Source organism: Amblyomma maculatum, chromosome 7 (genome assembly GCF_055883805.1).
Source record: "Amblyomma maculatum isolate TAMU_Amacu chromosome 7, ASM5588380v1, whole genome shotgun sequence".
In the NCBI taxonomy this organism is placed as follows: domain Eukaryota; kingdom Metazoa; phylum Arthropoda; class Arachnida; order Ixodida; family Ixodidae; genus Amblyomma; species Amblyomma maculatum.
Window position 1 is genome coordinate 31888009 of NC_139350.1, and position 60948 is coordinate 31948956.

The following is a 60948-nucleotide window of genomic DNA, read 5'->3' on the forward strand; positions in this document are numbered from 1 at the left end:
ATATCCTCCTGCCACCTGTCATGGCTTCTAAACATTGTGTACCTGCAATTACAGTGGTCGATGTTGCCTGACGAAGTGTAATGGAGTGCCAAAATACCTTACATCTTTACATAGGCTAATCAATATTCTCTCGCCATCATTGATGGCCTGTCAACTTGAAATATTTACTGCCATATGATGGTCAATATTGTCACGGACAATATAGCTAGACGAGCCTAAAACGACAGGGAGAAGCTGTACCAGCAGCCAGCTTTCTGCACAGAGCGCGCGAGCAGACTTTAGCATCTTTTTCACCTAGGCGCCACCTAAGAATTTCGGGAACACCAGGTGGCATTGCTCCCCCTCTTAAAAAACACGAAAGCAGAGGCTGTGTGCGAGCGATGGGCGATGCCAGAGAGAACAAAAGGATCAGCTAAGAAACCAAATAGAAAACGGAAGCGGGGTAAGGTGTCCTAGACGACAACGAAACAAGCGCATAGTACACTGCGCATTACCGCGTGAAATACGGCTTCATAAGAACAAGTGCACCACTTCGGAGCATGGTTGCCGAAGTAAGGGCTGCACAGCACCCGCTTGAAGAGCTAAGACCTTCGTATGTCACCTCCGTGACACGGCGCAGAACTTTGTAAGGTTGAAAGTAACGCGACATTAGTTTTTCAGACAAGCCGGGTCGGCGCACCGGTGCCCACACTCAAACTTGCTCTCCAGGTTGGTATGGGACGTGTCGACGACGGAGGTTGTAGCGACGCATATCCTTGCCCTGCTGTTGCTGTATGTGAAGGCGGGCAAGTTGATGTGCTCCTTCGGCGCAATGAGCAAAGGTTGGTGTTAGAAGTAACAAAGAAAACAAACTTTATATACAGCAAGATACGATACAGAGGAATACACAAACACTAAATTTGCACAGACGAAAGGTTCACTGAAAAATAAACGCTAAGCATGCAACTACAGAGGTATTCGATAACAAAGAGGCTTTACAACACCGATAAAACATGAAAGACTTACATAAACAAACACCAAATTGTTCACCGGGCACTGTTGCAGTCCGTCGCCTCGAGAGTCACGATGTGGCCGCCATGCAAAACGAGCGCTGCTCCCTCACAGGTCTGTGGGCTTGCCAGCAGCGGGTGATTCCCGGGAGTCCAGTTGTCGCACTTGCGAACGCGACGCAACCACTGACTGACTGACTGACTCAACAAATGGCGCGGCCTCAATAAATAGGGCGCGCCGCGTCTGTCTGTTAAGGCGCGCTAAAGCTAGCGCGCAAACACACCTGGCTTCGCTGGTTAAAGCGCTCCCTTTTCCTCCCGTTGTACCGCGCTTCGTCATTAGCTCGGACCCGTAGAAATTTCTCGAGATCTCTGGCCTATTCCAGTCTCACGAGTCACCGTCATCGTCGGGTGATGAGAAAGAGGGCGACGGCGACGCGTACAAAGCTACGCGCTCTCTCGCGCGGGGGAGGAGGTTTTTTCTCGAACTGTGTGGAAGTTTCCATGCGGTGACACGCGGGTCTGGCGCCGCGCCGGCTTGGTAAAAATGTGCGCCGATTTCGACACTGCCCCTCCCGTAAAGAATATTGTCCTACAATATTCTCAATACACACGAACATCGCGCTCACATGCATGCGCTCACAAACTTAACGGGCAAATGTCCGCATCACGCACACACATTGATGCTCGACATAGGCGGCGAGAACTCGGCTGAGTTTCCACTACATAACACAGTGACATGCCGCCGTAAACACGACACTTAAACTCCAGATACATTCAACATAGGCCGCTATTCGGCAACACTTCGACGCACTCTTACAACAAAAGTCGCACAAATTCAACCATGAAAGGTTTCAAGTACAGATCATTGTACTTTTATTCACCCACTCGCGCCGTAAGGCATCGTAGAATATACATCAAATACCAGGTTTTCACAGTTCCTCATTCGTGGGTTCAAACCTAAATCAATTTTCCGGGTGTTATTTCAACTTCCTATCAGTGTGTGACACGCTTCTGTCTGTCAGCGATTCTGCCTTCGCTCTGGGCTCTTGCATTGGAGGTGCTTCCGTGCTCCTAGATTGGGCTGCTGCAAATTCCTTAATGCATGACTGATAATCACCTTGCAAATCACACAACCAATGCGTGCCAATAAATGCCCCTACAACCAGTAGCACCGATGGATACACGGGAACCTGCGCCAGCGCGCACAGGCCAACAAAAAGAATCACTGTAGTAGTGCTCTTTTCTAGGCACCAGCATTCCCTTGTGTGAAGATTGAATATCCTCAGAAACGCCCCCCATAAGCAGGGGAAACACTTGGGCTACCTGAATCAACGACGGCCTAGGCACTCCTGTCTTTATTTCCTGTATCGTCTCTTTCTTTTCAGTTTTCTCCTGAGGTGTTGCAATTTGTTTAATCTTTGCTCGGGAATTTCCTGCGGCTTCACATGGCCTTGCTTGCCTCACCTTCCCGTTCTCTTTTTAGATTCACTGCAGCGCACAGGCGTGGAACTTCGATTAGGATCCTCGGGAAATATTGCGCCATTGATATTACCCAACAGCAAATCGTAGATAGGGCGTTGCATGCAAAGGGCTGCCAGTTTTACAGAATAATATTGCGTCTGCACTTCAAATTTCGCTTTAGGTAGCGACTGAATTGAGCCGTCAATTAGCCTAACAGGGCATTTCTTACCATTCAGATAGTTCTCATGAATCAAACAGCATTTAACGATTACGGCACTGCTACCTGTATCTAGTAGCACAGAAACCGATTTTCCACCTATCTTTCCCTTCGAAACGGCGTCTGATTCACCGCAGATCCAGGTTCCACGTGTACTACGGCATTCATCACCCGGATTTGCTTGTCCTTCTTCCGATTGACAGCCTTCTCTGCTTCCTCCTCCTCTAGGCGTGCACCACGCGGACTTTCTTGCCATTCTTCAGCTCAACAAAGCCATCGGCATCTTTTTCCTCCAGGCGACATTCCGACTCTGACAGAGCCCTCGCGCATGCCACCTGCGGAGCTACCCTGTCCGCGTCGGGACATGACATCGCTTTGTGGCCCTTCTGTCCGCATTTCCAGCACACGGATGGATTGTTAGTGGCGAGTTTGCGGCAGTTAGGTGCATAATGACCTAGTTGTCTGCAGAGATAGCACCTCGGGGGTGACTTTACGCTAGGTTGTGTCTGCCGGAATTCGGGCTTTCGAGGGGCTTCATATTTTACATTCTTGCTCAAATTTTCGCCTCCCTGGGCTTCCAAATATTGGTCTGCGAGATCCATCATTTCATCCAATGTATGCGCTTTTCTTTATTTTAAATAAAGCGACAGACCAGGGCGACAGCTGCCCAGGAATTGTTCCTTAAATAGGAGTTCTCGAAGTGCGCCATACTCTAATTTAATTTTTGAGAGCTCAGTCCAGCGGCCAAAATAATGACTCAATCGTGCAACATACTGTGTTGCCGTTTCACCGTCCATAGGGTTTCCAGTCCTGAACTTCTCACGAAACCCATCCGTCGTAAATCTAAACCTTTTAAGTAATGCAGCTTTCACCTTCTTATAGCTGCCTGTATCCTCAGGAGGAAGTCTTCCAAATACGCCTAATGCTTCGCCACTAAAGCAGGTGCTCAAGATGGTAGTACATTCACTGTCTGTCCAACTTGCAATTTATGGCGATCCTCTCGAAGCGCAAGAGGAACGCGTCGAGATCGTCTCTTCTCTCGTCGTATTTCGGGATCAATTTACTTGCGTCGATCCGCAAGCTGCGATGCCCTTCACTGGAGCTATGCACTTCAGCTAAACCTTTGTTGTTCCCTGAACTTTGGAGCTGAAGTTTCATAGCAAGTAATTCCTTTTCCCACTGAAATTCCTCTTCTCGCTCCTTTCGAGCCCTCTCTCTTCTTCCTCGGCTTTTCTCCGAGACCTCTCTCGTTTTTTTTCTGCTCTCTCTCTCTTTCTTCCTTGGCTTCCTTTCGAGCCCTCTCTCGTTCTTTTTCTCCTCTCTCTCCTTCTTCCTCGGCTTCCTTCCAAGCCCTCTCTCGTTCTTTTTCTGCTCACTCTTCCTCGGCTTCCTTTCGAGCCCTCTCTCGTTCTTTTTCTGCTCTCTCTCTTTCCTCTTTTTCTCTCTGGCTAACCCATTTACGCAGTTCGGCAGCGAACAACCCCAACTGGTTGCCAGCCTCAATCAGCTCTTCCGGATTCATAGCTGAAGTGCGAACCGTTTGGGTGTAGCCCAAAGTCTGCTTAGCGAACCTCGCCTACACGCTTCCGCGCGGCACTACCTCTCGCTATCGCTCTGCTGCTACACTGTTTACGACCTCTTCGTAAACTCTTCCAACTCTCCGTCCTCTGAGCTTGAGTTTACCAAACGTCCTGTCGCGGACGCCAGAATAATTGTCACCCGTTAATAATTATAAGGATTATTAACAATGCGCCCTTAATGGTGCGCACACTCCCAGACACCATTAGAGTGAGTGGGGGTAGCTGTTCCGGTCGCAAAGGAGATGCCCTCGACCTGCGTGGCAAGCTCAGCCGGAACTCAACTACCTTGTAGCGATATTAGGGTGTAGCCGTTTGGTGCCCAGCTGTCGCCGGTTTAAGCCAGAGTAAGGGTTGGAGTCGCCACCACGTTCACATCGGCCACCAGCGCTATTCGATGGCGTCGGAAATTCAGCAGCAGCCGAAGAAGTTCTGGATATAAATTTGGTCCGCATTTTAAATTCTCATTAAGCGATTTTGCTTCCAATCCATGAGCCGACGCGTCGAAGACAATTCTCAACTTTGGCGTGCTGCTGCTCTCACGAAGTACAGGCTGGTGGGGCATATAGTAAATATGTTGACTGTCGTTACAAGCCTCATCGGGCACGATCTCCGCTATGCCTTCGGTCGCCACGTCGCACTTCGGCATCGTACTTACTCATTAGAGCAGGCGTCCAGCTCAGTTTTTTTCCCAGCAGGCGGAATCGTTTTTCTGCTACTGCTCAACTATCTTGAAGATCAATTTGCTCCTTCCAAGGAAGCTTCACTCATACCGCTGATCAACAACTTTTATGGTCTTGGTAAAGCCTTCCCAGAGATACTTGTCGGAGGTATCTTCTTGTGTGTCGGAGACTCCAATGTTTTCCAATTCCCAGAAACGTCTCAAAACAGGCTCAACTTGTTGGTCTGCAACCGCAGTTCTTAGCACAACTGCATGGGCGCAAGTGACATCTTTGCAGGGGAAAGAGTTTGCCCATGCACTGCCCAGCCAAACACTGTTTCAAGTGCGGTTAGTCTGTCGCCCAGTTTCGTAACCTTGCCAGTTAAAAACTCCCAAACGTGATCTGAGCCCACCAGTACGTCGATCCCTGCCGTATTGGGATAACAGAATTCGTCACACGGTGGCAAAGAATGCTTGTGGAGAGTCTTCATAACTTGTCCATCTGAACAAGGAATGGCCTGTTCGCATATTGTAAGCATTTCTAAGGCTTCAAATTTGAATTGAGTGTTGGGATCGTCTTTTGCCAATAGACACACCTCAAAGCGCTGGAATGTGCGCTGCTTTTGCTGTCCTCCGAAAACTCGAGCGTATCTCTGTTCCGAGCAATTTGCAACCAAGTTTTTTAGAGGAGTCTTCTGTTATGAATGTTCTCTGACAGCCGCTGTCAAAGAGAACTCGAGAAATCTTTCTTGCTTTACTTCCCTTGTCCAGGGCTGTCACGGTAGGCATTAAGACAGTGCGGTGAGTGGGGCCTTCTGATCCTAAAGCGTGCTGGTTTACTGGCTGCACCCCTTCGTTGACCGACCGTACGTTCTCGGCTTCGGTGATAGCAGGGTCGCATAATGCCGTCGCATGTCTGGGCTTGCATTTTTGCAGCTGATATTGACACTGCATTGCCTCAAACGGAGTTCATGCTTCGTGCACCGAAAGCATCCGCCTTTCGCTGTTAGTATTGTTTTTCTTTCTTTCATTGACATCTTCGATTGGCACTCTTGGCTGTCATGACCTTTCGATTTTCAGAATACGCATTCCATGCAGGATGCTGCGCCATGCAGGGCTGATACGGAAGAAGGGTGAAAGCTCCCTCGTTGCGTCCGTGCCTTGTGCCCATCAAAATGAGAAGTAGGCTTACCATGAGTGTAATCGGGCCTATCCTCTATCGTCCTTTCGCGGCTCTGCAGCTCGAAGCGGAAGAACCTCAGCACACATTGCAGAGGCGTCACCTGTGCGGTGTCTGATGGTGAGCTCGTTGACCTAGAATCATCGCTCATCGTTGACGGCGTCGCCTCGTGGGCTCCGGCATAAGAGCGGTGAAAGCCGAGGATCAGCTCCTTCGGCAGAGTACGGAGAAGGACAGGACACAACGTCGCCTTGTAGCCACCTTCGTCGATGCCAAGCGCCTCGAGTCCCCACATGTGAACTTGTACATCATCATATAGCCGCCGCAAGGTTACCACTTTCTTCGCAGAGAACACAGGTTTCACATCAATCAGGTCTTGCATGTGATCCTGAATCAATGCTTCCTTATCACCAAAGCGCTGCTGCAAGATGTCGACCGCGTCGTTGTAGCACTCACCTGATGCTTGCAGCCCGGCGATTGCTGTCTTGGCCTCTCCTGTCAGCAGCGTGTTGATGTAATTAAGGCGATCTATGTTGGAAAGATCTATGTTCTTGTGGACTGCCGCCTCGAACTGTTCCCAGAATGGCTGCCAGTTTTTTCGCTTGCCGTCGAAGTTTGCCAGTTCCAGCTCCGGAAGTTTAATTTTCTGAGCCGCAGGACTGGTACCAATTGAAGCTTGAATCCGCATCTCTTTAATTCTGTTTTCGTCTTCGACTTCATCTTTCCTCAGATTTTGGCGAAAGATACAAGTAGCGACTCTGTCGCAGTATTCGATGACCTGTTCAAATTCACCATCTGCTTCATCTTCTTCAACGGTAGGTTCTATGGCCGCATCCTCATCGATCCAGCTGTTGCTTTACTAATTGCAAACGTTTGATGCGAACGCTCACCTTTTCAATGTTCAATGGTGGGTAATGGTTCGGCGCCCAAGATGTCGTCCGTTTCTTTGGTCAGCCGCATCGCTTGGCGTCTGATGGTCTTTCTCTTTTTCCTCGGAACATCCATGTCGCAGCTCTCGTTGGTGGTTTTAGTCGATGGGTCCGGTTGATAGTTCTAAATCCGTTCCCAGGTTTCGGCACCAAAAGGTTATTACTACTGCCGTAACGGATTCACTTCGTTTAGGTTGTTGTCGTTTTAGGTACCTTTGTTTATTTACAACGAACAATAATGAACCAAATGCAACTTCTTTAAAAGGGAAGCAAGAGCTTGGAAAGAGGCATGCTCATCGATGGGGCTCCCCGTTCGTTCTGCCCGTGTTCCTTTTCCCTCCGGTCGGAGGTGGTCCGCGGTCCGCTTGTCCCGGCGTTGGCCCCTCTCCCGTGACATCCCGCAGAGGATGGCCCGGGGAGGAGCTGTCGCCGCCATATATTATTGAAAGGCACCTGTTTAGTGTCAAGCGAAAACTTTCACACAAAGGGAGAGTACACATTTCGAGGGTGCAAAAAAGGCGAAAAATGCAAGTGTCAACATAAGTCTCATAACCTGCCTTCGAATATTTTTGAAAAGTCGGCTTAACATCACGCTTTTAAATGCTCGTTCCTATGCAGTATTCTGGGCAGATTCGCTATGCTTTTTAGGAATATTATCAAAACATATTGCGACCGGACCGAGGGTATTTCAATCTAGAAATTACGTTCGTTCTCTCTAACAAATTAGAAAAACGTACGTTCTTTCTAGCAGTGTTAGAAAGGCGGCTATTTGCGACGTAGCGGCGCCAGCCTTCGCTGTGGCAGCGTACGCATTCTTCGTTACCAAGCCTGAGCAGCGTCCAGTGAACCCCGGTGGAATTCGAACTTGCGGTGTGATATGAAACCATGCGGACAGCGCTGCCGCGCTCGCACGACTTGCGCCGGCGGTTTTCTCTCTTCGCTCTTCCCTCTTCTCTCTTGCAGCGCAGGTGCGTACCTCGAGGGTTGTCTGCTGCCGCTCCGCTTGCGCTCGGATAATAAACAGTAGAACCACAACATGCCTCATCCTGTGTGGCCGAACAGTCTGCAGCTCAGTGTAAGTGCCACTGACCTTTTATTTTAAGATATATGTTCGTAACAGAGTAAGTTGTTTGGAGTATTTGTTGCTTTATTTGCCTCCCACGTTGCTACACATCCCTGCATGAGTAAAGACTCGGGATCACTAGGACGGACCTTTGCGTGCCAATTTCCTCTTGGGCTGCTTTGGTTGACGCTGCATGCATGGCTGTGCTGGATGACCGGTAAGATATCCATTTTTTTACAGTGCGGCGTAGTAACTGGAAATTAATCATTTTGTCAGTCATTGGCACCTGATAATTAAGATTAACTGAATGTGCTCATCTGCTGTTTATGTATGCCGAGAATAAGAAAAGCTTTTGCTTCCACTCTATTGCAATTGAAGGCCTCGCCTTCAAAAAACGGGTCCGCGAGCCATGGTCTCGCGAGCCATGGTCTCGCCCGACGAGTGACAAATCCAGTCTCTTAAAAACACCGGTTTATTCCGGATAAACAAAAAAAAGCAAAACAGAGAAACATAAGGCGCTACTGCGCTAAGAACAGGCTGTTCATGCGCGCGACAATAGAACAACGGAAAGCGGCAAGAATGTCAGGCCCTTACCGCGGCGAAACAACACACACTGCGGAGCGAATAAAACGAGCAATAGGGCCAAAGCGCTAACGGCGACACAAGAAAGATTGCCCCTCGCGGCACAGTAACTCACAGAAATACGCCTAGGCTGTTCCTGCAGGCACTGCTTCCATCTTCGCGTCGGCGATCGTCTTTCGGTCGTCCGTGCACACCCTGCTGGCCCATGACGCTCGCCGGTTGCCCCGCGCCGGCCTTTCCGCCGGCCAAAAAAAAGCCCCGCGCCTCGCTTCTGACGCGCTTATCTACCCTCGTCTGTCGCCGCTAACATCACGCCCCCCAAGATTATCTTCTTGCTCATGTGCACTCGCGCTGCCCGTGCAAACACAATACAAATAGAAAGATGCGCGCGCGGTTTGAAACACCTTAAGGGGCTGCGGAGCCCACACTCCCCCCTCTCAAGACGGGACACCTCCCGAGATTACTAAGAACGAAACAAAGAAGGGCAGTGGGAGGAGTACAGAAACAATGCTGGTTCTGACGAGCTGCCCGCTTGAAGGAATCCGCTGGATTGGTGGTACTCATCAGACGATCGTCCAGGTGGTTCACATCTGGTAGACCCGAGTGCCGTTACGTACTTTCTGGCCGCTCGTAGTACTTTCTCAGGTCGGCGACGTTGACTGGTCCGATCTCCCGGCCACCCTGCACATGGCGAAGCATGTAATCCAGACGCGAAAGACGCTTTATTACTACAAAAGGACCAGTCCATCGAGGAGCGAGAGAGGCGGCAAATCCTTTTGTAACATCACTTAGCGGGTGCGAGCGGCGGAGTACTTTATCCCCAACGTCGAACTGCAAAGGACGCCTGCCCTTGTTGTACTGGCCGCAGTGCTCCAGGCGGGCGAGGTCCAAGTTCTCCCCGGCCTCCTGTAGAGTTCCGGCGAGACGACTGGAGAGATCCTGGGTGAACCTGGAATAACTGGGAGCCTGTAAATCAGTCATGGGTAAGGGCATGTTCAATGGGAAATCGAAGCTCACGGCCAAGAAGAATAGCTGCCGGCGTAAAACCAGTCGACCGGCTTACTGTGGTTCTTGTGGCGAAAGCCATCTCCTGCACTCGCAAATCCGTCTTTGTGACGTTCCGTGAAAGCCACGAGCATGTTTTTCAGGTTGCTGTTGACCCGCTCTGTGATGTTGGCCTGAGGATGGTAGGGCGTAGTCTTTTTATGCTGCACGCCAAGAGCTTTGCAGGTGTCAGCAAATATCCTGCCCGTGAAATATGTCGCATTATCAGTGATTAGCTGCGCCGGGAAGCCGAACCGAGTAAATGCGTCTAGGACTTTATCCCAGACTACTTTTGAGTCCAGTTTACGCAGCGGGTATAATTCAACCCATTTAGAAAAATGATCAGTGACCACTAGCAAGTAGCGATTTCCTTTCACAGATCTAGGATAAGGCCCCATTACGTCGCAGGCAACAATTTCCCACGGGTAACGGCTCTCCACAGGTTGCAAGAAGCCCGGTGGTTTACCTCCACTTGCCTTCGCTGTCTGGCATGAAAGACAAGTACGGACGTATGCCACGACATCCTTTCTCATGCGGGGCCAAGTCACAATGCGACCCAACTTTTCATATGTTTTCTTGCCATCGCTGTGGCCTGCAAGGCGTGTGTCGTGAAAATACTCTAAAAAGAGCTTGCGCAGGACCATCTGTGTCGGCAGCGAGTATGTATCTCAGGAGAAGTCCATCCTCTGCTTCCAGGTAGCAGTCATAGCTGCCGGTAGGCGCTGTGCTTCCTGCAGGGTTGGCGCTGTCCAGCCGCTTTCGTATTTGGATGCACTGAGGATCGCTTAGCTGAGCTTGGAGCAGCTGTTGACGGGAAACCAGCGTTCCCCAGGCATCAGCGGCTTCTGCGATCACCAGGACTTGCGGTGCTTGCTCGCCATCTGCAGGTAACGGAGCTCGGGACAGGGCGCCGGCTGCCTTGTTGAAGGTGCCTTTCTTGTACTCCACCCTGTAATTATATTTCTGAAGAGCGAGCGCCCAGCGGGCTAGACGGCCGGCTGGGTTCTGCAGCTTTGACAACCAAGACAGTGCCTGATGATCGGTCTGAATTGTAAACTCAGCCCCATCCAAATACATGTCAAACTTTTTTAGCGCAAATACAATTGCCAAGCACTCTTTCTCTGTTACTGTGTAGTTTCGCTCCGGCGATGAGAGAGTGCGACTTGCAAATGCCAAGGGGCAAAGCTTCCCTTCGTGATCCTGAAGTAAAACAGCACCTATTCCATACTCACTCGCATCAGTCTGCACTGTAAAGGGCCGGTTTAGGTCCGGGAGCCGCAGACGAGCAGTATCGGCGATAGCTGTTGACAGCGCCCGGAACGATTCCTGCTCCGTGTCTGTCCAGGATCAATGGGCACCTTTCCGGAGAAGCTGATGAAGAGGTCTTGCCAGGTCCGCACAGTTTGAAAATAAAGTGACAGTAGAAACCGACCATGCCCAAGAATTGCTGCAGGCTCTTGACGTTTGTTGATGATGGCAGCTGCAATATGGCCTGCAGTTTCTCCTCGTCAGGCCGGACTGTGCCCTATTCAACAATGAAACCAAGCAGGTTGATTCTGCGCGAAACCAACTGCACTTTGCGTGGATTAATGGTGATGCCTGCGTCCTTCACTCGTTGCAAAACAGTGGTTAAATGGATCAGATACTCATCTAGGCTTTCTCAAAACACCACGACGTCGTCCATGTATGCCATTGCATAGTTGAATTTCGCGTCTCCGAGCACTATATCCATCACGCGCTGAAAGATAGCAGGCTAATTGCATAAACCGAAAGGCAGTCGAACAAACTCGAATAAGCCCCGATGGCAAGTGAATGCAGTTTTTTCGATGTCACTCTGGGCAATCGGTATCTGCAGAAATCCCCTGCTACAGTCTAGAGTAGCGAAGAATTTCGCTGATCCAAGTGTATACATAAAAGAGTCGACTGACGGAAAAGGGTACGAATCTCTGACTGTTACAGCGTTCAGCCGCCGATAGTCGACACATAAGCGTGCTGTGCCGTCTTTCTTAGGCGCAAGAACAACGGGAAAAGCCCAATGGCTCTTTGAGGGTCTTACTGCACCGGTAGCCACCATTTCATCCAGAGCGGCATCCAGGAGTCCTCGCTTGTGGACGCTCAACGGCCTGGGGTTGAAACGGATCGGGCGGGAGCTGCCGGTGTCAATCCTGTGCGTCAGCACGTTAGCTTTTCCAGGAGCCTCCGTGAACATGGTAGCGAAGGGCTCGAGTGTCTCCTGGATTCTGGATCTCTCCGTTTGTGACCCTGTGAAAGACTGCAGGACAGTGAGAACACCACTTTCTGCCACTCCGACTGAGGGGGGATCCGCGACCAGAAGATTTGAGTGACGCTCTGTTATCTTTGTAATGAACTTCAGTGATTCTGCATTATTGCCGTATCTGTAGCTGCCTGAATGTAGGTCGACAATGACTCCTGCCTTCGAGATGAAATTACGGCCCAAAATTACCGGACAAGAAAGTCGGCGAAGATGCAGAAAGCGCTGCCTTATTTTACGACCATTCACGGTAACTGTTAGACGTGCTGCAGAGGTTGCTGACGCTATCTGTGGCGACGCCATCCGAAGCTTTGTAGTCACTTCTCGTAACTGCAAATGTCTTGAATCGCATGCTCGCTTGACCTTATCGCCAAAAACAGAAACAGTGGAACCTGTATCCAGTAGAGCGGGAACTTCTATCGCCGCTATTTTGACAGCCACCAATGGTTCATTATCAGGGCGGGCATCCTGGAGGCGGAAAGTAGACGGCAAATCGCTTACCGGTTGGTACTTGATGTCCTGGGGTCGTGATTCACGTTCCAAGGGGCCGCCAATCACCTTTGGTGCCGGGGCTGTCTGGGCCAGAAGAGAAGACTTCTTTCCTCGTCCCTTACATCGCTTAGGCTGACGTCGGCAGCAGCCCCATACCCTGGCCGCCGGGTGATGAGATGACCAAAACACCAGGCTCTGCGTTGGCCACGCTCCTTCGCCCGCATTGTAGCAGGCAGCAGCCAGAAGAGGCCCGGTCCAGCCTGCCACAGCCGGCAGTCTGCCAGTCACCGGAGGAGGCCCGTTTCGGCCTGCCACCCATTGCGCTCGGCCACTCACCGGAGGAGGCCCGGTCCGGCCTGCCACCCTTTGCGCTCGGCCACTCACCGGAGGAGGACCGGTCCGGCCTGCCACCCCTTGCGCTCGGTCACTCATTGGAGGAGGCCCAGTCCGGCCTGCCACAACTTGCGCTCGGCCACTCATCGGAGGAGGCCCAGTGCGGCCTGCCACCCCTTGCGCTCGGCCACTCATCGGAGGAGGCCCAGTCCGGCCTGCCACCCCTTGCGCTCGGCCACTCATCGGAGGAGGCCCAGTCCGGCCTGCCACCTCTTGCGCTCGGCCACTCATCGGAGGAGGCCCAGTCCGGCCTGCCACCCCTTGCGCTCGGTCAGTCACCGGAGGAGGCCCGGTCCGGCCTGCCACCCCTCGCTCTCGGCCAGTCATCGGAGGAAGCCCGGTCCGGCCTGCCACCCCTCGCTCTCGGCCAGTCATCGGAGGAGGCCCGGTCCGGCCTGCCAACCCTCGCTCTCGGCCAGTCATCGGAGGAGGCCCGGTACGGCCTGCCACCCCTTGCTCTCGGTCAGTCACTGGAGGAGGCCCAGTCCGGCCTTCCACCCTCTGCAGACGGCCAGTCACCGGAGGAGGCGCACCAGGGATTGCGACCTCGTGGAAGTCGCCTGCCCCCATACGGCAGCCGGGGGTCATCACGCTGCGGGCTGCCAATGATCCGAGCCATGCGCAGGATGGCTCGAGGCAGGTCTCCGCTGGGGGAGGTGGCTTGTAGTTGAGCTCCGCCAGAAAATATGCCTCGATGCGGGAGGCCTCCCTGGCCATGTCCTCAAAGTCCATGAACTGGCGGCGCCGGAGGTATGGCTGGTACCTCGGATGGCACCGAAGTATGGTTCCGGAGCTCCAGGATCTGCCCGCTCGTGCAGTTCTTGAAAACTGCGCAAAAACTCGAGCAAACCCTCGTGTTCGCCTTGCGTTCTGGCACAAAGCTCATCCTTGATGCGGATGACGTAGTCAGGCGGCAAAAACTCTTCCCGAAAACGCTGTACAAAGTCCTGTTTTGTTGTGAATGGCCGCTGTCTACGCCTCCAGGTTGCTGCGGAACCTACTAAAGCTACAGGAATCACACGTGTGACCACAGCACTGTCCGAAATTGTCATTGCCATCTGATAGTCATCGAGTTCATGAAAAAAATCGCAAACAGATTTCTTGTCGGCGTATCCTTCAAACCTCGGCACGGGCAAATTTAGCTGCAGATGGTTATCGTGATACAAGGAAGTGGGCGTTACCGAAACTGGCTCGCTTCCCATCCCTTCTCTAAATTGTGCCTTTGACGCAAGTAGCCAGGGCAGTAGGCCAATAATTCCGCTTTGAAAATCCGACAGTTCAATTTTCTGTTCTCCTAATTGCTCTTGCATAAAACCCGAATGGTTGGGGGGTGGAAATTCATCTTTCAACTGGGCACTTGCGACAGGTAAGTTGAGATTATCCGCCATAGCTACGCATGGAAACGTGGAATGTTCTCACTAAAGTTGCGACACTCGCGGGGCAAACCAAAGCTCGAGCAGAAATCACGTTGGGCGCCAGATGAAAACCTCGCCTTCAAAAAACGGGTCCGCGAGCCATGTTCTCGCCCGACGAGTGACAAATCCAGTCTCTTAAAAACACCGCTTTATTCCCGATAAACAAAAAAAGCAAAACAGAGAAACATAAGGCGCTACTGCGCTGAGAACAGGCTGTTCATGCGCGCGAGAATAGAACAGCGGAAAGCGGCAAGAATGTCAGGCCCTTACCGCGGCGAAACAACACACACTCCGGAGCGAATAAAACGAGCAATGGGGCCAAAGCACTAACGGCGACACAAGGAAGATTGCCCCTCGCGGCACAGCAACTCACAGAAATACGTCTAGGCTGTTCCTGCAGGCATTGCTTCCATCTCCGCGTCGGCAATCTTCTTTCGGTCGTCCGTGCACACCCTGCTGGCCCATGACGCTCGCCGGTTGCCCCGCGCCGGCCTTTCCGCCGGCGCAAAAAAGCCCCGCGCCTCGCTTCTGACGCGCTTATCTACCCTCGTCTGTCGCCACTAACATCACGCCCTCCAAGATTATCTGCTTGCTCATGCGCACTCGCGCTGCCCGTGCAAACACAATACAAATAGAAAGACGCGAGCGCGGTTTGAAACACCTTAAGGGGCTGCGGAGCCCCACACTCCCCCCCCTCTGGGGGGGAGTGTGGATTGGGGATTGTACTTTGTCTTTTTTTTTTAATTTTTACTTGATAATCACCTAAATTAGTAATGTAATGTGTTTAGGGGAAAGACAAACATAAAGTAGAAAGAAAAACGTGTCGATGATGGGGACCGAACCCACGACCTCCGAATAACGCGTCCGGTGCTCTTCCAACTGAGCTACATCGGCCGCTGTCCCCTCTGCTACTTTCTTGGGTGTTAGTGTTGTCAGTATACGAACCTTGAGAGTGTTCACCAGCGCCACCCTCAACTATAGCGGTGGACGTGGAAGGCCCTGTGTTACCGACAGCGTCACGTAGAACGTGATTAAGAGTGAGGGCGAAAGCTGTGCTAGAACCCTCTTACGCTACCTATGGCTTCAAGACTGCCAGAAGCCGACTGTTGGCTTCTTTCCTTCTTGCATTATAACGAGCACCCTCATTTCCCCTTCATATATCTGCTTGTAGCTTACAGCGGTCTCGGTTCTGGCAGTCTTGAAGCCATAGGTAGCGTAAGAGGGTTCTAGCCCTGCTTTCGCCCTCACTCTTGACGCGTTCTACGTGACGCTGCCGGTAACACAGAGCGTTCCACGTCCACCGCTATAGTTGAGGGTGGCGCTGGTGAACACTCTCAAGTTTCGCATACTGACAACATTAATACCCAAGAAAGTAACAGGGGGACAGCGGCCGATGTAGCTCAGTTGGAAGAGCACCGGACGCGTTATTCGGAGGTCGTGGGTTCGGTTCCCACCATCGGCACGTTGTTTTTCTTTCTACTTTGTGTTTATTTATCTTTCCCCTAAACACTATACATTACTAATTTACGTGATTATGAAGTAAAAATTAAAAAAAAGTACTATCCCCAATGCTTTCCTTGGCCTCACCGAGTGTCGACTTCTTTCGTTCATGTATTATAACGAGTACCCTCATTTCCCTTTCATTTATCTGCTTGTAGCTTACGGGGGTCTCGGTTTTGGCAGCTTGAAGCCATAGGTAGCGTAAGAGGGTTCTAGCACAACTTTCGCCCTCACTCTTGATCACGTTCTACGTGACGCTGTCGTTAACACAGGACGTTCCACGTCCACCGCTATAGTTGAGGATGGCGCTGGTGAACACTATCAAGGTTCGTATACTGGCAACATTAATACCCAAGAAAGTAGCAGGGGGGACAGCGGCCTATGTAGCTCAGTTGGAAGAGCACCGGACGCGTTATTCGGAGGTCGTGGGTTCGGTTCCCACCATCGGCGAGTTGTTTTTCTTTCTACTTTGTGTTTATCTTTCCCCTAAACACATTACATTACTAATTTATGTGATTATCAAAAAAAAATTAAAAAAAAGGAAAAAGTACAATCCCCAATGCCTTCCTTTGCCTCGCCGACTGTCGGCTTCTTTCCTTCATGCATTATAACGAGCACCCTCGTTTCCCCTTCATTTATCAGCTTGTATATTACGAGGGTCTCAGTTCTGGCAGTCTTGAAGCCATAGGTAGCGTAAGAGGATTCCAGCACAGCTTTCGCCCTCACTCTTGATCACGTTCTACGTGACGCTGTCGGTAACACAGGACGTTCCACCTCCACCGCTATAGTTGAGGCTGGCGCTGGTGAACACTCTCAAGGTTCGTATACTGACAACCTTAATACACAAGAAAGTAGCAGGGAGGACAGCGGCCGATGTAGCTCAGTTAAAAGAGCACCGGACGCGTTATTCGGAGGTCATGGGCTCGGTTCCCACCATCGGCACGTTGGTTTTCTTTCTACTTTGTGTTTATCTTTCCCCTACACACATTACATTACTAATTTGTGTGATTATCAAGTAAAAATTAAAAAAAAATAGACAAAGTACAATCCCCAATGCTTTCCTTGGCCTCGCCGACTGTCGGCTTCTTTCCGTCATATATATATATTACTTGCTCCATGTAAAATACCTGCACAAAAACAAACTCAACCCTGTGTTTGGCGCATGATGGCCTTAGCTGGCTCTGCGCCGTAACACACATCAAATACAGAAATAGTCACAAAAACAACATTCAACAATAATGGGATTGCCTGGATGGTAATGATGCAAAGCCAGTGGACAAACTTAGGTGGGCGATGTTAGGCAGCCACTGAGCCTAGCTGGATAGCAGTTCTTAAAAGCCAGTGAGTAAGCTGTGTTGTAAGTATTGGATAGCCCGTGACAGTGGCTGGATGTACATTGTATAGTAGCCAGTGGGTATGCTTGGGTGGAAGTTATTGTGTAGCCTTTGAGTGAGGCTGCATGCCAATAAATAACCTAGTCTGCCATCCGTGGCCATTGTACGAAACGAGCCTAGAAGATTGGAATAAATCTTGGCACGAGTAGCGCCCCAATAAAATGCCATTATTGGTTCCAATATTGGCGCCGGTGTCACCGGTTAATAATTGCGGGGATTATTAAAAATGCGACCTTAACGGTGCGCACACTCCCAGATACGCTTACAGTGAGTGGGGTAGCTTTTCTGGTCGCAAAGGAGATGCATTCGACCTGCATGGCAAGCTAAGCCGGAATTCAACTACCTTGTATTGACAGAAATGAGTGGCCGTTTGATGCCCAGCTTTCGCCGGTTCAAGACAGAGTAAGGGTCGGAGTCAGAAGTAACAAAACAAACTTTATACACAGCAAGAGATGATGCAGAGGAATACACAAACATTAAAATTGCACAGACGAGGGTTTCAAAGAAAAACAAATGCTAAGCATGCAACAACAGAGGTATTCAACAACACAGAGGCTTTACAACACAGATCAAACACGAGAGAGACAATAAACAAACACCAGATTGTTCACCGGGCACTGTTGCAGTCCGACGTCTCGAGAGTCACGATGTGACCGCCATGCAAGACGAGCGCCACTCCCTCGCAGGTCCGGAAGTCCAGCCGAAGCACTAGCGAACACGCCGCAATCACTGACCGACTGACTACATAAGCGGCGCGGCTTCCACAATTTGACGCGCCGCGTCTGTCTGCTAAGGCGCGCCCAGGTTAGCGCGCACACACTCTTAGCTTCGCTGGTTAGAGCGTTCCCTTTTCCTCCCGTAGAGTCATTAACTAGGTCCCGTAGACTTTTCTGGAGATGTCTGGCATCTTACGGACTGATGAATCACCGTCATCAAAGAGTATGGCGATGACGCGTACAAAGCTACGCGCTCTCTCGCGCGGGGAACGAGGCTTTTCTCGAACGTAATAGGTTCTTCGATGCGGTGCCACGCGGGCTTCGCGCTGCGCCCGCTTGATAAAAATGCGCGCCGATTTCGTGGCAGCCGGTTTCGCCTAATATTGGGCTGATGGCGATCCATTGGCGGCGTGCTACTTGTGATGGTACCAATGACCTCTTGCTGTCATTTCTATGGGATTCTCTGTAACGTAAACACCAATACATGCAGTAGACCCAGGCAGCACATGCCATAGGGCCAATAATTGGGATTGATTGACCACAATTGGGGATTGACTGGCCCACAAGCAGCCCAATGGTGCTATTGAGCTACCAGTAATGCGCAGCCACGCTATAACATAATTATTGCCCCAGTGAACTTCACCCATATTCGTTATTGCCATTCAACCGGGTAACAGTGGTCAATAAGGGCCATGCATATTGAACAGCTTGCCATTATTGTATACACAGTGAGGCAACCTGGTCATTATTGGCCAACCAGCTGCAATCGTTTGCCAATATCTTTGACACCATGATGTAACCTGGTAAATATTGTCTTGTCAATAAAAATGGCTTCTCAATATTGAATATATCTAGGCATACAGTGGTCAATAATGTCCAACCAACTTTTTTGGCTTCCTTACATTGTATATATCTTGGTTTCTGGCGGTCAATATTGTCTAATGAACCTTGATGGCTGGCCAGCATTGCACATATCATGGCATAGGTTGGGAAATAAGGTTCTGCCAATATGGTTGCCTTGTCAACATTGAATATACTTTGGCACACATTTGTCAATATTGTTCTGACAGTCGTGGAGGCCTGCCAACATAGTATACAGATCGGCTATAGTGGTCAATATTGTTTTATGGACTGTGATGGCTAGCCAGCATTGAATATATCATGGCATAGCTTGGTGAATATTGTCCGGCCATTATCTTTGTCTTTTCAACATTGAATATATCTTGGTATACATTAGTCAATATTGTCCCACCGGTTTTGGAGTCATCCTAACATTGTATATATCTAGGTTTCTAGTGGTCGATATTATCTAATAAGCTTTGATGGTGGGCCAGCATTGCACATATAATGGCATGGATTGGTTACTATTGTCCACCCATTATGTTTCTCTTGTCAACATTAAATAAATCTTGCCATATATTGGTCAACAGTGACCCGTCTGTCTTAGAAGCCTGCCAACAATGTATAAATTATGTGTTATATCGGTCAATCTTGTTTGATGAACTGTGATGGCTAGCCAGCACTGCACCCTAATGGCATCATCATCAGCCTGACTATACCCACTGCAGGGAGAAAGCCTCTCCCATATTTCTCCAATTAACCCGGTCCTGTGCTAGCTGCATCCACTTGACCCCTGCGAACTTCTTAACCTCATCCGCCCACCTAACTTTCTGCCGCCCCCTGCTATGCTTTCCTTCCCTTCGAATCCAGTTTGTTAACCTAAGCGACAATCGGTTATCCTCTCTTCACACTACATGCCCTGCCCATGCCCATTTCTTCTTAATTTCCACTAGAATGTCAGTAACTTGAGTTATTTCTCTGACCCACTCTGCACGCTTTCTATATCTTAATGTTACCCCTACCATTTTTCGTTCCATAGCCCTGTGAGTTGTACTCAACTTAAGAGAACCCTCTTAATTAGCCTCCACGTTTCAGCCCCTTAGGTGAGTATAGGTTTGGCATAGGTTGAGCAATAATGTTTTGTCAATATGGATGGCTTGTCACATTGAATATATTTTGACATGGGTTGGTTAATGTTGTCCCACCAGCTTTGGTGGCATCCTAACATTGTATATATCGTGGTTTCTAGGGGTCGATATTTTCCAACGAGCTTTGTTGGCTGGCCAGAATTGCACAATTCAGGCTGCGGCGCCGCTCAAAAAACAGCAGAAGCAGCTCTGACCGACATAAAGACATTTCTCAATGTGCATGTATTCCAATCTGACAGTGTTTTTGGGCTAATTTCGTACCCACTAAATTTTTCGCTGGCCCGGGTGTCAGTGTACACTCAACTGTAGAAAATATTCATACGCATACGTAATTGGGACCACAATATATATATATAATATTTATTGGGGTAATGTATACATTGTCCTAAAATTGTTTGTCATAGCTTACCCCTCAAATTGCCCGTACAGAAGCGCCCATCACTGAAAATGTAGAATATCTTTTTTCTGAATACATTTTTCGCGATTCACTAATTGTAGTGAACGACCTGCGATCATATTTGACAATTTCGGTAGAGAACACTCTTTTATTATAACGAGGCACGAATAATTGTTATGTAAAATTCTGCGTACAATATCTTCGAGACAATTCCTACAGACTTGAGGGCCGGATGTCGATCACTAGCGCGGAGCTAGTGTTCCAAACTTTAACCATTGGTTGAAAAAATTCCGCCAGCACGTGGAAATTTGCGAAAGCGGGAATAATGCTGGTGTATATGATGCATCATGTATCCTTACCGTTATCAAAGAAATGCAGCGTCATTACCATTCATAATGTCATCATTGTCATTATCACTAATTGCAGCGTAATTCTCGTCGCTATCATCCTAGCGGTAGACAAGGAGAATTATATATGATGCGAGTTTCGCGATCCAGGGCGTAGCGCAGTTGTTTAAAGCGCTAGGCTAGGGGTTCGATTCCCTGTGGAGACAGGATTTGCTTTTCTGATCTCGTCATATCTGGATGATTGACAAGTGATTGACACATCAGTGTACAGATCCGGTGCACAGATATATCCATGCACATATCCTAAACCCATCTCGCGCACAACTCTCGCGCGCGGGATTTCGTTCCATGGGCCTGTATATGCGCATACGAGTGCACAAGCATACGAGCACGCTCGTGGACACACCTGACAACCAAAGGTTTAATGAATGCATGTCCGCGAAAAACCTGCGCAGTCAAGAAACGCAAGGTACTCAAATGTAAAGAACGCAGCAGAACGTGTGTGTCGCTTGAACGAACATCAGCGGTTAAGTTTGGCTAGTTAATGCCGAAATGATAGAATATATCCGGTGAATCCACATCCTGTAAACTCTTTTCCATGATTGGATACACACACGCGTAGCATTAATAGTTCCCCATTTTTACGTGATGGAAAGAAACCCAACGTGTTCAAGCGATAGCAGAGGTGGGAGAGATCGATCGCGCTAGCCAATAAAAGATGCACTGACACGCCATTACGCTAGCTGTTTCCGGCATTCAGCATCAGCACCGACTATACCGCGCCTCAGTACTAGCTAGTTTTATAGGCAGATATGTTGTTCTGCTTTCAATGCCTTTGAGTTCCAATATCTACTAAACACAAATTTGGATCGTATTCCTGCACTCTTTCATGCTCTGCTATGCGGGCTTCAGCAGCAGACAGATAAAGACTGAACAGCTTTGGCCATCGGTAGAGCAGCTCATAAAATATTTCAGCTCTAAAAAAATACAAGCAACATATTCTACACTATGTAAAGCTAATTCACTTGACAAGAAAAGAAATCTTAACTGTCCTCGAATGGTTTGTATTCTAATGCGACGTAAATCGCACACTGCCAAAAAGTTGTGTGCATGTAGAAGATAATAAAAAAAGAATCAACAGCACTACATGGGGCAAGGCAAACGGGACATCAATAAAAATTTAAAACAATCCACTGCGTAATGAATGCGCGCTCATGTGTCGCCAGCATATATGGTCACAAAGTAGAAATTGCATAGTAACGATGCTCTTTACGGAAGGTATTTTTGTCCGAAAGCTACAATATATGGCTGATAATGATGCATTTGACTACAGCGTTTGACAGCGTTCTCCTAAGCACTGCTAAGAAACTATTCTTCGGGTATACATTGCCTTATTATCAAACCATATAATCACTGCACGGAAGGCGTTTCACTCCAGAAAACTAAATAATCTATCCCATTGTGTCGGCCAGGCAACTAATGGCAATTCATATATTTTAGAAGTAATGCGAGTGCTTTACGTTAGCAGTTTTGGGGCACCAACTCTCGAAGAATTTTATCTATGATTGAGAATTAGGTTTCCTTTGTGAAATATTTTGCAGCTTTCACAAGCGCAGCTTCCACGGGCTAAAAGATGATTATAGCGCAATTCTTTCTCAGGACTACACCTTGTCCCAAGTTCGTAGATAGAGTTTTAATGTCGACCCTTGCTTCCTTTTTATTTTTTCTTTACTGCCAATTTAGTTCTTCTGATCTTCAGATCAGAAGAACTAAATTGACAGTACTCGACAAGCTAATTAGCTTGTCGAGTATTTTGTATTTTTGCTACTTTATGTACCCACGCTTAGTTCTATGCGGATTTCTTCTTCCTTTAAACGTCGACCTGATTTGAAGAAAATATACTTAAAAATTAAAACATGGGAATTTTCAACTTTGAAGTACCCGTAGTGATGGTCGTTTTCGCTTTTCTTTTCCTTAATAGGAATACAGCAAGTATACGGGCTGCTGCATTGCTCTTTTGCGCGTGATGACGTTTTAAGAGCACTCCATCATGAACAGCGACCTGTGTACCACCTTTAGTAAAAAAAAATGTCCATTTGTTCGAACTGAGAGCGACTGCGTGAAAAGTGAAGATTGTTTTACGTATGTGATTATTACTTGAAACACTGAGGTAGAACGCATTTTGCATTATTAATAAAAATGTAGCGAAATTATCATGCCACTGAAAAAGAGCTCCGAATGCAAACCTCGCTGTTTTAGCGAAGCCAAGGGCGAAGCTCTGCGCAGTCCTCCTCAAAAGCTTCGCGCAAAGAACAAATGGTTTTCATTCTCTCGTCCTTACCTCGCCTCTCCGCCTGAAGGCCTTGATTGATGAAATTCTTCAAACCGCCTTATACTTCCCGTCTTGTAGCCTTTTCTCCCTTGAAGCAGTCATCGCGGAAGGGCAGCGGCCCTCACTGTCCAAGGCCCTATTCCTTATTTTCTCCCGGCTAGGCTTGCGTTGCTCACAATGCCCCCCCCCCCCCCCCCACTCGACTCCTCCGCACTCTTCCCCTCCTTCAAGCCAACTTTCTTGGCCGGCAGGTTTCTGGACTCGAGTAGTCCTACGGGAACTTTTTCATTTCTCTCACCCTCTTTAGAGCTTTATGCCTTCCCTTTCGGCAGATCAAGCAAAAAAAAAGCAGAGAGAGAGAAAACACAACGATCTTTCTGCCCCCTTTCAACCGTGCTTCGAAACTCGTTACAAGCGGCTGATTCAGAGGCGTCCGGCCGGCCACACAATCCCCACCCGCTCGAGCTGCTCGAGCTCCCGCAGCTTTGGAGAGTAGAACTGAAAAACCAAGTCTTGTGAAAGTTGCGATAGTTTTAAGGGCCACGCCTGAAAGAGGATATCTGTGAGTACCACCAGCATTTTAAATCGTTTGTACATAACTGAACAGCTTTTTGAGATTATTTCTTGCTTTGTCTCCTCGTAAGATCGCTACTTTTTCATCCAGGTGTAAATAAAGCATCACATCACTGGGATGTACTTTGCGTGGCAACATTCATTTTGGATTCTTGCAACTGAGCTCTGCGAATCTGCGCTAGCCGTACGTGAAGATATCCAATTTGTTTTCCTAATTTGATGCGGTATGTTGTAAGCCTTGATTTTCTTGCCAATAACCGATATGCTTGCAAGAACGGAAAGTGATTTGTTTCGACCGCAACACGCCAGTCAGTTCTGAACTGTATTTTCAGCGCACTATTTTGTATGCAAGATCTCTGGTCACAATAACAAAATTTAAGGCGCAGAGGTGCCCCATTTGTATTGCAAAAGAAAAACGTGGCCCTGCAAAACATGTCGCGTGTTTTATGTGATTTTCAGGTTACAACCTCATCGCGCGTGTGTTGTGTATCTGAAGTGATCAGTTCCTTTTAGATACTACATTAAAAACTCAAGGTTAAGTTGAGCTTTCTGGGACACGATTTTTAATTTCGAGCGAATATTTAATAGTGTAATTTGCCTTCATAAATGCTCTATTGGCGGAGTTTAAGCGACGCCTACCTTATTCACGTGTTTGATTTTTCTCCTGCGCTAATCCCGAGTAGTAGAAGTGTCAAAAAATAGACATGGGTGCAGTTTTACAATCAATTGCAGAAAACGAAAAGCGTCCCGAAAGAAGGTCTGCCGACGCACTTATTTTTACTGCTAAATTTCATTATTTGCGGAAATAAGAAAAACTTTTCGCTCAAAGATGCACTTATCCACAATTATAAATTGTTATATCGCGCAGAGAAAAGGAATTTGCCTGAAACATGACACTTTATTTTCTACGTGCAAGAGCTTCTTCTATCCGTGCGAAGAACTGTGCAAGAAATTCTGAAAATGGAATTCTTATTTAGAGTTAGCTACCGTAGTTCTTTACCACACGTACAAACGTAATCCCACAACAAACGTGTACGCTAAGTTTCGGATTTCTTTTTCTTTTTTCAGTTTGAGTGTATCTCTATGCAAACCCTAACGCATCTGTGCCCGAAGTTCTTTTGGCTGCTGCTTTGACAACTTTTAAAACATTCTGGTTGCAGCAATGATGTGGTGTACACTAATTTTAGCAGCCGTGGTCGGAGTGCGACTGCTATTTTTGACGTCTGTTTTTCCTTTGTAGTTTCAATTTAATTCTTGCGGCAATCTATCCTAACGAAAATTATTCAAAGGAAAGCTATTGATTTGAAACATGCAGTTATGACGACGTCTTTCTTCTACAGGTGTTCGATCACAAAGGCACTACAAGTAGAAGGGGCAAGCACTGACTACCGTTTAGCTACCGATTAGCGAGTAGATAACGCAAATATCATTTTGTTTTATGTTTGCACCATCAACAACACATCCACATAGGAAGCCGTACACTGCCAGATGTAACCAATGTAACCAAGTTAATATGGCGGGTTCACCGAGCAGCTTATTTCAACCTGAGTAAACCAAACAAGAAAGTTGTCTGAGGGCCAACAGGTGGTGCTTTATTTTGCATTTTTACTCCACGGTCTAGCTGTACTTCCACTTTCCAAACGTTTCCTGTCTTGATAGGATTTATTAATGTTGCTTTTATTTCCAGGTACCATCTGCGAAAGGAAATACATTGTTATGCACGCTGCTCATGTCCATATCTTTAAAGGCTACTGGGAGCTGCTGCCTATGCAACCGACTACAAAAGAAGCTGCTATGAACTCAGCCCTTCCTCTAACCTGGGACCTGAGAGCACCTTGCCAAGGGGGGCAAAACAGGAGGAGCAGTGAAGTCTAAAAGAGTTTTTTTTTAATCGATATTTATTGCCTCAGGGCATCAGTAGGTTACGAGATGAAGGATGAATAAATGATTAAATGAATGGAAAAAGATTGGCTGATTTTATGAAGTCCAGAAGTGAGCGATGATGAGGTCCCTGCGTCCAAGTGACGTATGAAGCAGGATTGGTTGCTTAAAGGCCAGCTGTGCTCAGGTGCCGGATTCGTGTTGGTTTGAGTGCTGGGCAGTCCCACAGCAAGTGGTGGATGTCTGCCTCAACATCTTCGTTTTTAGGGATCGGGCATCCTGGGCGCGGATATGTTTTGGAAGTATGACCACGTCCTAGTGACAGCTGGTGTAAGTGCAACACCGACCCGGATCTTCCTAAGCGCAACCTCTTCTGCACGGGTGAGACCGCGGGGAAGAAATATCGCACATGAAGGGATAAGTGTACGTGTGCGGCGCCGGAGGTGCTCCTTTCTTGACAAAAGGAGGGTAGCGTCGTCCACTTCGAGGAGTCGTGGGATTGATGCGTCTTGGTTCACGAGGCGGAAGGCAGCAGATCCCGTGGGACCCACTCAATGCGTATTGACTGTGGGATGCACGCCGCAAGCTGGTGGATGTCTTGGCAAATTTTAGGGCAGTGCCTGACACGTCGGAGTAGACGTACTGCTTGAAGTGCGTCAGTGCGGATGACAACGTGGGCTGTAGGGAGCATGGGTATGGAAGCCACGGAGCAGAGTGCCTCCTGAACTGCCACGAGCTCAGCGCAGAAAGATGTAAGTGGTTCCGAAAGCTGAAACGTAGTGGTCTGATTCAGGCTAGGTCTCCGTGGACAGTAGATTGCCGTTTTGGCTTCACAGCCTTGCAGGCTTCCATCCACGTACACTACTATGGAATCTTGAGGCAGGTGAGTGTTTTGCTCTTCAAATTTCTGGCGAAGTAATGATGCCGAGTTGGCAGACGTTGGTCTGCGGATATCAGTTGGCTTGTTGTCTAGTAATTGTATAAATTTCCAGAGAGAGAGAATTGGCGCAGATGGCTGAAGAATAATGTGTGACGTTGCATACGCCCTCAGTGCTTGCGTGGAATGTGACAAAGTGGCCTTGAGTCTGCGCATCAGTTCATCTATGGTGTTGAGCTGCGCATTCTCCTGTAACGCTACGACCGGTGTGAGTCATGGAAGGCATGTTATGGTCCTCATAGCTTCTCGATTTACGGCTTCAAGCCGATCCCATTGTGCTCTTGTAAAATGCTGGAACTGGGCCTGATAAACAATACCTAGCTGCAGAACCGCCCTCACTAACTGGCGTGCAACAGACGAGCCAGCGCCACCCGCTTTAGGTGTAATTCTTCTTATAACACTCATAGTTTGCCTGCTTTTGCTTTTTTGCCTGAGAAAGCCAAGCAGTCGCTGATCCTGATCGGTGAATTGTTCTGATTGGTGAAAAAGAGTTCTGCCTAAATCCCCCCCCCCCTGTAACACATGCACAACTAATAAACCACCATGCAATGAACCTTTCAGCTCTTTTATTTTCCGTGCATAGATATTCTCAGGACACTGTATTTAAACAAAAAGCTGAATGCAGAATATCTACACTGCATAGGCAGGCGATGGCTTTATAGTTGCATATTAGCCATAGCATGAAAAAGCCGCTAGCCGTGGTACTGATTATTGAAACATTCAGCGCTATAATGTGCCGGATTGCCAATTGCTCTGGCTGGATGCCAATAATGCAAAACCAGTGGGCAAGATTGGATTGGAAATATATGGTAGCCGATAAATCTGGCTGGATGCCAGTTGTGAATATCCAGTGAATAAGCATGGATACAAGGTATTGGATGGTCAGTGAGCTTGTCGGGATGGCCGTGATATAACAACGAGTGAGTGAGCTGGGGTGGAAGATATTGGGTAGCCATTGAGTGCCGTTAAATGCCAGTAAACAAGGTAGTATGCCAATACTGGTATTGATAGTACAGCCAATGAAATAGATTGGCTGATATCTTGGATCTTTGTGCGCCTCAATCAGACGCCAATATTGACCGTTATTGGGACCAATATATCCCAATACTGGATCAGTGGTGGTCCATTGACGGCGTGCTGCTGAGGGAAGCATCAGGCTAAGATGATCGGGATACAGAAAAGTGTGACGCTTGTTCGTGCCTTCTTCGCGGCAGTACAAGTTAGCCCTTCAAAGCTGTTTCTCGATTTAGACCGGTGTTTTAGTGCAATATATATTACGTTATGCGTGTTTGAGCGCAAAGTGACGGGTAGAAAGTTTTCACTAGGCAAATACAAAGTTTCGTACATAAAGGATCCGAACAGTGAAAGCGTTGCTGACGGACTGAAGCAAAACGGTGGAAATCACTGACGTAGTCGTCACATCAACTGTGTGCTAGAAGGTTCTAGTTCTCTGCAGTGATGTGATGCCGGATCGCGAGAGCGTTTTGTGATTCCGTCTGTCATGTGATCTACCAGACGTAAAGACGTGCAATGAGTGGACAGCGCCGTCCGGCCACCATTACCGAAAAAATGGCTGACAATGCTTCCCCTCTTACTGCCACGATTGCCAACAGTCTTCGTACCGCACGGTGACGTCTTGTGAAATGCATCCATATAGCCTCTCAGAATATGCTTACGACTTGCTCACTGCATGCATGTATCGAGAGGCAACTACATATGCATTCATTTTAATAATTACCGCCTCTACTTAGCCACGATCAATGTTTTCAGGACGGAATGACGTCGTACCCGTTATTTTACGTTCTATTCCTCTCAATTTACAGAATGAACCATATCTCGAAGGCATTATTATACTGCCTTACGCGGCTCATGTGCGTTGCCAGCACTTCGAATTTTGTTTTATTTCCGCTATGCAACATGATTTAAGGGCGTGGTACAAGACATTCACACACAAAATGTCGCTTGGGCGACATTTTGTGTGTGAACGTCTTCTGTCTGAACATCCAACCTTGCCACTGTTGTTAAGCGCTATGTGAAGAGCTGTCGGCAATGTCAGCGTCGGAAGGTTCCACAATCAAAGCCTGCAGGCCTCCTCGAGCCCATAATACCACCACGCGCACCGTTTGATCAAGTCGGCATGGACCTTCTCGGTCCTTTCCCTCGATCCTCCGGTGGCAACCGTTGGATAATCATCGCCACAGACTATCTGACTCAATATGCCGAGACCAAAGCATTACCCAGTGGTACGGCATCTGAAGTTGCCCATTTCTTTCTACACCAGATCATGGTGCGGCACGGTGCTCCGACCAGTATTATTACTGACAGAGGGACTGCCTTTACTTCAAAAATGATGGCCGAAGTTTTTCATCTCAGCGGTACGGCGCATCGAAAAGCTACTGCTTACCATCCGCAGACCAACAGGCTGACGGAAAGGCTTAATAAGACCATTGCGGACATGCTGGCGATGTATGTCGACGCCCAGCACAAGACTTGGGATGCTACCCTACCATATGCGACATTCGCGTACAATACGGCAGTCCAAGAGACGACACGCTTCACGCCGTTTCGCCTAGTTTATGGCAGGGACATTCGGACGATGCTGGACGCAATTCTCCCTTGCGAAACAGATACCGAGCTTTCTACCGACGCCTAGCACTTGCCCAAGACGCTGAGCAAGCACGCCAACTAGCACGCGTCCACATCGCCCAGCAACAGGACAAGGATTCACGCCGGTACAACTTCCGCCACAAACAAGCTTCCTACAACACCGGGGACCAGGTTTGGGTGTGGACTCCTGTTCGACGCCGTGGCCTATCCGAAAAGCTGATTTGCCGTTACTTCGGACCATATAAAATCTTGCGGCGCCTCAGCGACGTTAACTATGAGGTGCCCCCAGATGGCCCAGAGCAGAGAGGCCCTCGGCTACCTCGTCCAGAGACAGTTCATGTCCTACGCATGAAGCCGTATTTTACGCGGTAACTGAAAAACGGCATCTGCAAACTTTTTTTGTTTGCTTTTGTCCACCTGTGTGCACGTGTGCTGTGTGTGTCACGCTTAAGGAGGGAGGAATGCCAGGGGGCGCTCGGAGCGAAAGACGTTGAAGTGGCGCTCGGGGAAAAAGGACGAAGTGAATCGGCTCCGGACTCGCAGGGCGTACCTAAACCTTGGACTGTGTAATTCCACCTGTACCGGCTCAGTTAACCTAGCCCCAGTCGCCAATATAGTGACAATATCTACCACTAACCAACGGTGGTGGTCTCCATTGCAATCGCTATGGCATGACGCCAGACAAGAACAGATACCTCTCTCATGCGCCCGGCATGGTTGTCAGGATGATTGACAGCTATAGTGGCACAAAACGGACGCCGGACCCCGCAAGAGGCATTAAAGGCTATCCCTTTGAAAGGCGTCCATGTCCTGTGAGATGTCAGTGCACGTTAAAGAACCCCAGGTATCCAATATTTACTGCAGCCCTCCACTATGGCTCCTCACAGATTTTTTATTTTTCTTTCATTCATTTTTCTCTTTCCGCTCCCTCCTTTGTCACCATCATCAGGAGTATCATTCGAGGATCCATACCAGGCATATATCTCCTGCTGCCATTAAAATATACCTCTCCTTTTCTCTCTCTCCACTTTCTCCCACCTTCATCCGTTCCCATACGGGGTGTTTCAGGTGTCACAGAAACAAGTGCGAAAGATACTGCTCATTTCCTTTCCTGTGAACCCATTATTATTATTATAAATGTCTCGGAGTCTTTATTATTCAAGCGTCATACATTCTTGATTTATGTTTCGTATAAAACCACGTGAAGCCACAGTTGCGCTACATTTTCTTTTACATATGGCTGATATATCTTTACCTTTTCTTGCAATTACGGTATTAGTGTTCGAATGCAGCCGACAAACTGTAATCTATCCTGTTTTTTAACCAAGAGACTCTGCCATTCGCTGGCCGGCGTTGTTAAATCCCAGTTGGCTGAAGCAATTCGCATGTTTTTTTTTTTCGAATGTGTAGTGAGTGGCGAGAACAATGTGGCAGCTCACACATAGGATATTTAACGCACGGATGAACCCCGGCGTCAGGCACTGGCGCCACAATTTTGAACACCTGTGTTCACTGTGGTTCGGTTTGTTTTGTGGCGTCGCAGGTGCCTCGCTGAGGCGCGCCGTACTCCCGCCTGCGCATTGTACCCAGCCTTGCAGAGACTGCGCCTCGTCATCAAGAAGTATTGTCTGGGCAGTTATAAACGGACGGCGAGGCGCGTTTTCTGCGGCGCTGGCACATGCACTTCTATATTGTACGGGGGAGCAGACTTGAGATGCCTGTCGTACTTTATTAGAACCCCTCCCCCTTTCTATTGTTTCCCCCTCTCTGCGGAATTGTGTTTTTGAGTTTATTATGTATAAGTACCTATTAGTGTTTTGTATAGTGCTTTGGTCTGTGACTAATGTGTGCGTTTGTATGTATGTAACAACACAAAAAAAAAATATCTTTGAGTGTATAATAATTGCATTATATTAAAAAAATTGTAATGAATTGTTTAACATGCTAGACTTGTACAACATTGTGGGATTGTACTTAATTTTAATGTGCTAAACCTATATCTAGCACACCCGTGTGTTCAAACAACTTTTGAAGCGAAAAGCTTCACTACCAGGGTCGGAGCCGAGCTTCGCGTATGCTATATTCCATGCGCCGTATGCCGTGACGTCACAGCCAAGGCCAGCTGCGCAGCCCCCTTACCAAGCTTTGCCGGCGTTGCCTAGCAACGCTTAAGAGGTGTGCGACTCCTCCTCTATAAAGAACAGTTAGTCCCCATCCGTGAATCAAACCTCCATACCTTGGATCCCAAGCCTAGCGCTTTACCGCTGTGCCACGCCTCGTGTTTTTTTTCTGACATGGTATTTATTACACGTGGTTATGTACAGAATTGGTTTTGCACACAGACTATTTACAATGCACTGAGCCGTTGCTGAGATGCACAACAGAAAACACAACTAAAAGATAGGCAAAGATAAACACCGTGTCATCAGCGGAAACCAATCATGTTGAAAGCCATTTTCATCACAAATGTCTTTCAGTCGCAGCATCATTCTGCTAAAATGGAGTCTAGGTGGAACAACGGGTTCAGCGCTGTGATCCAACATGGTTGTCTTCCACCATAGCCTCCTTTATACACTCTGTGCCTGTCAACTCCGCGCTCCGCAGCCGTCGCCGCCGCTCCTCCTCCGTTGACAAGTTACGCCGCTGGCTGCCAAGACATGGCGACAGCGACGTAGGGTCACCTTCGCCAGGCGAGTGCCGAGTGCGCCGTGTTGCAAAGCGGTCCGGATAGCCACGCGCTGCCGCTGTCTCGCTGTTTCGTGGACTGTTCTACTGTGTGCAAGGTCATGCTTCTACTTTTCTCTGCCTTCAGGTGCTGCAGGAATACAGCATTGCACCAACTGGTAAGTGCCAGCTTTGCTTTGTCCTTCCGGCGATCGCTGCGTAGTATTCAGCTGCTTTGAGGCTTGTAAAAAACAGTGACAGCACCAATGTGTTTATTAAGCGCCAATACTGCAATAGTAATGTTAGATGCGCACCTGTGCTTTCTGGACTGCAATGCTAATTGCTTCCCTGCCTAGCTCGTCTGCGTAGTGTTTTAGTCTGCTCCTGCGAAGCTTTTTTTTTTGCAGTATACGCTAATTACGAAAATTTGTGATAAAATAGAAACACAAGATTTACCTATTGTGAAGATGACTACTTTAAAGTGAGTTAAACCAAATCTTGCAAAGCCTATATTAGGCCTGTGAGAAATAATGACAGCACCAGAAGTGTGTTTATTACGCGTCAGTAAGGTAATAATAATATTAAATGTGCAGTGTATTTTCTGGACTGCGATGCGAACTTCCTCCCTGGTTAGCTCGTCTGTGTGGTATGTTACATGTGCTCCAGCGCACTATTTTTTGTTTCGCTAACTGCGCAATTCTGTGAAAAAATAAAAACACGAGCTTTGCCTATTGTGACGATTATTTTGGAGTGATCGAAACAGAAAGATGCAACGCGTTTATTTGTCTTTCCTTGTTGTTCTAGTTAAAAAAAAACATACGACGCGCTGAATCATTGAAAGTAACAGCTGATACCAAAATTGTTCTCCTTACAGATCTCAATGGCATACTGCGATGCAGTTGTTCCAATCATCTGTAAACCAAGCTGGCTTCTGAAGTGCTAGCAGTGACAGCAGTCACCGTGAACTTTTTTCCCTACTAGTGGCAGCTATTCATCACACCACTTCTACATGGTACTCTTGAAGCACAATTGCTGTTGTCAAATGTGTAAATAAATGCTGGTGCCTTTCTTCTTAAATTCTGCTTTATTGCAGCGTAGACTAGCATTGTAATTTTTCCATTACTATTGGTGCTAGCGGAGCAGTCATGCAGTTTTTCGAGCCATGCGCAATTTCTTGAAACTGCCTGACATAAAATGTCATATAGCGTTGGTGTTATTGCCTAACAAGTATCATGACCACTTGTTATGCTTAGTGGATGTCGGCCTTATAAGTAAATATGCTGAATATGCACGACTAATGCTTAGGAACAGTTATCCCGCTAGCGAATAACAGCGCTCCCGCCCGCGCCGACATTCGTACCCGTGCGCCTCGACCCCTACGTCAGCGGCGCCCTCAGCGAGGGGACCGCGCAACTTTACTCGACGGCGCCGCTCTATTGTTCGCGCGGCGCGTTGACAGGCACAGAGTATAAAGGAGGCTATGCTTCCACAAGCTATGAAGTCCAATAAGGAAAAATATGTCATATGGTTCGTAATCAGATTGTGGAACAGCAAGATACCGCAAACTACAAATTTAGGACAAAGCCTTTCTTTAGAGTTCTTTGCAGCACATCCCAAAAAACGAATTGCGTCTTTGCAATTGATGAAACAGGGCTAAATTGTTTCAGGCACATCGCAGAGACGGCAGTTTACAGAAAATACAAAAATATTTTTCCTATGGATCCATGTGTTAACAGGTAGAGCTTCGCTGTGTAATTTAAAGAAAAATGTTTTCGTGCAACGAGAAATCTGCATTTTGCGCACCCTCTTTAACACGTCCTAACCCTTAAGACCAAATTATAAAGAACGATACAGCGGTGACGGAAAAATCTTTGCTATCAATTCCTTGTATAGACTATTGCGCCAAACAGAATATAAGTACTCCTTCGAGAATTGTGCTGTCAAAAACTGCACCGAAGCATAAACTTCCTGCATAAATCCTAATAACTGTGGGCGGTCAGTAAAAGCTGAAGAAACCTCTGTCACGAAGCAGATTTATGGAATTAACTTGTAGGAATGCTCTAATAATCGGATGTGAACAATCACGAAAAAAAAAGAAACGGGCAACTAACTGCCGTACATACAGATGAACTAAGCCGAGCCCCCCTGCACAAACAGGTCTGAAAAGGCTATCCCGTCGAATTTGTTCAAAATTGGATTACCAAATAAACATGGCAAATATTCAGTGAAAACGCTGAATGTAATGGCTAGCACAGTGGAGAACCTGAAGCACATAATACATTTTTGTCGCCAAAAACATGTTGAAGGTCTGAACCCGGCCGAATATTGAAAGCCGATAGTTGACTAATGTATTCGCATAATGCTGGACAACTGGAACGCGCTCTTTCCAGTAATTTGCACTTGACTTAAATTCATGCTGGGGAACGCCCAGATATTTAGGGGGCACACATGACCATTCAACTCCTACATATAGGGGCGGTGTTGAGCCCCGCGAACCAAACAAAAGGCCGAGACTCTTAGAGTGTATTTATCTGAGCACCAGAAACATTGCGATTTTGTTCTATGCTGGATATACCTTTTTCTGTGCTTGGTTTGTCAGTGCATAAAAACGCAAGACATCCGCATATACAAGCGCTCTAACCTCATTTCTAAGGAGAGGGAAGCCATCGATACTACAGTTATGTAAAACACTCAAAGTGGCTCCAAGTAAAGAGAAAAAAGTAGCGGAGACATCGGACAGCCTTGCTTCACAGAAGAGTTATTGGTACGGGGCTTGATAGAAGGCCATTTACAATTAGACGAGTCGAACAATTTCTATAGCAAAGTTTCACGTTATTCAGTACTACCGAACCAACATTCGCTCGTTACAGCAAGGAAAACAGGAAAGAATGACAAACTCGATCAAATGCTTTTGCGAAGTCGACCTGAAGTAAAGCGACCTAATCATGAGAGCAGGAGCGCGATTCGAGGATTCTGCGCGCAATATGTACATTACTTTGTATCTCACGGCCCCTCAAGCCGCACGTCTGGTGAGGGCCAATGAGAACCGACATTGCGAACTGTAGGCGATTTGATAAAATTTTGGCGAAATTCTTGTAATCCACATTTGCCAGTGTGATTGGTCTATAGCCTTCCACTGAGCGTAATTTTTCTTCATCAGTACTCTTTGGAATTACGACTGTGTGTCATTTTGTAAAAGTCTCGGGAAGGGCTTCTAGATCAAACTCATCACGAAGACATCTCGCAGGATAGGAGCAAGAACAGTTTTAAAAGCGTTGTAAAATTCAGAGAAAATGCCATCATGACCAGGCGTTTTTGAGAGAGGTAATTGATCAATGGCCACTTCTACCTCTTGCTGCTTGAAAGAGCTACAAATTACACAACAATCATCTTCTGATAAAGGGGTCACCAGGGATGTGAAACGTGAGATAATGTCAAAATTTTTTACTGAGGGAGTGGCACTAAACACATCGAATATTATTTCACGAATGCGGACGTAACCTCATTCGTACTCGTAACCAATATGCCATTACGCAATAATCCCGGAATCAGCTTTGCAGTCGCATGATGACGTTCATCAAGCAAAGCTTGCCGCGTCGGTCGTTCGCAGTTCAAAGCATGCTTGACACGAGATCGAATTAAGGCACCCCTGTATAGTTCCGCATCATGCCTCTGTAATTCACTTTTGACACTAGCAATTTCGTCCGTATATGATCCAGGGGATTCACATTCTAGTTCATACAGGTTACACCAGATTTATTAAGTGCCTCCTCCTGATGCTTTCTGTAGAAAGATCTAACTGAGTCAAGCTCAATTGCTATCGCACGTACTTCCTGCTTGAACATTTCGCAAGCGGCGAACAATGATGATTTCTGGAAAAACATGATTGGAGCTGTGAGCGTACACGAATGATAAATTCTTGGTCATTTACTAGCGATGAGTTTAACTTTCAAAGTTCCCACTGCGGCCTAAACTTTGAATGGTCATTGCCACCGAACCGGGCTACTACCATGCAAATGATCAGAAAACGAAACCGGTATAGTTTCGCAAACAAGCCAGCGGGAAACTAATGTACAAGATGCATATATCCGATCTAGACGAGCGTGCGAACGCCCCTGAATGTGGGTGAACGATCTTGAAGCACGGCAGGACATCCCTGTGTCAACCAGTCCCGCATCTTCTGTAACACGGAACAAATTTTCACCGCTGTCACTGCGTGCGTCTGGAATAGAACGATCTATGGGGTTGCAAACACAGTTGAAATCGCCCATTAGCACAAGTTGTCGGTCACAGTCATGTAAGCTGGCTATGCTTTCAAAAAACTTATGCGCTGATTCACAATTGCAAGCATAAACATTAATTATCCGCCATGGCTTCCTAAAGAGTAGAATATCGCAACATATCAACCGGACCTCGGCGTCATTATTATAAGTTAGACCAGAACGAAGCAGCCTATTTCGCAGAAACAGAAAGCACCTTGCCGACAAGCCCACAGCATGCGCAACAATGACATTAAAATCTGCCAAAAAGGGCTGTAGCGCCCTCTCGGTTTCCTCCTCTCTCTATATATTCGTCTCTTGGACTGCCACAATATCTAGACGCCTGCTGTGCAAAAGTCGGCGAAGTTGCATCTGTCTCTGGCGAGACCTAAGACCCCGTACATTGAGTTGCAAGCACTATCTCTTCAGAGACCGCCATGGTGACAGACAGTTCTGCCTACAATTCCATTTGGCTTTCGGAAGACGGCGAAGCCGCTTCCGAACCCCCTCCAGGCCTCCTCGGCCGCGAACACCGGCACTTCCCTTTGTGCTTCGACGCTCCACCGCGACGAGGATGCTTGTTGCCAGCTTGATCTTTCTCCTCACTGGACGCGGAGGCACATGATGCACGGCATTTCAAGACTGGCGCGCACAATTTCAAAGTACCAATGAGTAAAATAGTTAAGTCACTCAATTAGGGTGACGTCAAGGATGTGACATCACTCACCTGCCGTCAGTTCCCAGCAAACCACAAACATCCTTGGGACATCTAAAAAATGTAGAGCACTGGATCTTTGACAGGTCTAGTAGATATCCAGATTTGTCCACCCGACATTATACTAACATGCAGTGGACCATCGGAAGCTCATCCGGAACTGTAATCTGGTACGTACCGTGGACTTTCCTCATGGACATTTGAGACATGTTATAGACATTCAGTTTAAGCCAAAGGACGCTAGATCTGACCTTCCTGTAGCTGTTATTGTCACCAAAGACCTGTATTTTGATTCGACACTAAAGGCCATATATCTGCAGGCAATAACTACTCACATTGAGACGCATAGTTTCAGCTACGCACGCTTTCATCTTGGCAGGAAGCTCGATCTTGCTTCAAAGCGACACACAGAAGAGGGATATCCCAACGTGCACGCTTTTTGGCGACACATAATTAGTCAGCAGTTATATTTTATAAATGAACCTAAGTTAAAATATGAGCTTAGCTGCCTTTAAATTTTTAATCGGATCGTGCAGACTTAAAAAATGTCACATTGCAAGCAGATGTGTGTAGGAGGGCAGTTTAACAGCTGCGGCAAATTTGGTGACTATCTAATCATGGATTGAAACATTGCTTAAAATGGCATCCAGCAGCAAAATGAAGTCAATAAGGTTGGGTAGAACTGTTTATTGAAACTTTGCAACAAAACAAGCTAAAAATCAAACTAATATACATATATATTTGGAAAGTATCTAATCGACTTTGACAATGTTGACCTTTAAAACAAATGGCTACAAAAATAATGGAATAAACATGTCTTAGAGAAATGACTAGAAGAGTGACCAGATAAACGCATCAAGGAAAAGGTGTAATGTTACACAAAACAGTCTGCACCAGAAGACAAAACTAAAGCCGTTAGAACAAAAAATGAGAACACTAAAAAAAAAACATACAATAAAAGGCAAAAATGCATTCAAGGAAACGAGCTGCTATCAAAAATGGTCTGCACCTGTCAGACAAAACTAAAGCCCACAAAAGAAAATTGGGAAAAAACAAAAAAATAACTGTTACAAAAAATAGTCTGCACCTCAAACAAAATTAAAGCTCTAAGAAAAAAATTTAAAACATTAAAAGAACTCAAATAAAATATTAAAGAAAGGCAAAAAAGTGACATTCCAGAGAAAAAGCTACTACATAACATAGGCTGCACCTGTAAGACAAAACTAACTAAAGGCCTGAGTAAAAAAGTGAAAAAAAAAAAAAACATTAAACGAGGCAAAAAACGACATCCAAGGAAAAAAGCTGTTACAAAAATGGTCTGTACCTCTAAACCAAAACTAAAGCCCTAAGAACAAAATTTAAAACATTAAAAGAGCTCAAATAAGATACAAAAAAAAGGCAAAAAAGAGACATCCAAGGAAAAGAGCTGTTACACAAAATGGTCTACACCTTAAGACAAAATGAAGGCCCGAGTAAAAAATTTGAAAACATAAAACTCATACATTAAAGGCAAAATAAAATACCCTGCAGTCTTTAAGAGTCCACAAGAGATCAGACAAAAATAAAGACATCATTTTTACACTGAAATAAATTTTAAATCATAGTTCTGAAGTATGCGCTTTTTTCATACACAATAAAAGAAATTAAAAACATGAAATTAATATGCAACAAAAGCGTCCCAGCATTGCTGAAGCCAATTTCAGACACCTAGAACATACATATAGAGAGTCTCTCTCTCAGATGTCCAGAGTGCTGTTACGACCGTGCATCCGCATTTGCGCGCTCTATTGTTCGCCTGTGGGCATGGAAAAGTATTGTGAATATGTGGTGATGGTCCAATGGCTCTAAGTGAGCCTGTTTCCAGGAATCCTGTTTTGTAAGCCTGTTTTGCTTTGTGGACAACCTGCAAATGCCAAATTGACCCTGTCAAGAGAACGTCTGGAAAAACACAAAGAAACGTCCCCCTGCGGGAAATAGCAGGAAGTGCTTTTGTTCACCCTTCCAGTCGAGAAGGGCTATCGTCCAGTGAGGAATGTCTACTTTTCAAAGGAGACGACAGAGTGACATGTCCCCTGACGTGCAGGACAAGAAAGGAGCATGACGCATACAGCCATTAAGTGATTTCCCAGGAATGCAGGAAAGATTTGCAATTGTCGAAAACGGACAATGCTGGGAGCGGATGCGGCGCCACGTGCACTCGGGTTTCTGAGAAGTAAAACCACTTGTCAGAACCAGCCTGTGGTTTCTTTGCTGAAGAATAGAAATGTACCTCCTCTCCTCGCCGTTCCCAAGCTTTTCCCGCCAACAAGTGATCACGCCCAACGAATGAATGCCGGACCAGTCAGTGCTTCAGACCATCAGTGCAGTGATGTGTTCGATTGGATGCCGATACCTGAGGGGCGTGCCCTGGATTTGGTTGGTCAGCATCTTCAGAGAGGGGCTGGACATAGGGGGTTTTAAGGACGCTGCAGAGCACGAAATGTCGCTCTGGGCCCTGGGTAAACGGCTCATCCAGTCGCTTCTCGCTATGAACTCTGAACGCTTGTCATTTTGCTGATGTACCCTTCTTTTTCATGTAAATATTCTTGTAAATACGTTTTCTCAAAGTGCCAGTAAACCTGCTTGTACATATTTTACCAACTTCGAAGATTCAGTCCTTCTTCAACCCCGAGTCTCTGCACGCTACCAAGTGAAGGCCGGGTCGACATAGCCCCAGCGTCACGACAACTGGTGTCCAGCGTTGGGATCTGAATCTACAAGCCACAACATCTGATGACTGGAGGTGGGATCTGGATCTACAAGCTACAACATCTGGTGATTCGAGGTGGATCAGAATCTACAAGCCACAACATCTGGTGATCGGAGGTGGCATCTCAAGCAACAAGCAGGCGCAACAATCGGCCAACAAGAGAGCAGCTCGGAACATCGATCGCATGTGTGGGTGAGTGCTTGGCTTTTCTTCTGATGTGGACCAGGTTCTAGAACAGGGTTAGATTTTAGAACTGGTAAAAAGTGTTGAAACGCCTTTAGGTTTGGTAGTTTGCACTGTTGTTTTGGAAGTAGCCGACACTCGGAGCGATCATGGACCTACAAAAGCTGCAGAAACCGGAACTGTTGCAATTGTGTGAGGAATTGGGAATTGATACAAGAGGTTTGGCACGAAAACCTTTGATTATAAAGGCAATCACAGATTTGGGAGCCGATGATGAGGAGCTCAGTGAAGCATGGAACCTCATCGCCCAAAAAAAGGAGGAGCAGCTCAGACAGCAGAAAGAGCGGGAAAAAGAGGAAATGAGGCGTGAGCGTGAACTTGAGAGGGAAAAAGAGGAAAGGGAGCGCGAACGTCAGAGGGAAAAAGAGGAAAGGGAGCGCGAACGTCAGAGGGAAAAAGAGGAAAGGGAGCGCGAACGTCAGAGGGAAAAAGAGGAAAGGGAGCGTGAACTTGAGAGGGAAAAAGAGGAAAGGGAGCACGAACGTGAGAAGCTTGAAAGAGAAGCAAAAAAGCTGGACCAAGAAATTGAGCTCCGGAAATTAGAACTAGAGTTGAGCAAGAGGTCGGGCGATTGTCCCCAGCTAGCGGTACCTCATCTCAACAAGGAGGCAGATTTCAAGATGTCAAAGTACATGCAGCCATATGTGATAACAGGGGATATCGGTCTGTATCTGGCTAACTTTGAGCGAACCTGCGAAAAACTGTCCTTCCAGCGAGACACTTGGTCTCAGAGATTATTGACGGTTCTGCCCAGCGAGGCAGCGGAGGTTGTCGCGCGGCTAAGCAAGGAGGACGCGGACAACTACGAGAAGGTCAAAGCTTGCCTTCTGAGAAAGTATAGGCTTAGCGCCGAGGCGTTCAGACAACGTTTTCGGAACGCTACTAAGTCCAGGGACGAGAGTTACCCTGAATTCCTGTACAATTTAAGAGTAAATTTGGGCGAGTGGCTAAAGAGCACAGATTCCTACAGTGATAGGGGCGCTGTAGTCGAGCGAATTCTTTTGGAGCAGTTTTATAACTGCCTCCCAGAAAAAGAAAGAAATTGGCTACAGGACCGAGGCGAAATTAAGTCGGCAACTGAAGCTGCCGAACTTATTGAGGAGTATGCTTCGCGCCGACAATTCAGCAACCCAGCAGTGGATAGGCCCCGCAATCCCAAGTTCAGTGTGAAAAACCGTCAGGAAAGGCACTTTGCTAGAGTTGGAAACGAAGAAATGAAGGTTTCTTCAGGCAAATTCCCTAGAAAGGACGGCAGTGAGAAAAGTGGGGAAGTGACCAACGTGCAGAACACAAAGAATAAGCTTGAGGCTAGGAAGCCGCTCACATGCTTTAGGTGTAATGAGCAGGGTCACATTGCCGTCAACTGCCGGAAAGAAAAGATTGCTTTCTCGTATGTCAGGGACTGCGATGAAAATATGCAGCTTTTAGAACCCTACCTGCATGACCTAGTAGTCAACGGGAAGCCTTGCAAGGTACTGCGCGATTCGGCCGCAACGATGGATGTTGTCCATCCGGCGTATGTATCGCCTTCCGACTATACAGGACAGTGTGCATGGATCCGACAGGTAGTTGAGGAACAGAGTGTGTGCTTGCCGATCGCGAACGTGGTCATCGAGGGCCCTTTCGGCGAATTAACAACCGAGGCTGCCGTTTCAGGAAAGCTTCCTAAGTGCTATCCGTATTTGTTCTCCAACAAATCGGACATGCTACTGCGAAAGAGGGGCATCCTGTTCGGAGACAGAGTTGTGCAAGCCTTAACACGTTCAAGGGCGCGAGAACTAGCTACACTGCTCATACCAGAAAATTCCACAGCGGAAGAAACGGCAGTTAAAACAGTGGTCGATGTGGAAGATAGCAGGTCAGAAAACTTTGAGAGCGAGGCATCTCAGATATGTCAACTTGAAAGTGAGCTTGATGAGACGCGGAATGAGGACGTTCTTGAGAGTAACCTCTTGCCGCCAGTGTCTAGTAATCTCACGAGACTTTTAAGTGGAACCCGAGAGGACTTAGCTATAGAGCAAGCCAATGATCCCAAGATACAGGAGATAAGGGAGCGCCACCGCGCCACTAAGACAGCAAACAATATTTCTTTCGAGATGAGAAAGGGAGTGCTGTATCGCTTATTCAAGGATAAGCGCGGAGTAGAGCGGGACCAATTAGTTGTTCCCCAAAAGTACCGCGGAGACTTACTGCGACTTTCCCATGGCAGCTCGTGGTCATGTCACCTTGGAATAAAGAAAACAAAGCAGAGGCTGTTGCAAGAATACTATTGGCCTGGATGTTTTAAGGACACGGAAAATTTTGTACGGTCATGCGACACGTGCCAGCGGGTTGGAAAGGCGCAAGATAAGTGGAAAGCGCCGATGGTGTTAGTACCAATCATTACCGAGCCGTTTCACCGGTTAGTAATAGATGTAGTTGGGCCACTTCCTGTGACAGAGTCAGGGTACCGTTATATCCTCACTATGTTATGCCCAGCCACAAAGTTTCCAGAGGCTGTTCCGCTGCGCGAGGTGACGTCCGAGAGTGTAGTGGATTCGCTGCTGTCAGTGTTTGCACGAGTTGGATTCCCTTCCGAGGTCCAAAGTGATCAGGGTAGCGTTTTCACGAGTGTCCTCACCACCTCATTTCTCGAGCGATGCGGCATTAAGGTAGTGCATAGCTCGATCCATCATCCGCAGAGCAACAGCGTAGAAAGATGGCACTCTGTTCTCAAACGAGTCCTGAGGGGACTGTGCTATGAAAACAAGCGCGAATGGGATACCTGCCTGCCTGCAGCGCTTTTCGCTTTGCGGTCAGTGCCGCACGAATCCACTGGATTTAGCCCAGCCGAGTTAGTGTACGGAAGGTCACTGCGCTCACCTTTGCGAATGGTGCGCGAAGCCTGGGAGGGGCGCGGAGAAGACCCAACAGTAGTAGAATTCATTCTGAACCTCTTGAATCGCTTACATAACACTAAGGAACTCGTTGAGGCCAGCATGAAGTCAGCCCAGGCTCGTTCCAAGGTGTACTATGATAAGACAGCCCGTCAAAGGACGTTTTGTATCGGGGACCAGGTGATGTTGCTGAGAAGTTCAAGGCAGAATAAGCTCGAAGTACAGTGGGAAGGACCGGCTGAAGTCGTTGCAAAGCTTTCTAACACTAACTACGCAGTGAAAATTCCCGGTAGGCGTAAAGAAGTGCGCATTTATCATTGCAATCTTATGAAGCCTTATGTGCAGAGGGAAGCCGTGGTAAATCTAACGTTAAACCTTCCCGAGGAGATGGGGGACAACTTGATTTGCCTCAGCGGAAAAGGAAGCAACGCTCAGGAGCTTCTCAAAAAGACGGAGCAGAGAGGAGAACTAAAGAAATCCCAGCTGTCCGATCTGGGCGAGATAATAACAGAGTTTGAGGCCTGCTTCGTGGACAGGCCAGGCAGAACTGATTTGACTGAGCACGATATTGAGCTGACTTCAGACGTGCCAGTGCGATCAAGGTGCTACCGATTTTCTCCAAGGCAAAGAGAAATTCTGGATAGGGAAGTAACTCGCATGCTGGAATTGGGAGTAATAAAACCCTCGGAAAGCGATTATGCTTCGCCTATGATCTTAGTAGAAGCTCCAGGTAAAGACCCTAGGCCTGTGGTAGACTACCGAAAGCTAAATTCTCTCACCAGGGATCAAGTGTATCCTATTCCGAATATTGAGGAGAGAGTAGAACAGGTCAGTAGAGCGGCATATGTGACTACGCTGGACCTTACTCGAGGATACTGGCAAGTACCGCTCACTGAACGCGCCAGCAGATACGCGGCTTTCGTCACTCCGACGGGCAGCTACCAGCCAACAATGATGAGTTTCGGGCTCAAAAATGCTCCATTTTGTTTTTCCCGACTCATGGATAGGGTTTTAAAGGGGTGTGAAACATTCGCAGTGCCTTACTTAGATGACATTGCGGTTTTTTCCGACTCATGGGCGGACCATATGGTACATCTAAGAGCTGTACTGAGCCTTTTGCGTCAAGCTGGACTAACCGTAAAGGCCGAGAAATGTTGCCTGGCAAGGGCGACCGTGGACTACTTGGGTCACAATGTAGGTCAGGGTTTCAGGAAACCCAGCGAGATTAAGATTTCTGCGGTAGCAGACTATCCGCGGCCGAGCACGAAGACGGAAATTCGAGCATTCCTAGGTCTGACTGGGTACTACAATCACTACATCCCTAACTATTCAGCTTTGGCTAGCCCTCTGACCGACGCTCTCCGCAAGACAGAACCGACAAATGTAGTCTGGGACGAACAAAAGGAAGCCTCCTTCGTAAACCTGAAGGCTGTGCTGATTAGCCGTCCGGTATTGCGAGCTCCAGACTATGGCCGAGAATTCACGGTCCAGTGTGATGCCAGTGATCGAGGGTTAGGTGCTGTTCTCTGCCAGAGAGATGACGACGGTAATGAGCACCCCGTGCTCTACTTGAGCAGAAAACTGAGTACTAGAGAGAGGGCTTATTGCGCGTCAGAGAAAGAATGCGCTTGCATTGTATGGGCCATTCAAAAATTGCAGTGCTATCTTGGAGGGGCCAAATTCACCGTAGAGACGGACCATTGTCCCCTGGCTTGGCTGCAAACTGCGACATCGAAGAACAGTCGCCTTCTTAGGTGGAGCTTGATTTTACAGCAGTACAATTTTGAAATAAGATACAAAAAGGGGAAGTTAAATGGGAATGCGGACGCGCTTAGCCGCTCTTTCTAAGCGGTCCGAGATGTTCCTCACCATGTATCCAAATTGATAATCAGGTTTTTTTTTTTCGTGCGCTTGTATATGTGTGGCTATGTAAAGCAGCACGTTTGGTTTTCTAGGAATACGTGGGTCCTGAACGTCTTGAGAGTGGGCTTTTCTCGAACAACAATGGCAGTTTTCTTTTAACCTGGTCTCTTCAGACGGGAGCCGAGTGCTTGCTTCGACATGTGGTTGAGTTTCAGACAGCTCGAGCAATTTGGCCTACAACAATCGAGACAACGCGACAAGCAACAGCGAGCTTCAAGCGTTCACGTGCAGGCCATTAAGTCGTCTCTTCATGCAGCAGCTGGGACTGCTGCCCTCCGAGACTCTTCTGGCGGGGGAGGAGGCTGTTACGACCGTGCATCCGCATTTGCGCGCTCTATTGTTCGCCTGTGGGCATGGAAAAGTATTGTGAATATGTGGTGATGGTCCAATGGCTCTAAGTGAGCCTGTTTCCAGGAATCCTGTTTTGTAAGCCTGTTTTGCTTTGTGGACAACCTGCAAATGCCAAATTGACCCTGTCAAGAGAACGTCTGGAAAAACACAAAGAAACGTCCCCCTGCGGGAAATAGCAGGAAGTGCTTTTGTTCACCCTTCCAGTCGAGAAGGGCTATCGTCCAGTGAGGAATGTCTACTTTTCAAAGGAGACGACAGAGTGACATGTCCCCTGACGTGCAGGACAAGAAAGGAGCATGACGCATACAGCCATTAAGTGATTTCCCAGGAATGCAGGAAAGATTTGCAATTGTCGAAAACGGACAATGCTGGGAGCGGATGCGGCGCCACGTGCACTCGGGTTTCTGAGAAGTAAAACCACTTGTCAGAACCAGCCTGTGGTTTCTTTGCTGAAGAATAGAAATGTACCTCCTCTCCTCGCCGTTCCCAAGCTTTTCCCGCCAACAAGTGATCACGCCCAACGAATGAATGCCGGACCAGTCAGTGCTTCAGACCATCAGTGCAGTGATGTGTTCGATTGGATGCCGATACCTGAGGGGCGTGCCCTGGATTTGGTTGGTCAGCAGCTTCAGAGAGGGGCTGGACATAGGGGGTTTTAAGGACGCTGCAGAGCACGAAATGTCGCTCTGGGCCCTGGGTAAACGGCTCATCCAGTCGCTTCTCGCTATGAACTCTGAACGCTTGTCATTTTGCTGATGTACCCTTCTTTTTCATGTAAATATTCTTGTAAATACGTTTTCTCAAAGTGCCAGTAAACCTGCTTGTACATATTTTACCAACTTCGAAGATTCAGTCCTTCTTCAACCCCGAGTCTCTGCACGCTACCAAGTGAAGGCCGGGTCGACATAGCCCCAGCGTCACGACAGTGCTTATGATGTGAGCTCACACACGGCATGCTTGCGTGCACAGAATAGTGGCCTGGGCTGAAGAACTCCTCTCCCTTGGGGCCAACTGGTTGGGTGCTAGCCTGTGCCTGAAGAACTCTCACTTGGGACGAACTTGTTGGGTGCCGGTGTGAGCAAGCTAAATAAACAAAATGTATTTTAGTATTTTAATTGTGGGTCCAAGCAAGCTAATTGAGTGCTTTGAGGGTGCAATAAAAGCCTACAGGGGTACCTTTAAGCTTCTTTCAGTATTTAATTAGGGCTATTGAAGGATCATTCATTGTGTCCTCTCAGCACAACCGAATTTTTACAGTAATAAACACGCAACTTTAAATAAGTAGGCTGTCATGTGAGTTGCGAGTACTTTAGCACTCAAAGACAAGCAAGAAGTGCAAAAAATGCTCACGTATCAAGGTAGAAGATAAAATTAAGGAAGATTATTTGGTTTGTGGGTGTATAACGTCCCAAAGTGGCTCAAGATATGAGATGTTATAGTTGAGGGCTCCAGAGTGATTTCCACCACCTGGGGTTCTTTAACGTGCACTGACATTGCACAGCACACGGGTGCCGTACTTTTCGCCTCCATCGAAAAGCTGCCGCTGAGGTCGGGATTCAATCCCGCATCCTTGGGAACAGTAGTTGAGCGCTGCAACGACTGCGCCACCCAGCGGGCTTGCATCCTGTATGTTAGTGCAGTGCAACGATGGCACTTTTTCCTTATCTGTTAATGTGTACTTGTCCAATTCCTTGAAGTTAGAGTTTAAACCACAGGAATCTATTTTGTAGCTCATTTTAAAACAGCACACAGCTAAGTTCCAGTTATTTATGTGCACATAAGGAACTGATGAATACCCAAAAGCTCACTGAACCCACCTTTCCTGAGCTGTCCCTGTGCCTTGCAGGAGCGTGGCGCAACCAGTCTTTAATGGCAGTTTCTGCCGTGAAGTCGCTGCAGTTAAACACTGCTTTAACAGCATCTGAAAAAAAAAAAAAAATAAGAGAAAATGTGCCTACGGGTTTTGTCTATTTCAACAAAATATCAAAGTTAGCAACGCGTTGAAGCTGGCATTAATTCCAACATAGGTTTCCATGTTACAAGTGGTGACCCATCAAAAAACAAGCGACATTTTCATGTGAGTTACCATCTTCTCGCAGACTCTTATGGTAGTCACGCAGGCTTAGTACCAAGACATATTGAGCTTATGTTGTGGCCTGTGCAAGCAGCCTATAACCTACACATTTAACAGTGAAATTCGCATCTTTGATGAACGCTAGTTACAGCTAACAAGCTGCTTATTACAAAATGGCTTTCTTTAAAATATTAAACAGGTATGCATCGTCATACCAAGATACCTCATTTGCTTTAAGGCTCTTTCATTCGTGCAGCAACTAAGAATGAAATCAAGTAATATCAGCATGTTCTTAAATATTTTTGCAAGGTATGCTGGCCTAATTTCGTAATGAGTTGAAAAAGAAAGTAATGCAATGAACAGGTATGTAAAGAGGAATATGTTCATTCTGTTCATGTCATGTTTCACTAATTCTTTTTTTTTCCGAGAAATAATGGCCTGGGATTTAATCATGGGGAGAGCACCAGTTACCCATCATTCATCTCATTTGCCACATTAAGAAAAAAAAACAGTAGTAACTGGTCAGCTATGAACTCACAGATTAAATGTTTCTTTCAAGTATGCCACAAAAGCCTTTCTTTTAAATAAAAAAATTGTTTCTGGCACCGTGCTGAAATGAGAACACGGCACTACATTATAAGGGACAGCTCTACAGTAAGCAGACAAGCAGAAATCATGCAACGCACACAGGAAACAAAAACGAGGACAAATGTGTAAATTATGATTAACAGCCAAATAATGAGCTCTAAACTTTTCAGCTGCAATTAAGTTTGGTTAATAGAGTTTAACTTCCCAATTACAGTTAGGCTATGTAAGAGGGGTTCCAGAATGTAGGACTCCAGAAATTTCAAAAACCTAGAGCTCTTCTACATGCACTGACATAGAACAGTCAACAGGTGCCTTGCTATTCACCTGTATTGAAAAGCAGATGTAGTGGCAGGGATAAAACCCATGTCCTTTGAACCAGCAGCCGATTGCCTTAACTACAGAGCTCCACAGCCGGGTGCAAAATTCTGTTTCTTCTTGGTCATTAAAAATTATCACACAACCTTCATAATCTATGATACGTAGCAGCCTTGCTAGCATTTGCCATATCTTCGATTATGGTATACAAACAACAAAAAGACATTGCATAAACTAAATTCTCACTGTAACTATGAGACGTGTGCGCCAACATCAATAAGTGTGCGCCAATATGCCCAAGTAGTATCACAAGATCTCTGGCAGTAACAGTAACTGAAACCATGTGTTTACAAACACCTCAGCCAAAGATGCCAAACGTCGCAATAGCTAAAAATACATCACCAGATCATGAATACGTGCAAAGGCACCCTAGTTTGCAGCCCTACTATTAAAAAAGAAAATGCACACATCTTAGCCCATAGCAACATAGCACAGGCTCACATAGTCGGCCATAGACCTCGCATGTTTACAAAGTGATCGAGGTGGTGCTGCAGTCTAAATCCCGCGGTAGGCAAAAAGCATGGGAGCGGCAGTGTGGCCAAGCTTGTCAAGAACGTGTTATTGTTATTGTAATGTGCGGTAGTCTTTTTGGCAGAGCTAACCATGCATGTGCTCAGGGGGTTTACATGAACACGACAAAAGTCGAGCCGGGTCCCCTTTTAGAGAAAGGGCAAAACGTAGAGGAAGAGAGCAAAACACCAAACACTCGTCTCCCATTCAAATTCAAAACTTGCTCTTTCTTTTGAATAATCGACTCGACAATCATTCTCTGAAGTTTGTGTACACAAGGCATAAGCAGTGAGGGCAAAAGCAATACATGGAAAAACTCCTAATACACTGCGTGCAGCGTCCGATCCCGGGTACCATATTGTACAAACAGAGTGGTTCAAGGCGCACAAGCGAAGCGCTGCTGCCCGGCAGGAGAAACGAGCAACGTTGTTAACTTTTGGTGTTTTTGCCGAGCAAATTAACCCCCAGAACACGTCGAGAACTGCAAAGCTTCAGGTGCTTACAACTACTCGAGTAAGTAGACGGTGATTGTTCTCGCTCGTAAACAGCGCGCGCAAACCAGTTGCAAAGCTATCCGCTGGAAGCCACTCTCGGGTTATTCTTCACAGTGAGCGGTAAATGATCATCGTTGGTAAACACTCAGCCCCTCACTAGCGTCGAGCGGCTTTTAGGTAAGCATAGCAAACAGTAGCAATGGCAGTGCGCCTTACCGCACAAATTTGACTATCCTTGCGTTATTCATTGAAATCACGCTGCGTCTTTGTTGTATCTGCTCTGTTCATGGGTGGCTGTTAGCATTAACGTTCGCTTTCGCATTACGGGTATTCTCGCTTTCAGTTGTGTTACAATTGCAAGCTGCAGCAGTTGCAGTGGTTCCGTACCTAGGGCGACCCAGTTCAATCCTGGCCACCGGCTACGAGTCTATATGTCGATCGGCGGTGCTGAACCCCATGACTCACATTCAGAATTAGCCGCTGTGAAGGCAACCCGCTGTTTACGATGACCTTTGTTGACAAGAAACTTATGGATGCTTACTAAACTTCTCTTTCTGTACCTTGTGGCACATGCCACGGCAAGGCAACTAGTCGGCATGGTGTTTTTTTTTTTTCGGCAGCACCGAACCAGCAAACCGCCCCGCAATCACGGTAGGCAAAAGCGTCTGAAATGTTTTGCCAACCACACGAAAGTTACTGACAATGACAGCGCCACTGCATGCACCTTCATGACAAATCCGGAGTGAAGGAGATCTATAAAATTTTTGCTTGACATTGAGATTCTTGGCTTGACTTACCAACAATGCACTTGGACACAGTGAGGCAGCTGAAGGGCTGCTTTCCTTTCTTTCCATGCCAGGAAAATGATGCCGCTAGCTTGTCAGTCATAATGGTCCGCAGGATCCTCCTCGTGCATGATTCCGCATTTGTTCCTCCTATGCTGGAGAACTGGTGAACCTATGAAGTTTGAATAAAAATTGTTTTGAACAAAAAACAAAATTTTGTCAGGAGCAAAAGTGCACGCAACATAAAAAAAGCAAGAACACCTTAACATTTGGATGAAAGTCCAGTTGGAACATTACCTGGAAAAAAGTACAAAGCAGTAGATAGCCGCAGCGTGAATTACTAGTTAATGCATGCTGAAACCGTTGTCATTCATAGTTAAGGACAAGATATTTTGTGCAAAAAATTCAGTCATCAAAGCCGGGTTTTGCCCAGTGACTTTGGGATCGGTAGCTAAGCATCATAACTACAGCACCACAGCAGTTGAGAATTTTAGCAACATCAGGACTTCCGGTGCTGTAACACCTGCAGATACAATTCACAAAAAAAGAAACATCAGAATATGTATATATATATATATATATATATTATATCTACCTTTAAGGCAAACGAGGCTGTACATCCGCCCTAAACTTAGTAAAATGGTATGAAGTACATATCATCTTCGACAAGAACTAAAACTGAGAATGAAAACACAGTTATGCTACACGAAAGATCAAGTGAAGTATCAGTACCTTACTAGAAACTGTGGCCAAGCCAAACTGGTCAATGGCTTTGAAAAGAGCTAATACACATAAAAAAAAATTCACAACAGGCTCTTTGGAGGCCTGGTACAATAATTTAAAAGCTGTATAAGCTTAAGTGCTTGTGTGAATCTTTTATAAAGACTAAATGCACATGGCAGAGCAAAGATAGATGATTACAAAAATAAAAAATAAAGGCAAACTTACAAGGGCTTCTCTGCTGGCTTCCGTTAGGCTGCTGTCAAAGCACTGCAGGTCTTTTAAATCATCAAACTGCTCTGAGATAACATTTTCATAGGTTCCGGTGTTGTTCTGCTTGCTGACTCTGCAGGCTAATGCAGTTAATATTTCCCCCTGCTGCTGTTGTATGATCCTCAGTACGCTTAGACGTGTAAGTACTTCTCGCTGAAATTCTGTAAAACAAAAAGGGCTTTTTACTGAAACGAAACTATGAGCCAGATAAAGACTTCTGCTAAACTAAGAACTAAAAGTTTTGGCTTAAATGAAACTAGTATGCACGAACTGAGAGACATTAGCCCTTTAACCAGACTGTAAAGATAAAAACGCTGTCAGTCCAATTAGATGGTCACTTTTTGTAGCCTGCAAATCTTAGCACAAGGAAGCAAAAATAGGCAAAGTGAAAGAAATGAACACAGGATTTGCATACTAAACAAATATGTTTGGTTTATGACATGTGGCCCTCTAAAGCAATCCTGGAAGTAAAGGATATGCCATAAAGGAGGGTTCAAGATAATTTTGACTGGAACAAAGGCTGACATCAAAGTACACGGGCACCTTGCATTTATGTTCAGTATAAAAATCAGCCACACCAAGAAGGCTACCAAAAAAGAAGTCACACTAAGAAAGATTTGCACCTAGGCCTAAATAAAGCTCCATATTATATTCAATCTCCTTCCTCCCTTTACAAAAAAAAGAAACAGGAAAAGCTAGCAACTTGGTAATAGAAAGTAAGAAATGGCATAGAAGATAGACATAGTGTTGATAGGCAACATCCCGTCTTTCATACCAGCGAGTGACTTTATCATGCTGCTTGGCATTTTGAGGGCAAAGATAACAGACATTTCAGGTTTCAACTAATGATTTAAACTTTTCCCAATGCTGCTACATGCAACATATGATGAAAAACATACACTGCAATTACTGAGCACTTCATAATTTTTGTGACAGAAGCAATTCTTATACCTTTGGTTATGCACTAGAAAGCATGACAATATACATAATTGATGCTGGATATTTTGGAACACTTCCAAAGGCTACTACCTTCTTCAGAAAGCCTCTCTCGGCGTCGGCTCTGCTGCTTGGCTGTTGGAGTAGGCCTGCCTGGTGCTTCATGATTGCTGCTGAAGCTTCCTGTAATACACATACAAAAAGTGCCACCAACTTACGTTAACATTACAAACCACAGTTTTTTCATGCTGCTACGGCAACTCTGGCCAAAAAGCTCCATTGCATGTGCTTTTGTGCAAACAAGACTGTGTCAAAAACCATTTCTCCAAGTATTTCACCCCAAGTAAGGTGCATAAAATTGTGCAAGAGCTTGCTCAGTGCATAAAGTACCTCGCTGCTCAATACAGGGTCCTGAATTTGAATTAATTTTGTAGCAGCCAAATTTTGATAATGGCAAAATTTCCACACACATTTCAAATTACTAAAAGCGTATACCATCTCATATCAGCAGTCCTACTAATAAGAAAAGAAGCATCGAATACTATGGATATGTTGCCCAGAAGACATTTTTAAGAGAAATGGCGTAGCTTCATCTAAAACTGATTGTAATAGTCCATTATTAGGCAAACTATTTATATGTCGTGTAATATAAGTACTGTAACAAGTTTGCTCTATACTATAATGCATGGAGTGCCTTTTCTTGTTTTGAATTACAATTCTACATTTCTGCATGCATTACCAATATAAAATTCAGAACTTCGCAATAGGTTTCCTGAACTGAGCCACCACCGTTAGTCTACATGACGTAATGTTCGATAATTTCAGGCTGTAGTAGCATCCACTACTTTTTAACAGAGAATAAGTGGTACCGTTTTTATTTTCTGTTTCTTATTTTAAAAGCATATGCTTCATTTTTTGGACATTCTAAATAAAAGCTCCACAGCTCTTGAAAAACACTTGATTTTCCCCGCCCGAGACAAATAAGGTGCTAGTGCAGTCATAGAATCTAAAGAATATCAAAATATAATTACCACAACTGGAGTCGTGCGTTGTTATGTTGCATTCTTCATCTAGAAAAGAAAGCAGTGACATAAGTGATAAGCATCGCTAATAAGTAATTTATATTCGATGTAACATTGCCACTGAGTATTACCTTCTTCTGAAAGGTCCATAGTGGCAGCTAAAACATGAAAAAGGAAACATTCATCAGTCACCAGGCTTTTTCATCCAAAAAGCAGCTTACATTGACTTGCTGAAGTTCCAGGGAAACTTTGAGGCGGTAGGGGTGGTTGAGAAAAGCTCACGCCACCAGCTGTAATAAAAAGTCATAAGTACTGCAGCTCTTTGCTCAAAAGTGCTTGCATTTACTTGATGTCCCAGGAAAGCTTGGTGGCGGTGTTGGTGGCTGAGAGATGTCAGCATAGCGAACTGGAATTCTCCGCTTCCTTCTTTCATCATTAGAGTCCAGGTCAGATGTGTATTCCGCTAAACTGAGCTTTCTCCGACCGTCTTCATATTTGTCTGTAAGTAAAATACAGAAAGGGGTACTATTGCTTTGGCAAATTGTCTGTTGGTATCCAGAGGCTGGATTTCTCGGTTTGTATTTTTCGACGATTTGACACTCATTAAGTGTTTATGTACTCATTTTCAGTCTTTTTTCCTTCAGGAAATATTTCATGTGCATGGATTGGCTTTTTTTCTGTAATGTAACATGGTATTGCTGTCAAAATGTGAGTTGATATATCTCCACTGATGGGACCTAGACACTGATTCATGGCAGAATGTGCCACCTTTTAGTAACCACTATGAACAATTGTGAGAGCCATTGGACTGAATGGAGGAACGTGCATAACAGTACAGGTCTCTAGCAGGTGAAGACATTGAAGAGCACTGAGTTAGTAAACAATGTTTGGTTACAAGTTCAAGCCTCCAAACATGCAAAGGTGTTTACGCGAGAAAAGTGATACCTCAAGACTTATAACCTTGCACTTTATCAAACAGTATGCAGTCTCACTATGCTGCTTACTTCCATAAATTATTCCTATCCTTTGACATATTGCAACTATTGCTTGATAACCAGTTAGCTTCTGTGTGCACATGAATACTAACCTTTTTATTGCAATCACAGAAAAATTTAAATCAAGCATAATTTAATGCTTTTTTAATTTAAACTCAGGAACCCAAACCTCACCTTGTAGTGCTTGAGATATTATGAAAAGTCTTACCGTATGTCCCCTTTACTGCAATCCGGAATGTCTCCCAGTCTGAGCCTGGTGCCTGCGCCTTCTTTATAAGTGCCATTTTGTTCCCCGGGCCGGGTGGCCAAAAGCACCTCCCGCCTACGACCCATGTTTCTGGGACAAGCTCAATGGTTTCTTCGTCAACAAATTCAACGATGCAGTACCTCATCTGAAATATGACTTCATATGGTGATCTGATGTGCACAAAAATACAAACAGAAAGACCAAAGGCTGAACAGAACGTCACACATCACAAAACGCAGACGGACATGGCCTTCAATACCACAGCATAAATAGTGGGAAGCGAAAATTCTGCTGCAATGCACCAAACATGCGAGCTGTCCGAATCACATAGCTATGTAATTGCACAGCCAAGTAAAATATAAACAATTAAAATATTATGTGAACACTACTAAGGTCAAGTTTGCAATAGCTGCTATGTTCTATGCTCTGTACCCTGTGAAATAGCTAGCTTTGTCATAAGAAAAAAAAATTTAAGCAGCACGCAACTGGAAAGAGAATAGGGATGGAAAACGCATTTAAGCAGCATGTAAAAGGGGCAAAACAACAAATTTATCCTTGTATGTCAGCCTGACAAGTTTCTGCGCATTATCAACAGGCCAGCACTTCGTAGGAGACAGTTTGCTGACAACAGCAATTCCAAGTTTAGTTGACTCAAGTGGATACTGATATAACGGCTCAACGCAACAAAACTTCTTTCCAATTATACATGGCTTTCTATCCAGCTTGCTGTGAGCAAAGTTCTCAATATGAATAATGTCATCTTTGATTTTACAACAGCTGTCACCTCGAGATAAGCTTAGAGTGAATGACTCAAACTTGACACTGGTGTACATGGGGAACTGGCACTGAGGGGGAAGGTCTCCTTGATCATGACTTCCCAAAAGAACAAACTCATCTTTCTTTCCGCCCTGAACTGATGATGATCTCACAAGTGCATTTCTTTCCTCCAGCCTGTTATAGAGCTGGCTAAGCGTACAGCCAGGCTTGCGCAGAAGCTTTTTGACAAACTGAAGGTTGTTCTCAAACGGAAAGGCAGAAAATGAATCTAGAGTGCCATGTACACGAGCATCCGCTGCAAGGTGCAACAAGCAATGAATGTTATATGACACCTCTTCGGCACCGTACAGCATTGCAAATCCTTCTACAAAATGCCTGAGAAGGCTGTCAGCATAATCCGTAAAGTCACGGCAAAGAGAGTGTGTGCTTAGAATAGTGGTAGCCACATGCAATGTCAAGAAATTTGAAAAAGCAGGTGTGGACAGCACTTCTTTCAGAATTACTGGTCCAGTGTAATGAAGCAACATTCTAAATTCTGTGGCTTTCCAGCGATCTTTTTCATCTAGTGTTCTTGGCTTTCTGACAAACTCTTTAGGAACACATTTTTCTAATGCTGCACTCTTTGCTGCCAGGTCTTTGCGGTCTGTGGGACCAAGTCGAACAGATAATGGCCCTGAAAACCACAGGTTAACTAGTTTCCTCATTGCACCAAGGTACACCAAGTGCATCGGGTCCAAAGGCACCATGTTAATGCAATCAAGTGGAAGCTCAGTCAAAACTGATGTACCTAGATGGTGTTCTGCATCAGCTTGACTGCGGAAAGAATCGTCTGTCCTAAGTGCTGCAGGTTCAGTGGGATAAAACATTTTTCCACCGAAGTCACCCTCAACAACACATTTTGGACAACCAGAGTAGCCACTGTGTCCCTTAGTTTTGAAGATGAATGCGCGTGCTGGAGCATCACAGATGAAATGTTTGATTTCAACTTCAACTCTCTGCCTGCAGACAGTAATCCCTCTCTCAATCAACGTTCCCAACTCGAAGACAAAAGGGGATAGGAACAAATTAGCATCATTTGGTTTTGAGCCACCAGCGTAGGCACCAACTACAAATGGACCAAGCTTGTCACAGTTACTGAAGTGCACTAAGCATTGGATTGGCCATAGCTGCTGTCGCGAACTTTTTGAGAGGGGCAAGCCATCAATATTAAATGATAGGCTGGCTACTTCATGCAAGTGTGGAGCACTGAGAAGCACATCCATCAATCCTCTTTCTAGGCCAAAGTGACAGTAATGTCCAGGGGGCACCTCTTTAACATTAGCTACATGCTGAGTCCTCGGTGTCTTAAGTAGCGTGCGAGCATCCTTCGGTAGGTCTGAAAAGCAACCGTGCATTTTTAACAAAGCCAGAAGTGAGTTCAAAGATTGATGCGATATGTTTTCCTCCACCGCCCACCTTGCTAAACCTGCCACAAGGTCAGAGCCACTGTTGATGCATTCTACAATTCGCTCACAAACTTTCCCGGCCGCTCCACTCAACCCGCTAGACATCAATCCGCCGTCGTTTTCACTAGCAAGTAACTCGGGTCCAGATACGTTGCTGTCACTACTGGAATTGTCATCGCTCTCGTATGACAATCCTGAAGTCTGAAGTCCGACAGACTGAGAGGAAAATACGCCGCTACCGCAGTTCGTGACGCTCAAGCTTTCACCAGAAGTACCTGCTTCAGATGAGTAGATCGTTTCACTGGAAACACCTAATGAGTGCGACATTTTACCAGGAGAAACTTCCGCCGCAACTTCCACAGAGTCCTGTTCAATTGGGTTAGTTGGTCCCGAAAGTGAACACAAATTTTTTGAGTGAACTGAAACTTCAAAACACGCGTTTACTTCTGTCCGAGCCCTTTTCCGAACATTCGGCTTGCATTTCGGCATGGCGGGAAAAAGAAATGAAAACAACAACAAACGAACTATACCACTATACCTGTATACAAAAAATGAAATGGTTCTACTATTTCGAACTCACATCTACAGAGACAGCATGCTCAATGTATACATATTTACTGGCAGACGAATGACATTCGACCACTAGTGAAAAACGCGATGAGCGCTGGACTGCACCTAGCCACCATAACTGCACAGCTCATGCACCAAGCATGCGAATCCGCCAATTGACATGCAAAATGGCACTCCAATGCAGATTCTCAGAAAATACGTACTCTCCTTTGAGTGCGAAGAGCCGTTAGACCTTGGAAAAATGGACAAAGCCACGCCAGAGGCCAGAAGAGAGGAGAAGGCACGAGAAATGCGCTGAGGTAGCTGAGCCTTGGACTTGGATGCGCGGGAAATTGGCAGCAAGCATGAACAAGCCGCTTAGCCGTTAGTCTTGTTAGCCACCTAGTGGGATAATTCGCATGTAAAAAAATTACAAATGTTTATGTCAGCACTTTTCAGTAATTTTTCTTATAGGAAAACTATTGTATAATACTTTATTTTACTTTTATATTAAAAAAATAACTTTCTAAAATGTTTCAAAAGAATGAAACCGAAACAAAACTGCTCCGACTGTTTGTGCGCATTAAGTGCGGCAAGCGGTGCCGGCATCGTTACCGTCGTTACTATAAACTACCGGCATTCGAGAACTTAAAACGAGAAAAAAAAACAAAGACAAAAAGTTGTTAGAAAGTAACAAAAAAAAAACATTCCCGCCGTTATTTAGGAATTGTCCGTAGGTTTTGCGCGGAAAATCGGTGAATATTTAAAAAGTAAGGTTTCCGAAGTTTTGCAGCTCCTGCGCAGGAGCGGAACGGCCGTGGGAGTGCGCGAGATGCTTATAATTTGCGCTGCTTAGCCTAGTCCAAGACTAGTTCACATAAAGCGCGAACTTCAAAAGTAATGCTCAGCCGAATATTGTGCCACGTATGACCGCTCGCTACTTTTGGGGCAACGTAGACTAGAAGTAATACATATCACGGTCAATCACAAAAGTTAAGTCGCCATACCTGTCACAGTATATATATGGTCAAAATCCGGGTGCTTAATGACATTTTAATTTATTTGCCAATAATTTATTACAGCTATCTGATGGCAATAATTAATTTGCAGGAAGTCGCTCATGTTATTGCAATCGTATAAATTAGCTTCATGCAGAACTGCTTAAAAACAAAAAACACCACAGCCAATGTTTATTGACTCCGATGCGCAGAAATACTGCAGAGTTGTCACACACACCATGTAACCGTCCAATGCACATATATCGCACTAACTTTTAGACGTACTATAGCCGTACCGAATCATTAAACTATAGACGTGCGCAGCACATCCTCGGCGATAAAACACACCAAAAGCACCTATGGTAGATATGCAATAGATGTTAGTTTTCTCCAGGACATTTTGGACTTTGCAGGGATATCCAGGGGAGGAATCTGGTTAGCTGGGTTATGAGGACCAAGCGGGAACGAGTGCGCTTCAACCCCGTCGGGCGGCACTTCTTGCCGTCCATGAGTGACAGATGCTGCGCCTTCCCTTTCCTGTAAAGGAATTATAGAAGGCCGGTGAACTTAAATGGGCTCGACTTGGAAGCCAAGGGGAGTTTAGCTGCTGGCGAACGGCGCAGAAGACTGGAGAAATTAACTTCCTTTGATCCCGAGGCACGTATACCCAGTCATAGCAGAGCTAAGCCCTCTAGTTTTTGTATGTTTGTAAAAATTGTTTGGTGGAAATAAAACTTCCCCTTATGCATCTTCCTCTACACTGCCGATGGAGCTTGCGGCACACTTGATACGGGTAATAATTGGCAGTGGCTTAGCTAAGCTAAGCCATGGAAACATACCTCTCGCTACGTATGTCAATCAAGCAATCAATCAATTCCTTATTTCCTTCAAGAGAAGGAGAGAGGACTAAAAGTCGTGACAACGGCTTGGCTTTGCTCCAGGCTCCTTACAAGTTGGCTTTTGAACAGGTACAACCATCGTATCATTGCTCCAAAGATAAGTACAAAATATAAACAAGTGTTGCTTCCTCAAGTACACTGTAATTATTAAAATTATATATTTTTACGTAAATGAACAAAAGAACTAAATGTTACATGACAATACACGGAACATGGTCAATATGCACATCACCTATGCAAACCAGACCAAAATAATTTAATGTCAGCATTGGAAATTAATAAGCAGAACAAATTGTGCTTCTGCCAACATATTTAACGCATAAGCAAGATATTCCTTTGAGGGCAATCGTGTCAGAGAAAGGATCCTGGCAAGGTGTTTTGTCGCGATTTTTGCAAAACATTTGAGCGTCCTCTGTGTTGACAAGCCCTTTCATGTCAGGAATTCGCGGGGCGTGATCGAGTTTCGCAGCAGTGGGAGCTGTCCTAACAAATGAATTTCCGCCTTTTCTATTGACGTAGAGGAGTTGTTTTACTCTCTTCCTCAGGATCAGTTGTTGTGGGCTGTGCGGGAAATAATAGAGGAGTCGGACCTATTAAAATTTCAGAATGCCTCGGGTGTTTCAGTTTACAACTTTGTGGCTCTGTTAAAGTGTTACCTCGAGTTCACTTATGCGTGCTTTAATGACGATAGGTACGTGCAGAATGATGGAGTGTGCATTGGTTCTTGTATAGCTCCTCTTCTGAGTGAAATTTTTCTAGCTCAGTGTGACAAACGCATTGCAACGTATTTGGAAAATGAAAGTATGCTGAACTTCATTAAGGTATTTCGGTACGTTGTTGATTTGATTGTGTTGTACAGCTCTACCCAAGTTCAAATTGAAATGGAAGCAGTGGAATGTGTTATTAATCTGTTTCGAAAAGACGCGAAGGGGCTGAGATTTACGCATGAGCTTCCTAGCAATAACTGCCTGCAGTCCCTGGATATGTGTCTAATTCTTGGTGAGTCTCACCTGTGCTGGAAGTATCGGCCCCGATCTAAAAAAGAAATTTTACCCTATAATTCGGCTCATTCTAAGTTGGTGAAAAGAAGCATCGTGCTGAACTGCATGCGAGGTGCTATCTGCAAGTCTCGTCCTCACGTGATTCTTGACAGTCTCAGAGAGCAGGTGGCACGGATGAGGAAATCGGGCTATCCGATAGAAGTCGTAGCGTCCGTAGCCGAGGGCCTCGTAAAAGAGGTCTATAAGGGTGTTCGCCCCAAAGAACCTGGCAAGAGCAAGCCTAACAGCCGGAGGGTAGCCATGCAGTACGGCGGGTCACACAGCCTCAAAAAAGTCGGGGAAAAAACGGCATCTCGGTTGTTTTAACAGCACCGATGAAGTTGAGCAGGCTTTGCAGGATCGTAAACGACGGCATGAAGAACAATGCCTGCACTAAGAAACATCATAGAAAAGCCGTGAAATGTCAAAGGGTGTGGTTTACAGCATTCCCCAGCCCTGCGGCAAACGCTAACTCTGACAAACAGGCCGTTGCCTTAACGAAAGATTGCAGGAGCACCAGCTAAAGGTTTCAGGCGTTGCGATGGATGGCCGAACATTGCAAAAAGTGCCTTCACCAACCAGACTGTACTCCAAAACGGGAGGAGACCGCAGCCATAGGGAAGATGATTACCAGGGAGAGCAGGGAAATCCTTGAGGTCCTCTATATAAAACAGGCAGGAGATGAACGCGTAAGTAAGCCCTCTGTCGCGCTTAGTAATAAAGATTGGGAATATCTAGAAAGGTATGGTGGCTATCAAATATTATGAAGGTTTTCCATCACCAGTAGCTGATTATTCTTCGTGGCCCTTGGTACTATCTGGCGGGCAAATTGTTTTCTACCATCACTCCTTCCTCTGCCCTAAGGCTTGTGCCTGGGCTTGCGCCAAGGGTTTTGTGGTTCTTTACTTGTGTTGGAGCTCCTACTCGTTTTGCTGCGGGGGTTGTCGCGGTGTAGTTTTTATCAATTCATGGTTGTTTTGTCTGTCTCATCTAATTGTTGCTGGGTTATCGTTGTGTACTTTTTAGCTTTTTATGGTTGTTTTGTCTGCTTCATCTAACGTCACCTCGGACTTCCTTTACACATGTCCGTTTTAGCTTTCACGTCACCTCTTGAATATTTCTTTCGCCACAAATGTTTTATTTTGTGTTTATTTTTGGTTCTGTAAGGTCTTTTCCTACAGTATTCCTCATGCTCTTCGTCCCATTTGCATTTCAGAATTATCGAATTTAATCTTCTCAGTGCATTCGGTAATAGTGGCGTTTTTAAGTCGCTTTTATCAATTCTTACACGACTGCAACTAAAGGCGGCACTAGCGAGCATGTTAAGGAGGAGAGGAAAAAAGTTTAAATCTGTCTTTTCCGAAATAAACTTCAGTTGTAAGTCTAACGTTTGTCCTGTCCGCCTGCCCGCCATGTGTGTCCTCCTTGTGCGCTAGCACCATGCCTGGAAGTGTTAGTGGATGGTGTTTGTGTTATGGCCTTAGTAGATAC

General features: G+C 46.3%; 1 protein-coding gene across 1 annotated transcript; it reads right to left on the minus strand.

Moving 5' to 3' along the window:
* Nucleotides 1-45665: 45665 nt before the first annotated feature.
* Nucleotides 45666-57011, minus strand: LOC146182903 (uncharacterized). Its single transcript, XM_084608969.1, has 11 exons — nucleotides 56745-57011; nucleotides 53711-53894; nucleotides 52854-53006; nucleotides 52729-52797; nucleotides 52639-52665; nucleotides 52517-52555; nucleotides 51579-51668; nucleotides 50505-50710; nucleotides 49569-49728; nucleotides 46548-46651; nucleotides 45666-45813 (listed from the first exon to the last, which is right to left on the minus strand). Exons 2-11 carry the CDS (start codon nucleotides 53892-53894, stop codon nucleotides 45775-45777), a joined length of 1071 nt encoding a protein of 356 aa, XP_084465095.1. The 5' UTR covers nucleotides 56745-57011; the 3' UTR covers nucleotides 45666-45774.
* Between the last annotated feature and the right edge of the window lie 3937 nt (nucleotides 57012-60948).

Bases quoted from the DNA above. Each gene is read 5' to 3' on its own strand.
- LOC146182903 (XM_084608969.1), bottom strand. From the start codon at position 53,894: ATGAGGTACTGCATCGTTGAATTTGTTGACGAAGAAACCATTGAGCTT. The intron at 52,556-52,638 runs GTAATACTCAGT...TTTCTTTTCTAG, and splicing joins TATGGACCTTTCAGAAGAAG to ATGAAGAATGCAACATAACA. The intron at 45,814-46,547 runs GTGGGTTCAGTG...TTGTTTATTTAG, and splicing joins ACAGGGACAGCTCAGGAAAG to CTTGCTCACACCGGCACCCA.